The 53,865-nt window shown below is 39.6% G+C and overlaps 1 protein-coding gene across 3 annotated transcripts; it reads right to left on the bottom strand.

The window, feature by feature from the left end:
- Window positions 1-1,673: 1,673 nt before the first annotated feature.
- On the bottom strand, window positions 1,674-53,112 carry YWHAE (tyrosine 3-monooxygenase/tryptophan 5-monooxygenase activation protein epsilon). 3 transcript variants are annotated; one of them, XM_045490496.1, is made up of 7 exons: window positions 52,894-53,093; window positions 14,387-14,586; window positions 10,369-10,475; window positions 9,500-9,706; window positions 7,233-7,369; window positions 4,284-4,330; window positions 1,674-2,622 (listed from the first exon to the last, which is right to left on the bottom strand). In XM_045490496.1, exons 1-6 carry the CDS (start codon window positions 52,955-52,957, stop codon window positions 4,323-4,325), a joined length of 723 nt encoding a protein of 240 aa, XP_045346452.1. In that variant the 5' UTR covers window positions 52,958-53,093; the 3' UTR covers window positions 1,674-2,622; window positions 4,284-4,322. The 3 variants fall into 3 exon arrangements, with proteins under 3 accessions (XP_045346452.1, XP_045346451.1, XP_045346450.1); XM_045490495.1 differs by lacking the exon at window positions 4,284-4,330 and adding an exon at window positions 30,977-31,071 and having other exon boundaries at window positions 52,894-53,005; XM_045490494.1 differs by lacking the exon at window positions 4,284-4,330 and having other exon boundaries at window positions 52,894-53,112.
- Between the last annotated feature and the right edge of the window lie 753 nt (window positions 53,113-53,865).

Raw genomic sequence — 53,865 nt, 5'->3', positions numbered from 1 at the left:
TCCGTATCAAGATCACCACATTCTTGAGCATGCTCCTGGCATCCTGAGTTTGTGGACTACATTATATAATATGAAGTCCATCCACAGAACCAACTAGAGAACCCTTTTAACTAAACAAACTCATGTGATTGATCTGACAAACATCACCTCCACAAGCCATGCCATGTTGTAAATTACCTATGTGTTTGACTCAAATCCAGGCATTTGTGCATTCGTGTTTAGTATGGGAACAGACTACAAAATGCTGAATGCCATTATCTTTAACAATGTGTAATAGAGGGGTGCCTGGGTGGTTCAGTCGGTTAAGCATCCAACTTCAGCTCAGGTCATTATCTCACAGTTCGTGAGTTTGAGCCCTGCGTCAGGTTCTGTGCTGACAGAGCCTGGAACCTGCTTCAGATTGTCTCCCTCTCTCTCTCAAAAATAAACATTAAAAAACTTTTTTTTTAAATGTGTAATACAATTTTATGAATTCCTTCAGTTTTGATCTAGGTGCAGCAGGCATTTGGCCACTTTGCCGCTGGAAAAAAAACAAAAAAATCAACCTGAAAATCTCTTGGACGTAACCCCAAATGTCTCCAACTATCTAATGGAGGAGCATTAACACAAAAATCTTAATTACTTATTCTAATTATGGGCATACACATATATTTTCATAAGATAAAAACTACTAAGACACATTACTATTCTGTTAATTTCCTAAGTCTTCTCTACCGAGAAGCCAGGATATATACACTTGTGGTGTCAACACCTCATTTAGTAGCAACAAATCAAGTGTGATGATGGAGCGGATATTCTTATACTGCTGATAGGGAAGAGGGGGGCTATAAAGTGGAACGACCCCTTTGGAGGGAAATGGACAATATTTACCAGTAGAAAAGTTAATGTTCTCGGACACAGGAAACCTAGAAATGTATCATACAAATACACATGCAAATATTTAAGTGCAGTTACAAGGATATTTAATGCAGCACCATTTATAATAGCAATGCTGGAAACAATCTGAATGTCCAAAGGGAGTCAACTAGTTAAGAAAAGATCAGGAGTACATCCATGTTACACTGTCATTCAAATTAAATCTAAATGCGGAATACAGAATGATCTGTATTAGCTAAATACCTATACACGCTGTATAGACTATTTTTTGAAAAAAACTACTTAACACTGTCTCTAGTAAGGGGAACGGCTACAGACTTCTACCACGTGTACATGTACTACTGAGAATGAAAGTATTCTTTTCTGCTTCTGCCACTAACCTTTGGAGTGGTAGTGGGGGCTAAGGTAATTTTACTTCAGACTAAGTAAGGAGGATTATTTGGACACATTCAGCCTTATTTAGTTGTATAACCCAAAATTCCATGCTAGAAAATGATCCATAATTATACCTTAAGTATGAATTTGTACTTTTATGATTAAAATAAATACCGTGTTGCTACCTGGTTGAGAGGACAGTAATGAAGTGACTTGGTGTTTCTTAGTGTTCTTCACAACCAGGTTACAAGTAAAAAAAAATATTCTTTTTCTAAAAATACACATCATCTTTGGGGAAACAGACAAGTGATTTACGAAGAAAAGGGAGGGGAGATCTTTCCACATTCAGGAAAACAATACTGTCAATGTGTTTGGACTAGAGATTTTATTTTAGAAAGATAAAGGATGGAGGCACAATAATATTTGGCATTTTTAATTTAGGTTTGTTTTATTTAAGTTTAATGTTAATTCCATGCTGTGTTTCAGTAAGAACAATACAGATTCTGTATCTGTGGCTCCAGTCAGATATCCAGTAGTACAAATTAGCTTCAAGTTACACATACTGAACAAAAGAGGTTGAGCGAGCGAAGTAGGGAAGGGGGGGCCCAGGGGGGGAGAGGGAAGGAGAAGAAACAAAGAATTGAACACGCATGCAGGCTTTTCCATACCACCTTCAATGCTAACCTGCTTTAGAGGGAGAGTAAAAGTAGGCAAGAATGAGCAGCCACGGATTGTTGAACTGTTACCAGCACCATGCTTTTCAGCAACATTTCAGCAGAGTTTGAAACACTTTTTACAGCAAAACCATTACAACTCTCCGAACTTTTAACCACCTCAAGCTAACACCCAATTAATTTTAAACATTGGTATAAAATTCAATTTAAACAATTAGAAAAAGGAAAAATACCACAATGCCTCATAGTGTGATTAACCTCTCTCTTAGATGCTCGCGTCACCTAGAAGTCTAATAGCTTTCAAATATCATTTCCATTTCAAATGGTGATCTTGCCCCACCTGGCAGGAGACAATACAGTAATGCTGAAAAAGCCTCTATGCAGTCCTGTTAGTGTCTTAAAGAACCTAAAAGCTGGGACCAGTAAAATCCACAGAAATTCACTCTTGCCTTTAAGAACTTTTGAAAACGGTTTAAAAAAAAAAAAAAAAAAAAAAAACCCAACAGGGCAGGAACCTAAATTCTGAGACCAAATGTAAAAGTCAGATTTGGTGGTTCTCAGTGACAATGGGGGAATTTCCAATGGGGGTGGGATGGGAAGGAATGGGGTGGTCAGAGATGGTTTCTCTTGTTGGCTTTTATGTCTCACTGATTTTCATCTTCCACATCCTGCAGCGCTTCTTTATTCTGCTCTTCACCTACAAAGAAGAATGAGTTAATTATTGCATACGGACTAGTCAGGCTGTTGTGGTCACAAACAAAGGCATCATTCCAAGCATAAAGACTCCTTATATTTGCTACAATTGGTATTAACCACAGACAGGCAAAGGACTTCTACCACCCTTAACACCTGAGACGCCTAAGCCAAGAGGTGCTGCTGGACCATGGTCCTGAATGGTAAACAGGATGAAAAAACTGATGCGCACAGTAAAACTAGTTTTATGCTAAAATAAGCTCTTGAAAGTAGACAGCCAAGGTAACCATAACTATTAAATGATTTTCAAGCTTTCATGTATATCTTGGGTCAAAATACTCTTTCTCAATAACCTCACCTCTTCAAGAGACTCAACAGTACTTCATAGTTGTTGGTTTTTTTGTTTTTTGTTTTGTAAAATCTACCCACAAGCTCCATGAGAAATGCTTCAATAAAGAGAACTGAGCAGTAAAATGCTCCAAAGGAGGTCTATAGTTTTAGAGGGAGAGTTTTGCTTTTTAAGGTATCTTACATTTTGTATCTTAGCCAGTCACACCAAACCATAAACCAAATTCCTTACTCCAAAGTGAAACAGCATGCTCAAAGTAAACCAGACCACTGAGGTTATTAAAGAAGGGCATTTGGACCAGTTCTCTCATGCCATTTTTCTTTTCCCTTAAAACATGATGATCGGCCTCGGGAGTTTCAACTGCACTATGACATGCAATAAAAAGCCAGCCTATTCACTGGAGAATCATCTACCTATTAATAAGCATTAAATAAGTCACAGCCATACTAAAGAGAACATGCAAGTTTTTGCTAAAATAAAATAATAATAATAAAACAGGTAAAAGTTACATTCTTTTGTGCTTTAACAAACCACAATTCCTATGTAGTTACTACTTTGAATCAAATTTCAACAGGAAAAAATAAATACCAATTAACTAATCCAATAATCATTCCAGTTCAGACAATCCATCCATTCCCATTGCTTGCTAAATTAGTCAGGATGGATAAACGACACTAAGACCGGCTGACTACCGACATGAAGCATTTACCCTAAAGAGTGTTTTTAAACAGCCTTGATATGATAAACAATAAATGCTGTCATGGCAACAAGGATTAGGTGAATGTAGTTTTAGAACATTTATAATTTTCTTCTCTAACAGAAATGTTTGATACTGATATGTGACTCTTAAAAAGTACTTAAAGTACATAAAGATTTTTGACTCATATATAGAAAATGGACATGCAAAGACAAAAAAACATTTACCGAGGAAAGAAATGATGGACCACCCAATCAATCGTTCCCAAAACAATGTATTCAAACTTAGAAATGACAGGAACATTCACGCTCATTTTTAACAGCAATACACTGCCAAAATATGGTTAACATACAACAACAGAACACACTCTAATTCACTTATAAGCAACCATTAGATTTGCCAAGAGTTCCAAGTAACTTTGGCATAGAATATTGTCAGATGAGTCACACCCAACCAGAGGTAGACAAGGGTAGCAGATCATAAGTGTCTTAGAAGATGTCACATCCTAGAATGTAGAACAGGCAGTTTTGTAAGCAAAAGGATGATAATATATGCAGGCATGATTAGTGAAGAACCAAAACTAAAAAGCAGAATTTGCTGTGCCATGATAATGACTTACAAAGTAGAGTTTTTAGGAAAGGAAGAGTTGGATTTTCCTTTAGGAATCTATATTGTAAGGAGAAAGGGAGGGAGAACAATCATATGAAAGCAACATTACAAGAAAAATAAACCAAGACAGCAGGACAAAAGAAAACATCAATGATTTAGGGGAATCAGATTTTGGTCTTTTTACTTCGTATAAACTTCATTCTACAAAGTTATCTGTTCCTTTTACCTTTAAAAGGATGAAATAATATCCTCTTAAAAGGTATAGAGAAGAGGAAAAAATGTTTCTTTGGGTATGTATTTCTTTGCCCATTGTTTCTTGATTTTGAGGGAAGACAGGAATAAGGCAGAGAACACACATTTTTTCTATAGGCTTGTGTATGAAACGTCCTCTGAACACAGATTAAAAGGACTGAAATCGCTTAATGAGAAAAAGTGGTGATCGGTTTACAAAGATGTTCCAACACAGAAGTTAACATATTCTGCAGTTAAAAAAGTATAAAAGCGTCTCAATAAAAGCTTGTGAAACACATACATTTCTTCCTTCATAAAAAAATTAAAAAGGAGAAAACTGATGGTCCGCTAAATCCAACATCCTGGAAAACTGCCAATTCCATGACTGCAATTCTGCATGGATTAAGTCACAAAACCAATTTAATAAAACATGTAATACTATACCTTTTAGGAAAATGGCAAATAAATTACTAGTACCCACAACAATTTGTAAATTCAGATAATTTGTTAATTTTACTAAAAATGTCACGAGACTACTAGAATTTTTTGCTGTTAAACTAGCAAGTTTCATCATTTCAAATACTGTCTTTAATGAAAATTAAATGAAATCTCTTAAATGAAAATTAGTCTGTCACAACCAAATTTAATCAATTGTTCAGTTTACAAAGTGGTAAGAATTGAAGCAACTGGATTTAACTAAGATTTACATAAACCTGTTTTAGGATTAAAGAGAAATCTATGCTGAAATGTAATAAAACATCTCTGTACAAAGAACCTTTGCAACTATGAAAAGTAAGTAGTTTCAAGAAAATATCCTATTGTAAAAAGTGATCTATTTCATAAAATGCTTGATAACCAAGGAAGAGAGTATCTTTGGTTTTATATAAAAACAGAATGGAAAAACATAGTTTACTTTGATTTATCAATTACTGGTTATCAATGATAAAGAACAGTAGTACTAGAAAATATAAAGTTCAGGGGAGCTTGGATGGCTCAGTTGGTTAAGTATTTGACTCTTGGTTTTGGCTCAGGTCATGATCTCATGGTTTGTGGGTTCAAGTGTAGAGCCTGCTTGGGATTCTCTCTCTCCCCCTCTCCCCTGCTTGTGCTCTCTCTCCCTCTCTCAAAGTAATTAAACTTAAAAAAAAATTTTTTTAGAGAAAATATAAAACTTTATTTCTGTTTAATTTTGTAATCTAGCAATCTTAGTTATAAAAGCTGGCATAAAATGTCTTTTAAAAAGCAATGTTTCAACCCAGGTCACCTTGTTTGTTATATTCACCCTCAGAAAAATGTCCCCAGAGGTATATACCTTACTTGGGTCAACACCGCTTACCAAACTCTCCACATGTTTCCTTTTATCCCCTCAAACAGATACTAGTCTTCTCTGAGCTGAGGGTGACTATGAAGAGTCCACAGCTGTTTGGCCATTCTTCTGAGTAGTTATTGTTTAGAATACAACAGAATTTTAAAGCTGGAAGGAACCTCAAGTCATTAGTTCAGAGATGGTAAATTGGTTTTGAGTCCCAAAGACTGGTAGCAGTTTCCTGAAGTGCTGTGTTAAAAAGTAATCTGTGGCACTGTCTGGCTTTGCTGGAAAAGTGTGCAAGCAGGTCACACGTGCCACACATCTCAAGCCAACCCTAGTCAAATATCTAAATATTTCATAGACCTAGTGAGCTTTAAAGCTGAGTCACCTAATTCTCACTTTAGTACCTAAGGTAAGTCTAAAATCTCACTCTATCCTTCCATAGTAAGGACATTTAAAACGAAAACCCATTTTCAGAGGCACTTTTAAAGAAATATAATGCTTCCAAAGACAGTACAGCATGCTGGTGTGACCAACAGACTACAGTTAGCCTCAAGCAATGCAACCTATATGTTTCATTTTGGTAATATACTCTTAGAGGATCTGCAGTTGATATTGACAAACTTTCTTTTCCCCATACCACCACCAACTGTAAAGCTATCTCATAAAATGGTCATGTCACACTAGTTTTTGCACCCTGTGCCCTCCTCCCCCTGACTCTTCAGTGATCTATCATGGATAAAATGGATTCTCTGGAATAAGCACAATAAAATCTCCTTTAAAAGCAACAATTATGGCAAATTTTGGCATTTAGAATTTTAACCCCCTGGCCCAATCACAAAAGTAAGTTTTGTAAAATACTATTTATAACTGAAAACTAAAACCAGACATCTTAAATAAGGACTAATGGCAAGACAGGACATTCCATTTGCTCTAGAAAATCTTCTTTAGATAAAACATTTCCACACAGAGAAGACGCTTCATAAATATTTACTGACACCATCCAGTTTTAACCTGAGGATACCAGTCGGCCAAAGTAGTGATCAGGACATTCAAATACAATTATCTTCGATCTCTAAAATTGAATCTGAGGAAGATAAAATGAACTGCTTCCTCCCTCGATCTTCCACAACAGTGAGAGAAGTTAGCGAACATTAGAGGCAAAATTTTTAAATTTTTGCAAACAAAAAAAAAGGTCCCCTTTTCCAAACAAGTCTTTTACATTATCATACAGCCCAAAACGGAAAACTGTACTTTTGAGATCGTTTGCTGTAAAGGCAATAATTAAAATTTGATACTTTGTGGACGATAGGCTGAGTCTAAATTGCAGCTTAATGTAAAAAATGCCAAGGAATGTCTAAGAGTAAAAAGACCCAACAACTCAAAAAGATGCATTCATTAACTTCCAAGTTTCCTTACCATCACCCTGCATGTCTGAAGTCCATAGTGTCAGATTATCACGTAACAACTGCATGATAAGTGTAGAGTCCTTATAGCTTTCTTCACTCAGCGTATCCAGTTCTGCAATTGCATCATCAAAAGCTGCTTTTGCCAACCTAAAAGCATTTACATAAATGTATTACAAAAATAAGCCCAAAAACAGAATTAGAAATAACATGTTAGAAATCAATCTTTTTCTTTAGTTATCCCACAGTATGTAATAGTGACACTGAGTAACTTGGGTTTAAATACCAAAATAAAAGAAAAGCAAGTGTAACTGATAAAAATTAACTTTCTATTTAATTTTGTAATGTAGCAAATTTGGAGGTAGTAAAATTTTTGGAGCACTACTTTTTTTTTTTTTTTTTTTTTTAAACATACTCTCCCCTCAAATGTGGGGCTCAAACTCATGACCCTGAGATCAAGAGTCATCTTCTCTACCAGCCGAGCCAACCACATGCCCCTGGAGCACTGCTTCTTACTATGCTTAACAAGCCTATCAGTAAACAGAATACACAAACCAAATTCTATCCTAAACCACCGCCAAAATACATGCAATATAAAGGTATTACCAAGTTCTAGTCAACAACTCACTTAGACAGTATCTCAGTTTAATTTCAATAGAGTTTAATGTTAATAGAAGCGGGGGAGGGGGGGCAGTATAGAACCCACAGAAATGTGATCATATAAGCCATTTGCTGCAATTTAAAAGAAAGAAAATCAACATTTACTGAGTATGGTATATAATGAGCACCAAGTAAAGCAGGACACTGGTGGAGAAACTGAAGAAAAAGACGATCTCAGTCCACAATGAACTTAAAACATCTAGGAATAGAGGACTGACACATAAAACTATTATAAAAGAAGTATGCTACTCTGGAGAAAGTGCTTCGGAAACCCTAGAGGATGAGGAAATGGGGATGGGAAGACAAATTTGAACTCATCTTCAAAGCAGGAAAAGAGCATGAATGGCACGCTTAAGACTAAAGCAAATGCGTAATAGCAAAGACATGGATAAGACTTAAAGTGATGTGTGGGACAGCCTAAACTAGAGAATAACAATGAAAGAGCACAATACTATTAGCTGACAGATAGCTATAACTTCTTCATTAAAACCTGTATATGTTTGGACAAATTCAACTAGGCATTTAGAATGCTTTTAGATGAATAAATAACGGTTTGCATTTAAATGAATCTACCTCCCATCAGGAAAATCTCTCATGGAATATCTATCTGATTCCTATATACTCAAGAATACTCTAAGTTACAAACAACAAATACATTATTCCAATTATGAGGTACCTAAAATAGGCAAATTCACAAAGACAGAGAGCAGACACTGTGAAGGGGCAATAGTGGGGGGAGGGGGGGATATGGAGAATTAGTGGTTAGAGTTTGTTTCTGGTGATGAAGTTTTAGAAACAGTAGTGACAGTTACACAATACTGTAGGTGTACATAATGCCATCCAATTATACAACAAAATGGTTAGAATGATAACCTTCATGTTGTATTTTGTAGTAATTTTTACAAGTAAAAAGCCATGTACATAAAGATATCCTTTAAATTTCTATCTGTTTCAAAAATTGCGGGGCGCCTGGGCGGCTCAGTTGGTTGAGCATCTGACTCTTGGTTTCGGCTCAGATCGTGATCCTACAGTACATGAGTCTCATTGAGCCCCACATCAGGCTCTGCTCCCACACTCACAGTGTGGAGCCTGCTTAGGATTCTCTCTCTTCCCTTTGCCCCTACCCCACTCGCCCTCTGTCTCTCTCAAAATAAGTAAATAAATTTAGGGAAAAAATTGGGAACAATCTGAAATACAAATGGGCGAATTGTTAACATACAAAGCTGGAGAACTGTTCATATTAAAATAGAAATCACAAAATATGTACAACTAAGAGCATAACTATATTAAAAATCATGCCTACAAGGACTAACAGCTAATATAAAAACATTAAAATAACTCTACTACAATTCCTCTCATTTCACTCTATCACTAACAAGTTAAAAAATTTTTTCAACCTATCAACAAAATATTTCCCCATCAACATCCAAAACTGCTATCCTAGCAAACTAGGTAAGGTCTGTCCTAAATCATCCAAAGCAGTTTCATTAAGAGCCAAAAGAATTCTTTAGTACATGGCCAAGGATACAAAGGCAGTCCCCAGGAAACAAAACAGAAACAATTGTCCTTTGTAACTTTTTCACTTTCATAGTGAGAGCTTGTTTCTCTTCCATGACTTACCTGCAGGCACGGTCAGGGGAATTAAGAATTTCATAGTAGAATACGGAGAAATTGAGAGCAAGACCTAAGCGAATAGGATGCGTTGGTGGAAGTTCTGTCATTGCAATATCACTAGCAGCTTTATAAGCCACTAGGCTGTTCTCCGCAGCCTCCTTCCTGTCATTTCCTGTGGCAAATTCAGCCAGATACCTGTGGTAGTCCCCTTTCCTAAAACAAAACAAAATAAAACAAATAGAATTAAGAAAAATGTTTTTAAATGAAAGTAGACTGTTACAATTTTTCTATATTCTATAAAATGAAGTATGTGACAAAAATATATCAATAATTAACACGTATACTTCAGTAATTTCACAAAGTCTCTTTCAGGAAAGACTGACTAAGTCTATCTAGTTTTCCCCCTCAGAGTTCGTATTACCAAACAGAAGCAAAACACTAGAGAAATCAACTGAAAACAGCCTCAAAAATGAACAAATTTGTCAATGACTAGAATTAAAAATGAGAAGTGGTTCCCAAAAAAATGGCATGACAGTTTGTTAATCATGAAATAAAACTTGTACATAAAATGTTAAAATTGAGCTATGTAATAATGTATTACTATACAGCTGGGGGCTAATTCCACACAAAAATGCACACAGGTAAAATAAAACCTAGTACTTTCACAGTAGTCTGACCATCTTAAACGCAACAATTGTTCACTAGCAGTGAATCTGCAAACGACTACTCAAAAATTAAGTTTTGAAAATCATTCTTCCCATGTAACTATTCTTCTAACAAACTATTATTAAAGTTGAACACCTACACAGAGAAAGTGGTAATTCTAAGGGAGCCAACATTTAATCTCACATTTTCCCTTCTAGTATAGAACCTACATTTTATAATAGAAAACCTTGGACTCGCCAGTGTTAGCTGCTGGAATGAGGTGTTTGTCCAGTACATCCAGAATGTCACAACAGATTAACTTTAGCTCAGTCTCAACCTGGAAAAAAAAGTCAAAAATTGTTTAAGTCTAAGAGATTACATAAACTATGACACATTCTCCCTCTGGTTTTAAGGAAGAGAGCCATAAGTAAACAGAATATACATCTTTCTCCAAACCTCCTTCCTCTCTCTTGATTAAAAAAAAAAACAGAGAAAAGTTATCTCCAAGTTACAGAAATTACCTTCTTTCTTTCTCCATGCTGTTAAGTGCTTTAAAAAAAAAAAAAAAAAAAAAAAGGCAGGAGTGCCTGGCTGACACAGACCATGGAGCATGGGACTCTCAATCTCCGGCTTTTGAGTTCAAGCCCCAGGTTGGGTATGGATACTACATAAAAATAAAAATCTTGAGGCACCTGGTGGAGCTCAGTCTACTGAGCATACAACTTTGGCTCAGGTCATGATTTGGAGGTTCATGGGTTCCAGCCCTATGTCGGGCTCTGCACTGACAGCTCAGCGCATGTAGCCTACTTGAGATTTTTTGTCTCCCTTTCTCTCTGCCCTTCCCCTGCCTGTGCTGTCTGTCTCTCTCTCAAAAATAAATAAACATTAAAACAAGAGACAGAGCTATGATGTGAACAGAGGCAGGCTAGAAAACCTAAGGTCATGGTTTATAAGGGATGGAATAAAAATTCAATCCCAGGCAACTGGCCTCCAGTGCTCACATTCCTAACCACTACTGTGCTCAACAGCCATAAGTGGAAGAGATCCACAGCCAAATTATAGCACTAAAACTCTGTATACTCAAGTAAATATTGTCACTCATTTCAATTTATCATACCAAAGATGAATATCCCAAATGAACATACGTATTATCTTAGTCTCTATTTTCCATTAATTCATGGTGACACTGGTGAACCTTTCCCAAGTTCTTCTTATGCCCTCTGGAACCTCCTTCCCATTGTAAAGAATCCTCCCACTCTCTCTTCTCCTATAATCTCATCCAGATCCTAAATTAAACTAGCTCTTTCCTGAATAAACTACCTCCCTCATGGCTTTTCAAGTAGCAATTATTCTAAGAGAAAAAATTTCTGAATTCTCTTAGCTCCCCACTAACTCAGTATGACTGGCTGCTGTTACTCCAAACAGCTCCTCTCTGGAAGCTCATCCTCTGTGACCTAATTTTTCAGTATCTGTTATCAGTGGATCTCTATAGGCCTTCCAACCACATTCACAGGTTACCTCTCCAATTCCTGGTATCACACCAAGGTATTATCACCCATGTTCCTCTCAATACAGTTCCCTGATCTCAACTCCATGACCTATTTGTCAACATCTCTAACTGAGCTGCTTTATCCAAGAAGTCTTTTTTTTTTTTTTTTTTTTTATGTTTTATTTATTTTTGACAGAGAGAGAGAGAGCATGAGCAGGGGAGGGGCAGAGACAGAGGGAGACACAGAATCCGAAGCAGGCTCCAGGCTCTGAGAGTTGTCAGCACAGAGCCCGACGCGGGGCTCGAACTCACAGACTGCGAGATCACGACCTGAGCCGAAGTCGGACGCTCAACTGACTGAGCCACCCAGGCGCCCTTATCCAAGAAGTCTTAAATTCTATTTCACTACTACATTGTAACTTCCTTCCTTACTTCTTTATTCCTGTTATTCCTAATTAGAGACACATCAAGACCTCCAGCCTCTTGAATCTTTCATCTTCCCCCAATTTATCAGTCCCTCTCTTTGCTTCCTGCTTCCTTTCCTACTTAGCCCAAATCCCACAATTTAGCACAGAATTCTGCCACTTAAGCATTTTTAACTTTCTCATTTCATCGTTCCTCTGAGACACCAAACTTTTCTACTGACAACCCATACTCTTGTTCCAATATATTTGACATTAATGGGCACACTGATATCAGCTTACCACCTTTTTTAAAAAATTATTTTAAGTTTATTTATTTTTGACAGAGTGAGAGCATGAGCTGGGGAGGGGCAGAGAGAGGAAGACACAGAACCCGAAGCAGGCCCCAAGCTCCAAGCTGTCAGCACAGAGCCCGACACTGGGTTCGAACTCACGAACTGTGAGATCATGACCTGGGCCGAAGTCAGATGCTTAACTGACTGAGCCACCCAGGCGTGCCCCTATATCAGCTTACCACCTCTTAAGTCACTCAAAACCTCAGTTTTCCCATCTATAAAGTAGACTAATACCTATTCTTTACAGGGTAATTTAAATAAACACCCTGTGTTGCACAATTATGTGTATTAATATCTCCCCACTCAAGAACAGCGTCCAACAAAGGTGGAGATAATAAATGTAGTTGCCCTTTTCCCTCTCCCTACCAAATTCATTCCCCATGCTACTTTTTGAGTGTTCCTGTAATTTCCCTCGCTGGACTCAAAATGTGTTTATATGCCTTTCTCTTCCACAAGAATCACTTTCTCAATAGTAGCCTGACATTTTGGACTAGATCATTCTTTGCTATACAGGGCTGTTCTATGCACAGGGTATTCAGCAAACAGCATCCTTGTCTCTACCCACAGGATGCCAATAGCACCCTCCAAGTTGTGACAACCAAAAATGTCTTCAGAAATTGCCAAATGCCCTCTGAGCAGTAGAATCACCTCTGGTTGAAAACCACTGGCCTAGATCAACGGCTATGGTACTTTTTTGACCAAAACTCACAGTACGAAAAATTCCATTTATATATAAAATACCTGAAACAATAACTTCAAGAAATAATGTCCAATGCCTTTAACATTTTCTACTCAATTAAGAAAACAATGACTAGACTGAACCTCCATATGCAAAGTAACCTGTATTTGTCTCATCTTTACATCCATAGCACCTAGCAAATTGTGCGGCACATAAGAGGCACAAAAATACTTGTTACATTGTCCTGGATGGTTCTTTCAAGTCACTCAATGAAGTATTTTGCAGTTAACTACAATAAAAACAAGATTAAATTAGTTTCTACTTGTTGGTGCTCAAAAGTGAGCACCTTCTATAGCTTCCAGAGAAAACTTCTTCACCTCTGTCCTGAAATACTGTATGACCTATAATCTGGGTTAAGTAAAATATGCAAATCCATTCAAGTATAAAATTTATATTACACATGTGTACTACAGTGTGATCTAAAATGTTCAGGGGGGCGCCTGGGTGGCGCAGTCGGTTAAGCGTCCGACTTCAGCCAGGTCACGATCTCGCGGTCCATTGAGTTCGAGCCCCGCGTCAGGCTCTGGGCTGATGGCTCGGAGCCTGGAGCCTGTTTCTGATTCTGTGTCTCCCTCTCTCTCTGCCCCTCCCCCATTCATGCTCTGTCTCTCTCTATCCCAAAAATAAATAAACGTTGAAAAAAAAATTTTTTTTTAATGTTCAGGGACACCTGGGTGGCTCAGTCAGTTAAGTGTCCGACTCTTGATTTTGGCTCAGGAGATGATTTCACTGTTCACGAGTTCACGACCCATTATCAGGCTCTGCACTGTAAATGCAGAGCCTGCTTGGGATTCTCTCTCTGTTCCTCCCCTGCTTTTATGCTCACTCGCTCTCTCTCAAGATAAATGAACTTTTTAAAAATTCTTAAAAAAAATAATAAAATAAAATGTTCAAAACCTGGGACGCCTGACTGGCTCAGTCGGAAGAGCATGTGACAATCTCAGAATCATGAGTTCAAGCCCCACACCAGGTTTAGAGACTACTTAAATAAAATTTTACTAAATTTTTTAATGTTTATTTCTGAGACAGAGCACAAGCAGGGGAGAGGCAAGAAAAACAGAATCCAAAGCAGGCTCCAGGTTCTGAGCTGTCAGCACACAGAGCCCAAAGTGGGGTTCAAACTCACAAGCCATGAGATCATGACCTGAGCATGACATTGGACGCTTAACTGACTGAGTCACCCAGATGCCCCGAGCTTTAAAATAAAATATCCAAAACATGAGGCATCTTTCTTTAAAGAAGCCTAGGATATGATAATCTCACCATTTGCCGATATTCCCGAATCATTTTTAGTTTGTCTTCTCCTCCCTTGTTTTCTTCTTTCTGTTCAATGCTGCTGATTATTCTCCAGGAAGCTCTTCTGGCTCCAATCACATTTTTATATGCAACAGATAGGAGGTTTCTTTCTTCAACTGTCAACTCCACATCCATCCCTGCTACTTTCTTCATCGATTCCACCATTTCTATAAGGGAAAAGTGAAATCAGACCTTACAAAGTAAGTTTTGTTGATACAAAATCCCTTCACAATAGGTCTTTTTTTCTGTCAAGCTAGTATAAAAAGGTAAGAATTTTAACAAAAATAACTACAATCATTAAACCTGAAAGGAGTAAAAAACCAAAAATCATGTAAAAGAAAGTAAACTAAGAGCCTAGAACAAGAGAATCTGTAATGAAAGTTCTATGGAATCAAAACCTCATATGCCACCTAACTCAATACAGCTTAGAAACATCTGTCTCATTAAATAAGGGAACTAGGAAAGCACATCTGCCCATTTCCCAGTAAAAATAATTGAGCTGGCAGTTTAAGACAAAGATTAAAAATCTGTAGGCTCTAGGGATACCTGGGTGGCTCAGTCGGTCAAACCCCCAACTTTGGCTTAGACGATGAACTCACAGCTTGTGGGTTCAAGCCCCACATCGGGCTCTGTGCTGACAAGTCAGAACCTGGAGCTTGCTTCAGATTATGTCTCCCTCTCTCTGCCCCTCCCCCCACTCATGCGCGTGCTCTCTCGAAAATAAAATAAGCATTAAGAAAATCTGTTTTGGGGCGCCTGGGTGGCGCAGTCGGTTAAGCGTCCGACTTCAGCCAGGTCACGATCTCGCGGTCCGTGAGTTCGAGCCCCGCGTCGGGCTCTGGGCTGATGGCTCAGAGCCTGGAGCCTGTTTCCAATTCTGTGTCTCCCTCTCTCTCTGCCCCTCCCCCGTTCATGCTCTGTCTCTCTCTGTCCCAAAAATAAATAAACGTTGAAAAAAAAAAAAAAAGAAAATCTGTTTTAATTTACAGGCTCTAAAATATTTTTTCTTACAAATAAATTCTATTTCAAAAAATGTCATGGGAGAAAAGAATATTCATTCATATAGCAAACATACGCATTTGAGCATTTTGGTTAAATCACAAACACAAACCAAACGTAACTTTGGATGTTTCCGTCCTTCCACCTTTAGAAAGAAATTCTCCACACCTCCTACACATTCATTAGCAAAACTTTTGATGGTTCCTATTTGTTACCACTAGGTGGCGGGCTAAGAAAGGGGCCCAGATAAACCTTAGGAGATCCCCAAGTTTAAAGAAAAACACAGGGAACAACAATGCAGAGAAATGCAAAGGAAGAACCAAAAACAGCTCAATGAATACTAACCCAATAAATAGATTTACTAAAACTATGCTTTTAGAAAAGACTAAATGCCATTATCACCATGTGGCTCTTTACTGATTCAGAATCTTTGGTCATAAGACCCAAGAATCTACATTTTAACAAATACCCTTAGCATACATTAACACTCTAAACATAAGCCTATTCTAAAATATGATACAGATAGTAACTTTATGAAACACTCCTTAACAGTTAAATTATGTGCTGTCCCAGGAAAATAAGTTTTAAAAAATTACACTTTAGGGAGTACCAGAAAATTAATAGAAACATTAAGATAGTAAGGTCTTTGAAAAGTTTGGTAGTTCTTATAGTTAGAAAACCCTATTAAGACTCAGTAATTCCACTACTAGAGATTTCCCAAAAGAAATTAAAATGTATCTTAACAAAGACCTTCACACAAATAAATGGTCACGGCAACTTTATTCAAAACGCTAAGGTGAAAACAACCCCAAAAGTCTAAGTATACAATAGAGTACTACTCAAGAATAAAAAAATAAACTACAGATACAAATAACAAGATGTAGGGGGTGCCTGGGTGGCTCAGCCTTTTAAGTCTGTTAATTTCGGCTTGGGTCATGACCTCACAGTTCTTGGGAGGACAAGAAGCCTGCATGGGGTTCTCTCTCTCCCTCTGCCCATTTCTTGCTCGCACACGTATGTGGGCACATGCACTTCCTTCTCCCCAACCCGCACAAAAACAAATTTTAAAACAAAAAGTCACAAGAAGATGAATTACAAAATCATTCTAACTGAAAAAAGCCAGACCAAAAGACTATATAATTCACTCAAGCCAAGTCACAGAAATTGCAAAACTATAAAGACAACAAATATGTGGTTATACCAAGGTATAGGGGTGAAGTGACGGGCTTGTGTGTAAAGGAAATTTGGGGAGTAAGAAAATTGCTCCACTGTGGTGGTTACACTTATCTAAACACTAAATTGTACAATATAAACCCTTGAATCACACAAGAGTAGGGCACCAAGCACAGTCAGAAATCCAAGTATACCTTGTAGCTCCCCAAAACCTTTACTAATAGCCGAATGCTGACCAAAAGCCTTGCTGATAATTAACACATATTTCTGTATGCTATATCTATTATATACTGCATTCCACAATAAAGTAAGCTAGAGAAAAAGTTATAAAGAAAATTCCGTAAGAGAAAATACATTCACAGTACTGTACTGGTTCATTGAAAAAAAAATCCACATGTAAGTAGACCTGCTCAGTTCAAGCCCATGTTGTTGTTCAAGAGTCAACTGTATATGTAAAAGGGGTATATTTTATCATATATAAATTATACTTTAATTTTTTAATGTAATTCTGAAGCATTAAAGAAATAGTAGGGAGTACAGTAATAAAACCATTAATTCATTTGTGGAAGCCTGAAAGCATTCTTTTTAAATTCAGTAGGCTCCATGCCCAACACAAGGCTTGAACTCACCACCTTGAGATCAAGAGTCACATGCTATAAGGACTGAGCCAGCCAAGTGCCCCAGAACTTTTTTTTTTTTTTAACTACAGTCATTAAAAAAAAAGGGGGGGGGGGGCGCCTGGGTGGCTCAGTCAGTTGAGCGTCTGACTTCGGCTCAGGTCATGATCTTGCGGTCTGTGAGTTACAGCGTTGGGCTCTGTGCTGACAGCTCAGAGCCTGGAGCCTGTTTCCATTTCTGTGTCTCCCTCTTTCTCTGCCCCTCCCCTGCTCATGCGCGCGCGCGCGCGCGCGCGCGCTCTCTCTCTCTCTCTCTCTCTCTGAAAAATAAACAAACATTTAGGAAAAAAAAGGGCTAAATTCAGGGCCAGTGGAGTCAGAGGGTAATTTCAAGATCACTTCCATACAAGTTTATTTTCAAAAACTAACAAATTAAACATTCCTCAGAAGTGAATCAGTAATTAGTTTTCTATATTGGCCCCAACAAAGCAATTTAAAAATTAATCTAGCCACACCAAAAGACAATTCTTTTAAATTGTATGACTTTGCAACTATATGGAAAAACTATACACAAAATACCACCAAAAATTTAACAATGATAGGTCTGAGTACTATTCCAGATAATTTGCATTTCCTTCACTTTCTATGCTTTAAAATTTTCAACATTTTAACAATATTTTTACAGTAGGAAGAGGGAAATACATTTTTAAAAATTTTAAAAATTTTAAAAATTTTTTTGAGAGAAAGGGAGAGTGTGAACAGTGGAGAGAGGCAGAGGGGGAGAGAGAGAATCCCAAGCAGGATCAAGGCTCAGCATGGAGCCCGTTGCAGAGCTTGATCACAACCGGAGCCAAAATCAAGAGTCCAACATTCAACCAACTGAGCCACCCAAGGGCCCTAGGGAAATGGAATTAAAGGACTCAATGACAGTCTACAATCCGATTCAATTAAGTATATCACTCCTTTCATTTTAGAAAACCACAAACTATGCACAAAAGACTATGGTACAACTACAGAAGCAGCAGTTACCCAGTTTTATTAAACAACAGCTTCACTGATCTTCACCTAGATGATTCACTCATTTAAAATGTACAATGTATGGGAATGCAAGCTGGTGCAGCCACTCTGGAAAACAGTATGAAGGTGCCTCAAAAAACTAAAAATAGAACTACCCTACGACCCAGCAATTGCACTACTAGGTATTTATCCAAGGAATACAGGTGTGCTGTTTCGAAGGGACACAGGCACCCCAATGTTTATAGCAGCACCATCAACAATAGCCAAAGTATGGAAAGAGCCCAAATGTCCATCAGTGGATGAATGGATAAAGAAGATGTGGTGTATATATATATATATATATATATACATACACATACATACATACATATACACACACACAATGGAGTATTACTCGGCAATCAAAAAGAATGAAATCTTACCATCTGCAACTACGTGGATGGAACTGGAAGTATTAGGCTAAGTGAAATTAGTCAGAGAAAGACAAATATTATGACTTCATCCATATGAGGACTTTTAATCTTCAAAACAGATGAACATAAGGGAAGGAAAACAAAAATATAAAAACAGGGAGGAGAACAAAACATAAGAGACTCATAAATATGGAGAACAAACAGAGGATTACTAGAGGGGGTGTGGGAGGAGGGATGGGCTAAAATGGGTAAGGGGCACTAAGGAATCTACTCCTGGAATCACTGCTGCACTATATGCTAACTAATTTGGATGTAAATTTTTAAAAAATAAAATTTTTAAAAATAAATAAAATGCACAATGTAGTGGTTTTTAGTATATTCACAAAGTGATGCAACGATGACCACAATCAGTTTTAGAACAGTTTCATCTCACCTGAAAAAGAAACACTCCATACCCATTAGCCATCACTCCCCACATATATACCCCAATTCTCTCAACCCTAAGTAACCACCAATCTCCTTTCCATCTCTACGGATTTACCATTCCGGACATTCCATATAAATGCAACCATGTTATGTAGGCATACCTTGTTTTACAACTGCATTGTTTACAAATTGAAGATTTGTAGCAACTTTGTACTAAGCAAGTCCTCAGCACCATATTTCCAACAGCATCAGTTCATTTCATGTTTCTGTGTCACACTTCAATAATTCTCGTAATGTTTCAAGCTGATTTTTCATTATTATTACATTTGTTATGGCGATCTATAATCAGTGATCTTTGATGTTACAATTGTTTTGGGGCACCACAAACCGCACCCATATAAAATGGCAAACAATAAATGATGTGTTCTGTCCCACCAACCTGCTATTCATCTTCAGTACCATGTCCTGTCACCCCACACTCCACTATCTCTCCCTCTCTCCTCAAGCCTCTCTATTCTGAGACACTACAATATTGAAATTAGGCCAGTTAATAACCCTAAAATGGTCCCTAAGTGTTCAAGTGAAAGGAAGTCACACAACTCTCACTGTAAATCAAAAGCTAGCAATGATTAAGTTTAGTAAGGAAGGTATGGTGAAAGTTGAGGCAGGCCAAAAGCTAGGCCTCTTATGCCAAACAATTTGCCAAACTGTGAATACAAAGGAAAAGTTCTTGAAGTTGAAATGAAAAGCACTACTCCAGTTAACACATGAATAATAAGAAAGCAAAACAGCCTTATCCCTGATACAGAGAAGTTTTAGTGGTCTGGATAGAAGATCAAACTAGCCACAACATTCCCTTAAGCCAAAACCTAATCCAGATCAAGGCCCTAACTTTCTTCAATTATATGAAGGCTGAGAGAGGGGAGGAAACTACAGAAGAAAAGTCAGGCCAGCAAAGGTTGGTTCATGAGGTTTAAGGGAAGAAAGTCCTCTCCACAACAAGGTGAAGCAGCAAGTGCTGTGGTACAAGCTACAACAAGTTATCCAGAAGATCTAGCTAACATAATTAATGAAGGTGGCTACACACTGAACAGATTTTCAGTGTTGATAAAACAGCTTTATATTATTAGATGCCATCTAAGATTTTCCCAGCTAAAGAGAAGTCAATGCCTGGTTTCAAAATTTCAAAGGATAGGGTGACTCTCATGTTAGGTAGGGCTAAAGCAGCTGGTGATTTTAAGTTGAAGCCAATGTTCACTGATGAGTCTGAAAATCCTCAGCCCTTAAGAATTATGCTAAATTTGGGGCGCCTGGGTGGCGCAGTCGGTTAAGCGTCCGGCTTCAGCCAGGTCACGATCTCGCGGTCCGTGAGTTCGAGCCCCGCATCAGGCTCTGGGCTGATGGCTCAGAGCCTGGAGCCTGTTTCCGATTCTGTGTCTCCCTCTCTCTCTGCCCCTCCCCCGTTCATGCTCTGTCTCTCTCTGTCCCAAAAATAAATAAACGTTGAAAAAAAAATTAAAAAAAAAAAAAAAAGAATTATGCTAAATTTGGGTGCCTGGCAAGCATAGTCGGTACAGCATGCAACTCTTGATCTCAGGGTTGTGAGTTCAAGCCCCTCACTGGTTGTAGAGATTAGTAAAAATATAATCTTCAAAAAAAATTACGCTAAATCTACTCTGCCTGTACAGTATAAGGCAACAAAAGCCTGATGACAGCACATCTGTTTACAACACAGTTCACTATTTTTAGCCTACTATTGAGACCTACTGCTCAGGAAAAAAAGATTCCTTTTCAAAATATTACTGCTCAATGACAATGGACCTGGCCACCCTAGAGCTCTGATGGAGATGGACAAGATTAAGGTTTTCACATGCCTGCTAACACAATATCAATTCTGCATCCAAAGAATCAAGGATAATTTCAACTTTCACTATTATTAACAAATACATTTCAGAAAGAAAAAAAAAAAGAAATACATTTCAGGGGTGCCTGGCTGGCTCAATCAGTACAGCATGCCACTCTTGATCTTGGGATCATGAGTTCAAGACCCATGTTGGGTGGACATTACGTAAATAAACTTTAAAAAAAAGTGGACTTAATCAAAACAAAAATGAGATATCACCTGTCAGAATGGCTACTGTCAAAAAGACAAAAAATAAGTGTTGGTGAATATGTGGACAGAAAGGAACCCTAATGCACTGGTGGGAATGTAAATTCGTGCAGCCACTGTAGAAAACAGTATGGAGATTCCTCAAAAAATTAAAAATAGACGGGGCGCCTGGGTGGCTCCGTCGGTTGAGCGTCCAACTTCAGCTCAGGTCATGATCGCACAGTTCATGGGTTCAAGCCCCACGTCGGGCTCTGTGCTGACAGAGCCTGGAGCCTGCTTCGGAGTCTGTCTGTCTGTCTGTCTGTCTGTCTGTCTCTCTCTCTCTCTCTGCTCTTCTCCCACTCATGCTCTGTCTCAAAAATAAAAAAATAAACATAAAAAAATTTTTAAAAATTAAAAATAGAAATACCATATGATCCAGTAATTCCACTACTGAGTATTTAACTCAATGAAAATAAAAACACTAATTTGAAAAGATATATGCATCTCCACTTATCACAGTATTATTTACAATAACCAAGATATGGAAGCAATCTAAGTGTCGATCAAGAGATGAATGGATAAAGATACAGTGTGTACACATACATTCCATGGAATACTACTCAGCCACGAAAAAGAATGACCTCTTGTCATTTGCAATAATATGGACGGACACAGAAGATATTCTGCCAAGTGAAATAAGACAGAGAAAGACAAATACCATATTTCACCTATATATGAAATCTAAAGAACAAAACAAAAGAACAAACAAAAAAGCAGGAACAGACCCCTAAGTACAGAGAACTGGTAGCTGCCAGAGGAAAGGGAGGTAGGGGATGGACAAAAGTGTGAAGGAGAGTGGGAGGTATGGGCTTCCAGTTATGGAATGAGTAAGTCAGAGGGATGAAAGGTACAGCACAGGGAATACAGTCAGTGGTGTTGTGATAATGCTGTATAGTGACAGAAGTAGCTACGCTTATGGTGAGCATTGTATAATCCATACAGTTGCTCAATCACTGCTGTAAACCTGCAATTAATGTAACATTGTGTGTAAACTCTAAGAGCCAATAAAAAAAATAAATAACAGGGGCTCCTGGGTGGCTCAGTCAGTTAAAGGCCCAACTCTTCATTTCTCTTGATTTCTGTTCAGGTCATGATCTCACAGTTCATGAGATCAAGCCCCACATCAGGCTCTGAACTGACAGTACAGAGCCTGTTTGGGATTCTCTCTCTCTGCCCCTCCCTCGCATGCACGCTCTCTCCCTCTCTCAAAATAAATAAATAAACTAAAATAATAAAATCACAAAGTAGGCCTGAAGGTTGACTCAACTGCTGCAATCTCAACTGCTGCAATCTCATGATAAAACTAACAAATAAGGGAGTTAGGTTGCTTCTTATGAATGGAGCAAAGAAAATGGTTTATTTTTTTTAATGTTCATTTATCTTTGCGAGAGTGGCAGGGAGGGGGACAGAGAATCCAACGCAAGCCTGATTGATACGGGGCTCAAACACATGAACTGCAAGACCATGACCTGAGCCAAAGTTGGACACTCAACCGGCTGAGCCACCCAGGCACCCCAGAAAATGGTTTTTTGAGATGGAATTTACTTCTGGTTAAGACTGCTGAAATGAATCCAAAATCTATAAAGAACTTATCAAAATCAACACCCAAAAACCAAATAATCCAGTGAAGAAATGGGCAAAAGACATGAATAGACACTTCTCCCAAAGAAGACATCCAGATGGCTAACAGACACATGAAAACATACTCAACATCACTTATCATCAAGGAAATGCAAATCAAAACCACAATGAGATACCACCTCACCTGTCAGAATGGCTACAAATTAACAACTCAGACAACAACAGATGTTGGTAAGGATGTGGAAAAAAAAAAAGCACCCTTTTTCACTGCTTAGTGGGATGCAAACTGGTGCAGCCACTCTGGAAAACGGTATGGAGTTTCCTCAAAATATTTAAAAATAGAACTACCTTACAACCCAGCAACTGCACTACTACGTATTTATCCAAAGGATAGAGGCATGCTGTTTCAAAGGGGCACATGCACCCTAATGTTTATAACAGCGTTATCCACAACAGCCAAAGTATGGAAAGAGCCCAAATGTCCATCGACAGATGAATGGATAAAGATGTGAGATACACACACACACACACACAATGGAGTATTATTACTCAGCAATCAAAAAGAATGAAACCTTGCCATTTCAAACAATATGTATGGAACTAGAGTGTATTGTGCTAAGCAAAATTAGAGAAAGACAAATAGGACTTCACTCATATCTGGAATTTAAGACACAAAACAGATGAACATAATGGAAAGGAAGTAAAAAACCATAAAAACAGGGAGGGGGACAAAACATAACATACTCTTAAATATAGAGAACAAACAGGGTTGCTGAAGGGGTTGTGGGTGGGGGTATGGGCTAAATGGGCAAGGGGCATTAAGCATGACACTTGTTGGGATGAGCACTGGGTGTTATATGAAGAGGATGAATCACTGGATTTGACTCCTGCAATCAGTATTGTACTATATGCTAACTAACTTGGATGTAAATTTAAGAAAAAAATTTTAATTGGAAAAAAGACTTCTGAAATGACATTAAAGCATTTAAAATAGTACTTAGACTTAGTTGATAAAGCATTAGCAGGGTTTAAGAGGCTTGACGTTGACTCCCAATTTTGAAAGACATTCTACCATGGGCAAAATGCTATCAAACAGCATCCCATGCTCCTGAAAGGAAATCAATCAATGCAGAAAACCTCACTGTTGTCTTTTTTAAGACACTGCCACAACCGTCCCTACCTTCAGCAACCACCACCCTGATCCGTTAGCAGCCATCAACAAGGCAAGACATTCCAGCACCAAAAAGATGACTCACTGAAAGTTCAGACACAGCATTTTTTAGCAATAAAGTATTTTTAACTAAGGTATGTAATTTTTTTTGACATAATGCTACTGCATACTTAAGGACTACAGCATATTGTAAAAATAACTTTTATATGCACTAGCAAACCAAAAAATTCATCTGACTTGATTAGGATATTCGCTTCATTGGGATGTTCACTTTACTGCAGCAGTCTGGAACTAAATCCACAATATCTCCAAGTATGCTTCTAATATGTTGTCTTTGTAACTGGTTTCTTTCAATTAGCATGTCTCAGGATTCACCCAGAATGCAGCACCTAACAATATAGTTCACAAACTATATGGATAGACCACATTTTATTTATACATTTACCAGTTAGTGGACATGTGAGTTGAATTTTCACTTTTTGGCCACCATGACTAACGCTGTTATGAATATTCACAGAAGTATGCTTTCAGGTCTCTTGCCCATATTACCTAGCAGTGGAACTGCAGGGACATCATAGTAACTTTTTGAAGGAACTGCCAAACTTTTTCACAGGGGCTGCACTATTTTTACATTCCTACTGGCAATATAGGAAGATTCTAATTTCTCCATACTCTCACCAATATTTGTTAGTTTCTTTAAAAAAAAAAAAAAAAGTTACCTCAGTGTGTGCAAAGTCGTACACATCATGGTTTTTATTTCTTTAATGGCTAATGATGTTGAGCATCTTTTCATGTGCTTACTGGCCATCTGCGTACTTTCTCTGGAAAATATTCAGATGTTTTGCCAATCTTTTAATTGGCTTGTCTTTTTATAATGGAGTTGCAGATGTTATTTACTTTTAAGACCCCAACTCTTCCCTCTTAGCCCCTCAACTTCCAGAATCTGTCCATTCCTGAAGGTAGTAGATTAAGGGAGAGTAGTAGCCATGAGTCAGAAAAGCACTTCCTACTACCCCTGGGTGTTCTATACAACCAGCGCTTTGTACCAATTTGCAAATTATGACTATAATGAAGCTCTCATGAAAACCTTGGTGTCATCCTCACCCTTTTAACACCAGCAACAGAAACATAATCCTACCTATAAAGTACCCCAAAACTTTACATGAAAACTGATTTATCCAAAACTGGCCACACCTTCGAAACCACCATCAACAGGATTAGCGCAATTATATTCACATAAAATGCTCAATTTAACTAGTATTTCACAAAGTCTTCTCTGCAATAACTATTTTCTCAATGTGATCTAAGCACTTCTGGGATGGGGGATGGCTGTCAAATCTGTTTGCAGCAGGTATGATCAAAACTTATGAACCAGTGAATAGAGTGTCACTGTCAAAGACAAATGTGGATGCAGAGGCAATTTGGTACAAAAACTCTGGACAAAATTTGGGAGACTTCCAAGTAGCTTGGGGACAATAGGTAGCTGACTGAAAATCATCAAAGAAACTGAAATTTAGAATACTAGCAACAGAAAGGGCACAATAATCATCAAACATACTAATAAATGCCTGTTTGGGGGCACCTGGGTGGCTTCGTCAGTTAAAGCATCTGACTTTGTCTCAGGTCATGATCTCACAGTTTGTGAGTTCAAGTTCCGCTTTGGGTGAACTCGAGCCCTGCTTCTGTCTGTCTGTCTCTCTCTGCCCCTCGATCATTTGTGCCCTTTTTCTCTCAAAAACAGTAATAATAATTTATAAAGTTAAAAAAAAAAAAAAGCCTTTTTGGTTCCAGGCCATTTCCCTTTTACTGTGTAGTAATAGCCTAGTTAGACATCAATTACTTTAAACCAGCTTGCCTGTATTTGTTATGGGACTATCCTGCCAAAAGAAGTTCCCTATTTTTCACCCTGACTTTAATTTAGCTTTATTTCTTAGTTTTGCTCTTTGAAGTATTTGTGTAAATATATTCATTCAATCAATCATTCACAAATAAAACACCTCATGCCAGGCACTGTTCCAAATGCTTTGCAGGTATTAATGCATTTAATCTTCTCAACAAGCCTTTGAAGTAGGTAGCAGTATTATCCCCATTTTATAAGGAAATTGAAGAACAGGGAAGTTAAACTCGATCGAAATCACAAAGTCAGTAGATTATAAACCCAGGCAATCTGACTCCAGAGCTGTACTTTCATTTAATCATACTACCTCAGATTTGAATATTTATTTGAATTCATCTGGATGGGGATCCTTTGGTCTTTTCCTCCCCACCCCCAACCCGGTCTTTTTTTTTTTTTTTTTTTTTTTTTTTTTAATTGAAGTAAGAACAGATGCAATAAATGGATGCAGTGACAAGAGACACAAGCTTAATACATTAAAATCTGGCTTATTCTTGCTTAAAGCACATCCTTTTCCACCAAGTTAACCCTCCAGAACACTACCTCCAAAAAGCTTAATGCCCATGCCTAGCAGAATAACTCCCATGCCACTAAGATTTCTACATCGACGTCCCAGTAAACATGATTATCCCAAGATGTCCCCAACAGCTGGTAAAGCAAGTTTCTGCTGAGATTCAACAGCCCTGTAATCTTATAAAGACAAAGTACAAATCTACAAGGGGGCATGTTTCCACCTACTAAACTGACTAAAAATTACCACAATGCCTAATTCTACAGTTCCTAATGAGATCCAGGGTCAGAAGAGAAGCAAACTGTTCAGCATCCGTCATGGAAAAATGAGCAGGCGCTGTACTAGCTGACAGAATTAATGTACCTTGTACTGAAGCATACAGGGTCATAACCATAATTATTCCCAAAATGGAAAAAATACTTGCCAGTGGTTACAAAACATAATCCTGACTTTAAAACACACAAACAGGGGCGCCTGGGTGGCTTAGTCACTTAAGCAACTGACTTGGGCTCAGGTCAATGATCTCACAGTTCATGGGTTAGAACCCCGTGTCGGACTGTGCTGACAGCTCAGAGACTGGAGCCTGCTTAGGATTCTGGGTCTCCTTCTCTCTCTGCCCCTCCCCCACTTGTGCTGTCTAAAAAAAATTTTTTTTAAAAATTCAAAACCAGACAATTTAACTTAAGTGCCTAAACTCTCAAACACCACATTCAACGAACTTTCCAAGTTAAATGCTCATAGAAACAAGAAATTCTTAAGTACAAGAACACTGAAAGTAATCATCCCAAGAAAAGAAAAAGGCCATAATAGCATCAGACACTGCCTTACAAAGGTTCTGTCACTCAAGGTTCTGGAGAGGTACTGGGTTTGCTTTATGTAAAGGTCGATCAGTTGGCCCATGACTGTTCTTCTTTGCCTAGGAAATTATTCATCACTCTGAATCAAACTCAAACATCTCATTCTATAAAGCCTTCCTGTGCTTCCCAATCCATATACACATTTCTCTGAAGATCAGTGTTTTTCTCCCCATCAAATATAACCTTCCAGTCAATCAATAATTTAGAAAATTCCCTTCCTGGGGTGCCTGGGTGGCTCAGCTGATTAAGCATAGACTTCAACTTCAGCTCAGGCCATGACCTGACAGTTCATGAGTTCGAGCCCCACATCGGGCTCTCCTGTCAGTGTAGAGCCCACTCAGGATCCGCTGTCCCCGCCGCCCTCTGCACCTCTCCTGCTCACACTCTCTCAAAAATAAACACTTAAAAAGTAATTTTTAAAAAAATTACTTTCCTAAAAGGTCAAGAAATGTGTTTTTATCTATGTATTTCCAGAACAGCATAGTATCTAATGCCACAAAAGGAACACAAACATGTGATGAAAGAATAAAGACAGTAAGACAAACTATATTAAATAAAAAGACAGAAATAGGCTCTGGTGGGCTTGACTATGTCAGAGGTAAATGAAATCTTTAAGGATTCCTTCTAGATAGGACCAAAGATTCTGTAATCATCTGTCAGCAGTATTATTTGGTAGAAAACTTACTTATATCTGTCCCTAAAGAGGTCCCTGAGACCCAAGGTATCATCATCCTGAAAATCTGAGGTCTGTTCTTTAAATATATAAAGGGAAATTTAGTATAGTGTCTTAGGTTACCTCACTTTGGTAAAGTGCCTATACATTCAAATAATATTCCCAACTAACAAGACTATGGTATCTTCAGGGATCCTATCTTGAATCCTGTACAGGAAATGACCAAAGGAGAACCAACACCATTTCACATTACAAGAGTCAAAGCATTTAGGGATATTGTGAGAACCTGGTCTAGAAGCTCCACTACTTATCATCAAGAGAAGACAAACAGAATGAGTAGGATTATAACATGTTTTAAATGGAAAAGTGACTGGTTGGTGTAAAAAACAAGGGTGGGTGGGAAATAAACCCATCAATGCAATCTATAAAAGAGGGTTAAAAAAAAAAATGCCACTTTTCCCAGTCAAGAGCTCCTAGGGCGCATTTAAGAGGACAGTGAAAGAAAAATCCTAGCTCTGTCCTTTATCTATTTAAAAAATAGTCACACTGGGACGCCCGGGTAGCTCAGTCGGTTAAACATCGGCTCAGGTCATGATCCCACAGTTCGTGAGTTCAAGCCCCGCATCGGGCTCTGTGCTGACAGCTCAGAGCCTGAAGCCTACTTCAAATTCTATGTCTCCCTCTGTCTGCCCCTCCGCCGCTTGCACTCTGTCTCTAGCACTGTCTCAAAAATAAATAAACATTAAAAAAAAAAAAATTTTTTAAGATAATCACACTACTAGGTATTTACCCAAAGAATATAAAAATATTAACTCAAAGGGATACATGCACCCCTATGTTTACAGCAGCATTATCTACATTAGCCAAATTATGGAAACAGCTCAAGTAACCATAGATTGATGAACGGGGAGGGAGGGAGGGAGAGAGAGAGGGAGGGAGAGAGAGGCGCAAAGAAACTAAGTGTGTGTGTTTAATATTAGTCATAAAAAAGAATGAAATCCATGGGGCACCTAGGTGGCTCAGTCAGTTGAGCATCTGACTTCAGCTCAGGTCATGATCTAGCAGTTTGGGAGTTCAAGCCCCGTGTCGGGCTCTGTGCTGACAGCTCTGAGCCTGGAGCCTGCTTCAGATTCTTTGTCTCCCCCTCTCTCTGCCACTCCCATGCTCATGCTCATGCTCTCTCAATTTAAAAAAAAAAAAAAGTTAAAAAAAAGGGAATGAAATCTTACCCATTTCCAACAACATGGATGGCACTAGAGAGTATTTATGCTAAGTGAAGTCAGTCAGATGAAGACAAATACCATATGATTTCATTCATATATGGAATTTAGGAAACAAAAGAGCAAAGGGGGAAAAAAAGAGGCAAACCAAGAAACAGACTCTCAGCTATAGACCACAAACTTGGGGTGCCTGGGTGGCTCAATTTGGTTAAGCGTCCGACTTCAGCTCAGGTCATGATCCTGTGTTTCTTGAGTTCGAGCCCCGCATAGGGCTCCGTGTTGTCAGCAGAGGCTGCTTCAGATCCTCTGTTGGCCTCTCTGCCCCTCCCCCACTCTCTGTCTCAAAAAATAAACATTTAAAAGATTTAAAAAAAATAAACCGATGGTTATCAGAAAGGAGGTGGGGTTGGGGGGACAGGTTACATAGGTGATGAGGATTAAGGAGTGCACTTGTGATGAGCACCAGGTGATGTATGGAACTGTCAAATCACTATATTGTACACCTGAAACTAACATTACACTGTATGGTAACTGGAATTTAAATAAAAGCTTTTTAAAAAATTAAAAAAAATAAAAGATAAGGATGGCTACCACCAAAAAAGCAGGAAAGAAGTGCTGACGAGGCTGTGGAGAATTAGACCCTGCACTGTTGGTGGGCATGAAAAATGGTATAGTTGCTGTGTGAAACAGTAAAACATTTCCTTCCACAAAACTTGTTAAATACAATTACCATATAACCCAACAATTTTACTTCTGGGAATATACCAAAAAGAATTGAAAGCAGGGTCTTGAAAACATATTCGTACACACATGTTCACAGCAGCATTATTCACAATAGCTAAAACATGGAAACAACCCAATTGTCCATCAGTGGATGAATGGATAAACAAAATGTAATATATACATACAATAAAATATTATTCAGCCTTAAAAAGGGAAGGAAAGGGGCACCTGGGTGGCTCAACTGGTTAAGGGTCCGACTCTTGATTCTGGCTCAGGTAATGATCTAAGGTTCTAAGATTGGGCCCCTAGTCCGTGCTAGGCATGGAACCTGCTTAAGATTCCCTCTACCTCTCCCCCTCTCTCTCTGTCCCTCTACTGCTCCTGCTGGCCTGCATGAAGGCAAGTTTCCCAAATCACTATGTCACATGGAAAGAATGCAAAGTTATCTTAGGGATGACTCAGAACTATAATGGGGATGGGGGAAGATCAGGAAAAAAACAAGGTACCTCTGTAAACTGTAAAACTCTAAAATTCACATTGGTGTAATTATAAAAATCATCTCAGTAAAACTCTCTCTCTAGACTAATTATTAGTTCTCAGGGATGGTTGTTTGAAACAGTTTGGGACCTATCAAAATATATTTTATATGCATATATCTGGACTGATCAATAGAGAAGTTATTACTTCCTGAGATCAAAATATTTTTTTAATGTTTATTTATTTTTGAGAGCGAGCGAGCATGCAAGCATGCGCGTGGTCGGGGGAGGGGCAGAGAAAGAAGTGGGAAAGAGAATCTGAAACAGGCTCCCTGCTGACAGCAGAGAGCCCAACACTGGGCTCAAAACCTGTGAATCGTGAGATCAAGACCTGAGCCAAGTCAGGAGCTTAACCCGCCCCTATAGTTCTTTTTGCTAAATAATATTCTATTAAATAATAGTACATCTACCAAAAGAGGTAAATCTACTGTACAATTATAAATGACAGTGTAAGACCTGTACATTCCAATAAAATGCCACTATCTTTCCCTTACCTTGAATATTCTTTCATCACATGATGACTATTATCTTACAGACACTTCACTTATTTTTAAAAATCTAAAAATAAGGATAAATACCACAGAAAAGACTTACCATCATGGAAAGCCACTTGCACTAGAAGAGAACAGCAAGAAGAGAACAAAACATCCTGCAGCATTTTCCCAGCTGCTGCGAAAAAGTATTTTATCCTTTGATGATAAAAAGAGGTAAACTTATTAGAAGGAGTGTGTCAACAGTTTAAATTTTAAGAATGTCCCCATCTTATGATTATCAGAGATATTAACACTGAGGGGAGAGACCCCTGTATGAACATGAATGACTCTTGCACCATATGTAAAAAATATATATATTTGCATCTTCTGGGCTCAAAAAGGAGGAAGTACAGCAGCAAAGAAAAACCTGATGTCCGCAATGGGGGGGTGGGACACCCAAGTGAATAAAAACCAAAAACCCAGACCTGCTCCAGCAAATACATTGGAAGAATAGCTAAATTAAAGACCAAAGGGAGAACTAAAAGACCTAAAATAAACGCCAGAGAACTTAATGTAACAAATTAAACAAACCTCAGTAGTTAGGAGGCACCTGGGTGGCTCAGTCAGTTGAGCGTCCTAATCAGGTCATGATCCTGGGGGTCGTGGAATGGAGCCCAAGTCTGGCTCTATGCTGAGCGTGGGGCATGCTTAAGATATATTCATTCTGTCTCTCTCTCTCTCCCTCCCTCCCTCTGCCCCTCTTCCCTGCTTGTTCCAGTATGTGCTGCACGCGCTCACACGCGCGCTCTCTCTCTTAAAACAAATTTCTAATGTAAATCTCCATACTTAATTTTAAAGAGATGCAGTTTAGAAATAAAGGAATGAAAAGAAGGAACTCCACCAGAGAATTAGTCTACACAGAAATGGTGAAGTATCACGCCCCTTTATTCATTCATATTCTGAAGCTACCAGAGAAGTAAAATGTCCTTCATTTGGCATGCACATATTTAAGATAACAGTCAAAGGATGATTTTACTCATCTTCAGTAAAGTTAGCATATAAATTTTAAACAATCCCCTAAAATTCTAGAAAGCAGAGTAGCCTGGATGAAATCTACTTAGCATCTCAATTTGAAAACACAAAAGAGGCTGTAAACAGGTTTAAACCTTTTCTAAAGAATCAATAGCCTGGGGGGAGGATATGCTTGGGAACAAAATTACTCCCCAAATTTCAGAGACTTCACACAAGGTTTCTTAAGTGAGGAACTATGCCTTTTGATAGTTGAGGATTCCTGGTCAAAGAAGAAAAGGGAAAAACAAAATAATCAGGAAAGGGGTTTTCACTGCCTCTACAGTTACGCACGTAAGCGCTGCTCACATTTCACTGATGAACAGCTCACATGGCCCTTCTGCCTAAGTACAGAAGTTGTGAAAAGAGGGGAGGAAGCACTAGTGTATCAATATAAAAGAAAAAGAAAAGCCAATGAAACCACACTAAAATTTAAAAAAAAAAAAAAAAAGGCTGTCAAGTCAAAGCAGACATTATTTTTAAAAGATACACATAGTGGGGTGCCTGGGTGACTCAGTGAGCTAAGCGTCTGACTCTTGATTTCTACTCAGATCATGATCTCACGGTTCATGGGTTCCAACTCTGTGTCAGGCTTACAGCTGACAGCACAGAGCCTGATTGGGATTCTCAAAATTAATAAATACACCTTAAAAAAAATTATATATGTCAACGTTCAGGTATTATGCTTCTTTTAGAACTGACGGACTTACACAATATCCAAGGAATGGCTGAAATTATCAGCCAAACGAAATTTGGACAATCTCTAAACAGCCAATTCATAGATAATTCAATGACAATCAATACTCTGCCTTACAGATTTATAAAAGATCCAAATAACTTGGTAGCAAAGACTCTGCTGTTAATACTTAGGAATACACCAGGGTGCCTAGGTGGTTCAGTCAGTTGAGCACCAAACTTCAGCTAAGGTCATGATCTCGTTCGTGGTTCATGGGTTTGAGTCCTGCATCGGTGCAGAGCCTGCTTCTGAGTCCTTGTCCCCCTCTCTCTCTGCACCTCCCCTGCTTGTGTTCTCTCTCAGAAATAAACTTTTAAAAATGAAAGAAAAAAACATTTAGGAATACATAGATACACAGATTTTTCTAAATACCATGCACTTTATCACATCGACAAATACTCCATTGGAGATACCAGTTCTGTACCATAAAGCATGGAAAATAAATTTTCATTTGACAATCTTAAGGGACAGTACAGTATCAGTTAACCATACAAGAAATTCAGTATAATCCCTATGGAACATGATTTTTGACATAACTACACTCTAATAAACCCATGAGATTAAATTGGTTACAAAACATTCTTAGCTAAACTAACTTATAATGGTTGTTCAACATTAAATCCCTGCCAAATTTGACAATTTTAACTTTATCATAAATAATTCGACTGCTTAAGTCTACTCAAAGTTTGTGGTGCCATCATTTTAAAGTCTATTTGCACTTGAGTGGGCTTCCAAATCACTAAGGAATTCTAGGAGATGCTAAAACATAGTTTAAGATTTTGCATTACTCAAAACTGTAATTCAATCTATAAAAAAAAAAGTCTTGGTGCACCTGGGTGGCTCACTTGGTGAAGTGACCAACTCTTGATTTCAGCTCACGTCATGATCTCACAGTTTGTGGGTTTAAGCCTCATATCTGGCTCTGTGCTCAGTGCAGAGAGCCTGCTTGGGATTCTCTCCCCCCCCCCCCGCCCCTCCCCAGCTTGCACGCTCTCTCTCAAAAATAAATACTTTTAAAAAATAAATTTTTAGAAGTTATAAAGGAAGGAAATTTGAAGTAAATAATTTTGCAAGATTTGAAGCTTCTCCTGGGATTTTTAAGCAAGAGTTTAAACGGCTTCAAGTGGACAGAATTAATAAATTAACTTAGAAGTCAATAGAAGTATACTTTGTGTTGGAGGAAATAGGATTTTTGAAATAGAAAATATGTCTGGGAAGCCTCTCTAAAGAAGTCCTATTCAATTCTAGTAACACTTCCACAATTCTCACTTGTACTCTTAGTAAGTGGACCAAAAAACACACACACACTTTGAGAAACATAGCATGCTAGGAAAACACCACCTTTACAGCCAGAAAGACTCAGATGAGACTTTCTTCCTGCCTTACGTATTTATTTACAAGCTATTTAACCTATGTCAGGTAATCTCTATAAGACTGTTTCCTGATCAGAGATACCCACCTCTCACTAGGTTCTGAGAGTTAAAAGGAAGACTGCATAGGCAAATTCTGTAGCAAGTAACAGAACTCAACAGCATCTTAAAAATCCTTTTCTTTGCTTGCCTCTCTTCCAAGATTTAAAAAAAGGGGGACAGAGGAATCCAGGAGGATGTAAGCCCTCAGAGGAATGTTAACAATGTGCTTGATGCAGTAATGAGCTAAATAAAGAACACGGTTTAGAATCTAAGCCTAATAAATAGAACCTTTTGCATCACCTAACTCCATCTCCTCTTTCTAGCCCAGATAACTCCATTCTTAGGCCTCACATGCTTAATTCCAATACTGCACTCTTGATGACATATCTGAAAGAACCTTCCTCTCTCACTACCCAAATCTTATCCACTGGATAGCTCGCCTATTACTCAAGCTTTCCCTAATAATTATTCACAATGCTATCCTCAATTCCCCTTTTCTCAAATTCCTGTATCACATAAGCTAGCAAAATCATTTTGTTTTTAGCCACAATTCTCCTTAAAGTGGACTGTAAGATCCTTTACACTGAGTATTATAGTAAATTCTTTTATCATTCACAAGGGGAAACTCATTCTCAAAACTCACTAAATACCTATTGATTAAAAAGCCCAAGAATGGATTTACAGGAGAAATCCTTAGGAATGCTTCTGAAGGTACCAAAAGAGGAATTTCTAATTATATCAAATGATCAAAATGTAATATAAAAATGTTGATACAGGGGAAAATGATAGAAATCAACAAATGAAGGGAAGAAACATTAAGAAGCCCATAAGGTATGCAGTGCCAACTCTAAAACAAGATAAATAGTATTTTTTAAGTCAGATTAAATATGCTTATTAGCATTTACAGCTAAATTTAAATCTAAAGTTATGCTACATATTCTATCATCTGCAAGGCAGAAAGTAATCCTTTATTACTGCACTTGGGCAAATATATCCACATAACTAACCATTACTCATTGTTCAAAGCTGGACAAAAATTAGACAAAAAAAGCTATGCAGTACTGCAACATAGCTTCCAATATTCTCAAACTCAAGATCCCTGACAATTACTTAACTGCTGAAAAAAACCGTTGAGACAGCCTCTCTCTAGAAGGGAAGGTTACAAGGTCATCTAGTCAAAAGCAGCTGTATACCCCGAGATACGCATTAGGTTTGGAGTACAGACCAAATGCCTGAATTTTTAATAAGCACACTCAGTTACTCTAATTCAGTCAGGCATATGAGAAACAATGATCGATTCCAGTGGTTCTCAATGCTGGCTGCACACTGAAATTCTTTAAGGAGTTTTTCTTTTGGGGCACCTGGGTGGCTCGGTGGGTTGAGCGTCCAACTCTTCGCTCAGGTCATGACTTCGCTCAGGTCATTATCTCAGTCTGTGAAACTAAGCCCTGCTGTGGGCTCCTTGCTGAGAGCTAGGATTCTCTCTTCTCACCCCCTCTCTCTGCCCCTCCACCACTGGCCCACGAGTGCTCGCTCGCTCTTGCTCTCTGTCACTCAAAATAAATAAACTTTAGAGATGCCTGGGTGGTTCAGTCTGTTGGACATCAGACTTCGGCTCCGGTCATGATCTTATGGTTCATTAAGTTCGTGAGTTCGAGCCCCACATCAGGCTGTGTTCTCAGTGCAGAACCTGCTTCAGATCCTGTCTCCCTCCTCTCTCTCTGCCCTGCCTTGCTCAAGCTCTCTGTCAAAAATAAAACATTTAAAAAATAAACTTTTTTAAAAAAATGTTTGAAGGGGAACCTGAGTGGCTCAGTTCATGAAGCCTCCAACTCATGATCTCACGGTTTCTGAGACTGAGCCCTGCATGGGGCTTTGCACTGACAGTGGGGAGGCAGCTTGGGATTTTCTCTCTCCCTCTCTGCCCCTCCCCCACTCTCTCAAAAACAAACCGTAAGAAAAATGAAAAAACATTAAAAAAATAAAAATCCTTTTTAAAAAATGTTGAACATTTCTGTAATTTAACAAAAAGAAAAAAAAATTTTTTAAGTTTATTTATTTTTAGAGAGGGAGAGAGGAGTGAGCAGGGAAGGGACAGAGAGAGAAGGAAAGAGAATCCCAAGCAGGTTCTACACTGCCAACTCAGACAAGAGCGACCAGGGGCTGAAACCCACGAACCCTCAAATCATGACCTGAGCCAAAACCAACAGTCAGACATTAATTGACTGAGCCACCCAGGCACTCCAGACGTTTTTGTTTTAGACGTTAGACTGACCTAGATTAACACACCATTTTTTAAATTTTCATGTCAGTCTGGCTAAACACATCATCCAATTGGTTTCTAAAGTATTTTTTAATATCTACAATGTTTTGGTGAGAAAAAGGTATGTTGCTAAATGATATGTATGTTTCCATGAAAAAATGTAATACTGATGTGTACATCCACTCTTTTAGGAAACTTTCCATATTAACATCCATACGATCCAGATTTTTCTTAGTGATGTATCAATGGTGGAGTTGGCAGCATTTTTCTTTATTGGTGTTATACAAAGTAATAATGTATGTCAAATCAATAGCATGTTGGGGTCTATAAAATGGAAGTATCTTCCTGTATTTGTACGTGCACGGACACTGGAGCAAAGACAAAATTCTCGAAGTATATTCAAACCATTAACAATAACAATAATTACTTCTGGCAGTACAGAGAAGCTGTATATATTTGACAGGGCTGTACTATTGGAGTTTATAACATTTAATTTTAGCTTTTGTAATTAAAACAGGCATGCGTTTCACATTTTAAGTAACGTTTAAAATATTTAAATACATGAGTTCTTGTAGTGAAAACATTATATGCACTGAGCATTCATGAACTCGTTGTACTGTAAAATGAAAAGCTCCTTTCAGAAAAGGATGGTACAGAAGCCAAAGGCCTCAGGTTTATTTACCTTTTTTTATAATGTTTATTTTTGAGGGAGGGAGAGAGGGCATGCAAGCAAGTGGAGGAGGAGTAAAGAGAGGGAGACACAGAATCCAAGGGAAGCTCCAGGCTCTGAGCAGTCAGCATAGAGCTGGGAGGAGGGGCTCGAACTCATGAACCATGAGATCATGACCTGAGCCAAAGTCGAACACTTAACTGACTGAGCCATGGGCACCCCAGGTTTGTTTACTTAGACCAGTAAATTCCACTCCTCAAAATCTCTCCTAAGCAAATAACCCAAATTACAGAAAATGCTACGTTGATTGTAAGTATTTCATTGCAGTATTACTAGCAATATACTAGCCAAAAACGTTTGTTACTGGATGCTACACAGCCAATAAGAATATTTACAAAATAGTTCGTGATATAAGAAAAATGTCCATAATACAAAACTGTGCAAAACGAGATAAAAAATATATAAAAAACAGGCTCCGGGGGCACCTGGGTTGCTCAGTCGGTTAAGCGGCCGACTTCGGCTCAGGTCATAATCTCGCGGTCCGTGAGTTCAAGCCCTGCGTCCGGCTCTGTGCTGACCGCTCAGAGCCTGGAGCCTGTTTCAGATTCTGTGTCTCCCTCTCTCTCTGACCCTCCCCCGTTCATGCTCTGTCTCAAAAAAATAAACGTTAAAAAAAAAATTAAAAAAAAAAAAAAAAAAAAAAAAAAAAACCAGGCTCCTCGCTGGCTCAGCTGGAAGAACATGCAACTCTTCATCTCAAGGTCTTGAGTTTGAGCTCCAGACTGGATGTACAGATTACTAAAAAAAAATTTTTTAAAGACATACATAAAAAAGATATATAAAAAACAATGAAATAGTGAAACAAAACAAAATCTGCACAGAACACATCAGTTAATACAAGTTTTCTTCCCACCTTTGGTTTTTCAAATTTTCCACAAATACACATCTACACTGAAAAAAAAATACAGAAAATATACTAGATAGAGGCTTTAGCTGGAAAATACCCAAGTTACTCAAGTCAATTTTAATGCACTTTAGCCAGCTACTATTTTTAGTAATGATTGTCCTCAATTCCTCTCTGCTTCACAAGTGTCAGTAAATTTAAAAAATCACTTTCAGATTTTTAAGCTTAAATACTTGATGTCAAATAAAAATAAGAGAAAAAAGTAATTTTAATTATTTAAATCACATCTTGATTAGTCAAATAAGTCTACTTGATAATCAATCAAGACTTGATGTGAAGACCTCTACAATAGGCCATTCTCTTAATCTAATTATCTTCAAAGTCATACAGAATTAAATAAAATACGCTGCTTTACATATTACTACTAGTATTGCAAAACTCAGCTTTTAAAAGTGTAGGAAAGAGGGGCGCCTGGGTGGCTCAGTCGGTTAAGCGTCCGACTTCGGCTCAGGTCAAGTTCTCACGGTCCATGAGTTGGAGCCCTGCGTCAGGCTCTGTGCTGACAGCTCAGAGCCTGGAGCCTGTTTCAGATTCTGTGTCTCCCTCTCTCTCTGACCCTCCCCCATTCATATTGTCTCTATCTCAAAAATAAATAAACGTTAAAAAAAATTTTTAAAGCATAGGAAAGAAAACTGGGTAACAATATTAATGCAGTCTGATAGACAAGAATAAAAAGTAAAGACAAAATGACTAAAGAAATGCTGGCAAATAACATCCTGAATGGAGGAAAACTAAATCAAGAAAGTCATAAGCAAGTTGCAGCAATGACGAATAAAAGACAAAGGCATAAAGGACCATGTTAATGGTTATCTGTTAACTGTCAGGAAGAGGAAAAACCAACTTAACAGCAAATAGTCTAGAGAAAAGAACCAACGTCTCCTGTGGCCGTTCCCCAGTGCCCCCAAATTACATGCCTTACAAATCACACACTGAAAAGATACATAAAGAAAAAGAAAAGGGGCGCCTGGGTGACTCAGTTGTTGAGCATCGACTCTTGATTTCTGCTCAGGTTACGATCCCAGGGTCGTGGGATCAAGCCCCGAGTCAGGCTCTGCACTCAACACAGAGCCTGTTTGGAATTCCCTCTGCCCCTCTCCCCATCTCACTCTCTAAAACTGAAAAATAAAGAATAAAAAGAAAAATAAAGAAAAAGGAAAATAGAGGGCCGTATTACTGTCTCATTAAGTTCCTACAGCTTCTTTCCTATCCAGCCCTTTATAAAGTGTTAGTCTAGCAAGAGGTTACAAACAGTAGTTATTTTTCTTATGCTCAGCATTGTTTTATTTGCTCTGTTCCTTGATTAAGTAACAGTTGAGGGCACCTGGGTGGTTCAGTCTGTTAAGCACCCGACTTCCTCTCAGGTTAATATAACCATAGCGAGCGGGTGGTGCCTGGAACTACAACACCACGTCTGCTGTCACAGCCAAGTCAGTCATGAGAAGACTGAAGGAGCTGAAAGAAGCTCCACCATTTGAAATATTGCTAGCCTATAATAAATGGGGCAATTTATACAACAAAATTTAAATAAATAATTTATGTAGAAATGCAAATTTTGAGAATGGAAGTTTTCTATTTAATGAAATCAGTAGCTAAGTTGGCTGGATCAAAAAACCAAAGTTGGGGGCGCCTGGGTGGCACAGTCGGTTAAGCGTCCGACTTCAGCCAGGTCACGATCTCGCGGTCCGTGAGTTCGAGCCCCGCGTCGGGCTCTGGGCTGATGGCTCAGAGCCTGGAGCCTGTTTCCGATTCTGTGTCTCCCTCTCTCTCTGCCCCTCCCCCGTTCATGCTCTGTCTCTCTCTGTCCCAAAAATAAATAAACGTTGAAAAAAAAAAAAAAAACCAAAGTTGTAGATGTAATCTAGATCTGAATTTAGATTCATTTCCTAGCTCTCCATCCACTTGTCACAAGGCAAAGATTTTAAAAGTTGCAGGGGCGCCTGGGTGGCTCAGAAGCGTGCAACTTCGGCTCAGGTCAGGATCTCAGTTTGTGGGTTCGAGCCCTGCCTCAGGCTCTGTGTTGACAGCTCAGAGCCTGGAGCCTGCTTCCGATTCTGTCTGATTCTGTCTCATTCTCTCTCTGCCCCTCCCCCACTCACTCTCTGTGTCTCAAAAATAAATGCAAAAAAAAAGAAAATTTTTTTTTTTAAATAAGCTGCAGCCTCAGAGGCCCCAGCTGAGCTTCTGACTTCAGCTCAGGTCGTGATCTCACAGTTTGTGAGTTCGAGCCCTGCATCGGGGTCTCTGCTGTCAGTATGGAAGCCGGCCTCCAATCCTCTGTTCCCCTCTCTTTGCCCCTCCCCTGCTTGCACTCACTCTCCTCAAAAGTAAATATTTAAATATATACAACAAATAAATAAATAAACAAAATAAGTAGTTTCAGCCTGCAAATTCATAAAATAACTTTCAGAAAAGAAATCTCTCAGGGTGCCTGGGTGGCTCAGTTGGTTGAGTGTCACACTCTTGATTCTGCTCGGCTCGTGATCCCAGCCAGGGTCGTGGGATCAATCCCCAAGTCAGGCTCCACACTATCTGTGGAGCCTGCTTAAGATTCTCTCTCGGGATGTCTGGGGTGGCTCAGTCAGTTAAGCGACCAACTTTGATTTCAGCTCAGAACAGGATCTCCTAGCTTGTGAGATCGCCCCTTGTTGGGCTCTGCGGACAGCAGGAAGCTGGCTAGGGATGCTCTCTGCCCCTCCCCCCACTCCCTGTCTCTCTCACAGACACACACATGCGCTCTCTCTCTCCCCCTCAAAATAAATAATACACTAAAAAAGGTTAAAAAAAAGAAAGAAAAATCTCACTCTCTCCCCACTAGCTCGCACACATACTCTCATAAATACTAAAAAAATAAAATAAAGTAAAATCTCTCATTATACAGATGATAAAAACAAGCCTTGAAAGTAACCATGTCTCAAGAGAGTGATCCACATAAAATCTGAACGTAACAAACCTCCCCCTAAATTTAATGACTTCTTGTCCAGTGCTTGTTCTACTATCTCTTGTTGCCTCTCCACTGGAAAATATACTCGACCTCCACACCCCTGTCTCCTTCCTATGAAAGAAAATGCTAGGGGCACCCAGGGTGGCTCAGAAAAGTTAAGCATCCAACTCTTGGTTTCTGCTCAGGTCATAATCTCACAACTAGTGTGTTTGGGCCCACCATCAGGCTCTGCACTGGCAGCTCGGGGCCTGCTTGGGATTATCCCTCTTTCTCTCTGCCCCTCCCCAACTCACGCGCAGGCACTCTCAAAATTAAACTTTTTTTTTGTTTTTTTTTTTTACAAAGGGGCGCCTGGGCGGCTCAGTCAGTTGGATGTCCAACTCTTGATCTCAGCTCAGGTCATTATCTCACGGTTCGTGGGTTTGAGTCCCACTTTGGGAGAGCCTGCTTGGGATTCTGTCTCTCCCTCTCTCTGCCCCTCCCCCACTCTCCCTCTCAAAAGAAAAAAAATGTTAAACAGAGAAATTAAGTCAAAAGACTCTTCAAAGGAACTTCTAAGTTACAAAATTAAAATCTATGGAACAGAAATAAGAGCTTCAAGGAGACTGGACTAATGTTTACATACAAGCACAGAAGCTATGAGCCTGGGAGTGCAACATCCATCCCAGTGATGTTACCTATTTACTGCCACCTTTCCTAATGTTCTTAATCCTTACCTGTAAAATAAGTGGTATATCTACTTTGCAGGGGTTTTTTTTTTTTTTTTTTTTTGAGGATTGAGAGAAATAATAAGTACCTGGCATAATTAATAGATGTTATTATAGAATTTTATTATCACAGAGTCAATGAAAACTTTTTAAAGCTTTTCAGTTTGTTAGCACTACTTGACAACAGCAGTCAATAATATACATTTGTAGTTTTCTAGTCCTTGATACAGGACAGGGACCAGCAATAGGTATGGTGCCTTTATTAAACATCACTGTTGTTACTAACTCAAATTAACTCAATTACACATACTAACAGAAGAAATAATTCTAAAAACGTTTATACATTCACTGCAATATAAACTCCTTGAAGAGACCCTTTGTCTATTTTGTTTAATGATGAATCCCAAGTGTCTAGAACAGTGCCTGGTACATAGTTGGATCTCATTATGTATTTGTCAAATGCCTTTGGAACTTACTTTTAACACTCTGAATACTAAAAGCTTTCAAAACACAATAATCTTGACATTCAAGTACAATTTTTTCTTCTTGTACCAGCCTAAAGAGAAGCACCTCTCACTCTAGAATTAACTCTTATCTTCCCTAGAAACAGGCAAAAAAAAAAAATCTTGTGTAAGCCTTCTGAAGAACTTTAAAACATTCCCAACTAGCTTCTGTTAGGTAGAAACAGGACAACCTTGGGGTGCCTGGGTAGCACAGTGTGTTAAGCGTCAGGACTCCTGGTCTCAGCTCGGATCATGATCTCACTGGGCTCTGCACCGCTGCTGGCACGGAGCCTGCTTGGGATTCTCTCTTCTCTGCCCCTTCCCCACTTGTGCGTTTTCTCTCTCTCTCTCTCTCAAAATAAATTAACTTTTAAAAAAAATTTTTTTTTGAACAAGACAACCTTCTACCCAGATTCTACAATTTTGACTGCAAAGAAGTACCACTCTCATTAGTCTCACGACTGGGGGAAGTGGGAAATTCCCTCTGACTCCATCAAAACAGGAGTTTTCTCTTCCAAGAGTTTAAGAGGATATCCCATCAGGCAGCCAAAAATGTTAAGCCTTGGTAGAATCAAAAAGATGAGGTGCAGAGAAAACAGAGGTAGAAAATAATAGATTTAAAAAGAAAAGAGAGGGGTGCCTGGGTAGCTCAGTCGGTTAAGCATTCAACTTCAGCTCAGGTCATGATCTCACAAGTTCGTGAGTTCGAGCCCCGCATCAGGCTCTGTGCTGACAGCTCAGAGCCTGAAGCCTGCTTCAAATTCTATGTCTCCCTCTCTCTCTGCTCCTCCCCCACTCATGCTCTGTCTCTCCTTCAAAAATAAATAAAAACATTAAAAAAAAATTTTTTTTAATAAAAAGAAAAGAGATTGGCAAGATAAGTGACCTAAGACACTGACATATGGGGAAAAAAGGAAAAAAAAAGGTCAAGGTCTAAATCTTTTGTCATATTTTTGCAGAATTAGAAGACACATTTGTTTCAGACTACGTCAGGGAAAAAAAGCACCAAAAATAACCTTTGTACTGATATAGCTTAAAAGAAAGGTTACACCATTCAAATTTATTACTAATTTCATTTATTCTTCTAAGTCTCTGAACAGCCAAGAAACCTTCACCAAAATTTCAGCAGTTTTAAAGCTGTGAGAAAGAAACCTATTCTGCAGATTTTGTATTAATGAATTCCTTTTGGAAATTCTAAAAACAAAGTCATAACTGGGGCGCCTGGGTGGCTCAGTTGGTTAAGCGTCCAACTCTTGATTTCGGCTTAGGTCATGATCTCAGGGCTCGTAAGTTTGAGCCCTCTGTGCTGACAGAGTGAAGCCTGCTTGGAATTCTCTCAGCCCCTCCCCCACTCACACACACATGGGCTCTCTCTCAAAATAAACATTTAAAAAAATAAAATCATAACTGTCAGTGATATTTCCTAGTCAAAGAACACACAGTGTTTTGAAATTTTCATGATATTCTTCTCATAAAGTTTTACTACTTAAAACAACACATTATAACAAATAAATACAATGACTAACCACCAAGGTACAAGTAGTATTAATTGGTAGCATTTTATTAATCAGAACCCATTCACTGCCCAAGGCTTACATTAAGCCTTTAGAATCACATTTCACAAAACTGGTTATAGGTAACATATACACTATATGTACCTACTATAGATATAGTATCAGTATGTTCCTAGTGAGTAATCTTGAGACTGCTAGCAAAAATATTTTAATCCTAAATTATATTTTTATTCTATGGAATCTTTCATTCCAGATCCACATACAACAGGTGTTTTATTTGTCAGAGAGACATGAACATTCTCTTGAACACTAACCTGGAATTAGTATCAAAAGAACTACAGACCAGCTCAACATGGCCAAATTGTGTATTATATTGCTTCGGAATAATCTGGACAACCTTCACTTTTAGGATATGCAAATGTTCAGATTTGAGTTACAATTAAGGATTTTCAGAACTAATTTCTCTTTATGCAAATGTAACTTAGAGACTAACACCACCAGAGTACACTTGCTCAAAAGAGATAATTCATCTTATAATATGACCACAGTATATCCACAGCAAAATTTTACTTCATCTTTCACACCGGAAAACAGGAATACTCTGCCCTTTAATGAACCCATAATTTCATAACCCTGTAAATTAGCAGGCAAGGCAAGTAACCATTAATTGCCCTTCTACAGACAAGGAATGCAAGGGTTCCAAGGCCTTTACACTATACCACATCTGCCAAAATATGAAAACAGTCATAAATTTCAATGCAACGTGTCTCTTTGAAATTTCACAAATGAAAGTTAAACATATTTCATATTGCTTTAGCTGGATAAAATCCTGACCTGATCACAAATCAAGCTTACCAATGACAGATCTGCCCAGCTATTGTGCTAAATCGCTGGAAGAAGGGCTACAAACTGAAGATTAAATTTAAAACAAGATAAACCAGGATCATGGTCATGTTTTCTAAACTAAACAATTCAGTGTTCTAAACAGAATGGTCATAACAAGGTATGGGGTTAGACTATAGAAGCGTACTTGGGGAAAATCTTCCAAGCTTAGGACAGACACTGCTACTAACACCTAAGTCAAGTATTTTTAAAGACTTTTTTAATGTTTTTTTTTTGGGGGGGGGGGGGGAGGAAGAGAGAGATGGAGAGATAGAGAACAAGCGGGGGGGGGGGGGGAGGGGGGAGGGGGCAGAGAGAGAGAGACTAAGGATCCAAAGCAGGTTCTGAGCTGACACAAACTGACATCATGACCTGAGCTTAACCACTGCATTCCTCAAAAACACAGATCTACTCAAGACAGACAGACATAAAACTAACATATTTGGCTTTGACACTATCAGTCAGGTCCACCGGTTGGTGGTTTGTATGAATCCAAATGAGATGAGTAAGAACAAATGGTCTTAAGTACAATAACCGTAAGGCAAGTTTGCATCTCCGAACAATCCTAGTTTATGCTTACGGTCTTAGCACTATTATGAATTGCTACCCCTTCGTTTCAAGGTATCCTGATTTGAATGATAAATTATGATGGCCCTTTAATTATTATGGCTGTTATTATGACCCAATTATTATGTAGTCTAACATGAATATTTAGTTAATGAGTTCAAACCACAGAATTATGTTGGCAAACCAATTTGCTGTTAACTGACCATTTCAGAAACAGTATACGTTAACTTTTTGCTACTGTTCCTCACTACCCCTTAATGGATTCTGTATGACAGCTCTCTAGGCTAGTATTTGGAACAACATTTGCAAATCATTTGTCAACCTCTCCCCCTCCTAAAAGTGTTATGACTAAATCATTAACTTAAAGGTTGCATCCATCAAGACAAAAGGGGGGGGGGTGGACAGAGGTTTTAAATAAAAGCAATTTGCAGAAATGCCTGGCCATACCTCAGCAGACTCTACAAACCGAGGAAACCAAGGAAACCGTATGCAAACACACATTTTGAGATTACCTAAAATCCCTCATTCTAACTTCATTTACTGTGCCTTAAAATGAGATTTTTTTTAAGTTTATTAATTTTTTTTTTAATAATCTCTCCACCCAATGTGGGGCTTAAACTCATGACCCCAAGATCAAGAACCGCACACTATGGGGCACCTGCGTGGCTTACTGGGTTAAGCGTTTAAGAATCCAACTTCGGCTCAGGTCACGATCTCACGGTTTGTGGGTTCGAGCCCCACGTCGGGCTCTGTGCTGACAGCTCAGAGACTGGGGCCTGCTTCGGATTCTGTGTCTCCCTCTCCCTCAAAAATAAATAAACGTTGGGGAGCCTGGATGGCTCAGTCAGTTAAGCGACCCACTTCAGCTCAGGTCATTATCTCACGATTCGTGGGTTAGAGCTCCAAATCGGGCTCTGTGCTGACAGTTCAGAGCCAGAAGTCTGCTTCAGATTCTGTGTCTCCCTCTCTCTGCCCCTCCCTCTCTCTCAAAAATAAACATTAAGGGGTGCCTGGGTGGCTCAGTCGGTTAAGTGTCCAACTTCGGCTCAGGTCATGATCTCACAGTCCGTGAGTTCGAGCCCCGCGTCGGGCTCTGTGCTGACAGCTCGGAGCCTGGAGCCTGTTTCAGATTCTGTGTCTCCCTCTCTCTCTGACCCTCCCCCGTTCACGCTCTATCTCTCCCTGTCTCAAAAATAAATAAACGTTTAAAAAAATTTTTTTTTAGGGGCGCCTGGGTGGCTCAGTCGGTTGAGCGTCCGACTTCGGCTCAGGTCACGATCTCGCGGTCTGTGAGTTCGAGCCCCGCGTCAGGCTCTGGGCTGATGGCTCAGAGCCTGGAGCCTGCTTCCGATTCTGTGTCTCCCTTTCTCTCTGCCCTCCCCCGTTCATGCTCTGTCTCTCTCTGTCTCAAAAATAAATAAAACGTTAAAAAAAAATTTAAAAAAAAAATTTTTTAAATAAAATAAACATTAAAAAATATTTTTAATAAATAAATGTTAAAAAAATTAAAGAATCGCACGCTTTTCGGACTGAGCCAGGGAGGTGTCCTAAGATGGAATTGTTTTGAAAACACGAGGTTTCTTTAGAAAAGCATTAAGGTGTTTTATCTACTATTTATGACAGATACAAGTCAAGCACCAAGACACATTATTTGAACTACTAAAAAAGTAAGTATACAGCATTCCCAGCTTACTACCTTAATTAGTTACACATAGGTCTCTTTTGTGGCTTAGGAGTGGCTTAGAAGAAATAAGAGTACTGGTCTAAAGGTCAGCAGACAAGTTCTGGCTTTGCCATTTACTAGCCAACCAGTCATGTGGTAGAGAAAAAAAAACACATTAAATCTCAAATTCACTTTCCTGAACCATAAAATGGAAGCAACATTATCTAGTTCACTGATACATGATATAAGTAAAAAAGTTTGTGAAAGAGGTTTGTGAAATGTGAAATTCTACATAAATGTGTTCTATAAAGTCTAAAAGTTTAACCTTTACCCTACTCCTGTCATTGCTGTTTAAATACACACTCGTCTTAAATATAAAGTAAAAAAACAAAAAAAAAAAATTGCTGCCAAATCAGCCTTACAGCCTTCTTTTTTAAAAATTATGCTTTGGGTTAGGGGCGCCCGGGTGGCTCAGATGAGCGTCTGACTTCGGCTCAGGTCATGATCTCACGTTTCAGGGGTTTGAGCCCAGAGTCGGGCTCTGTGCTGACAGCTCAGAGCCCGGAGCCTGCTTCACATTGTGTCTCCTCCTCTCTCTGCCCCTCCCCTGTTCACGCTCTGTCTCTCTCTGTCTCTCAATAATAAATAAACGTTAAAAAAATTTTTTTAAAAAATGCTTTGGGTGGCTCAGTCGGCTAAGCATCTGACTTCAGCTCAGGTCATGATCTCGGAGTTCGTGAGTTTGGCCCCACACAGAGCCTGGAGCTTGCTTCCGATTCTGTGTCTGCCCCATCACTGCTCATGCTCGCGCTCTCTCAAAAAAAAAAAAAAAAAAATTTTTTTAGCACCTCAGTGGCTCAGTCAGTTAAGCTTCCGACTTCGGCTCAGGTCATGATGTGGCTTCTCATGAATTCCAGTACCCCATCAGGCTCTAAGCTGACAGCTTAGAGACCGCGTCTCCCTCTCTGTCTCTGCCCCTCCCCCGGTCACACTCTCTCTCCCAAAAGTAAACATTAAAAAAAAATAAAATAAATAAATAAATCATCAAAACTTTTTAAAAAATTATGCTTTGGGGGCATCTGGGTGGCTCAGTGGGTTAAGCGTCTGACTTCAGTTCAGGTCTCGCAGTTTGTGAATACGAGCCCCACACTGGGCTGTCAGCACAGAGCCTGCTTCAGATCCTCTGTTCCGCCCCCACCCCTCCCCCACTCGTTCTCTATCAAAATAAATAAACTTTAAAAAATGAAAAAAAAAAGTTTTTTTAATTATGCTTTCAGGGGTACCTGGGTGGCTCAGTTGGGTTAAGTGTCCAACTCTTGGTAACAGCTCAGGTCACGATCTCACGGTTTCCTGAGCTCAAGCTCCATGTCAGGCTCTGTGCTAAGCCTGCTTAGGATTCTGTCTCTCCCTTTCTCTGCATCCGTGCTCTCTCAAAATAAATAAATTTTAAGAAAATAAAAATAGGGGCACCTGGGTGGCTCAGTTGGTTAAGCGTCCAACTTCGGCTCAGGTCATCATCTCACAGTCGGTGAGTTCGAGCCCCGCATCAGGCTCTGTGCTATCAGTTCAGAGCCTGGAGCTTGCTTCGGATTCTGTGTCTCCCCTTCTCTCTGCCCCTCCCCCATTCACGCTCTGTTTCTGTGTCTCAAAAAATGAATAAACATTAAAAAAAATTTTTTTAAAGAAAATAAAAATAATGTTCTCAGATCATCTTCTTAAAGTATTGGTAACTCATTTGTAAAATTAGATACATTAAGTTACCAGACTGAAATTTCACTTTCTATATTTCACTTGCTATATATACCAGGTTAAAGTCCAGGAGTGTTTTAAATATTTCATATTCCTTTGAACAAGCTTATTAGACAATTATGAAAACTCTGCTTGTTTGCACAGACTCTCAACATGTTTGTTTGTACTTACTGAATCCAAATTTTGCTCAGATTATGTGTTCTAGACCATACTAGAATTCAAATTGAGACCTTTTCAAATAAAGGTGAAAAGGATGCCTAGGAATGTCCGCAATAGTAAGAATTTACTCCCATCATCTCAAATTACAATGATTTCATTATATTCCATAGTTTGGGAAGCCAACAAAATAAACTGAAATTTGCCCACTGTGCACAATACTGTACAAAAGCCTAAAGTAGGGGTGCCTGGCTGGTTCAGTTGGTGGAGCATGTGACTCTTGATCTTGGGGTCGTGAATTCCTGCCCCATGTGGGGTGTACAGTTTACTTAAACAAAAAAGTATTTTAAATGTTAAAGTAAACACAAAAGAGCATCCGATTTAATTAAATATGAAGGCTAGGGCACCTGGGTGGCTCAGTCAGTTAAGCATCTGACTTCGGCTCAGGTCATCTCATGGTCCATGAGTTCAAGCCCCTAGCTGGACTCTGTGAAGACAGCTGGGAACCTGGAGCCTGCTTCAGATTCTGTGTCTCCCCCCGTCTCTCTGTCCCTCCCCCGCCTGAAGCCTGCTTCAGATTATGTGTCCCCCCCCCCCACCCCTCCCCATTTGGGCTCTCGCTCGCTCTTGAAAATAAACATTCAAAAAAAATTTTTTTAATGTTTATTTATTTTTGAGACAGAGACAGCATGAACGGGGGAGAGGCAGAGAGAGAAGACGACGACACAGAATCTGAAGCAGGCTCCAGGCTCTGAGCTGTCAGCACAGAGCCCGATGCGGGGCTCGAACTCACAGACCGTGAGATCATGACCTGAGCCGAAGTCGGAGGCTCAACCGACTGAGCCACCCAGGCGCCCCACAAAAAAAAAAAAAAAAAAAATTTTTTTTTTGTTTTAAAATTAAGGCTAAAAGTTACCTGTAGAAGGGATTTTTTTAATTGCGTTATCCAATTCTGCTTATATTTAGGCAGGGGAAAAAAACATTCAATAAAGTTAACTCCCATTAACTGAAATAGCAATAATAAAAATTATTGCCCTACATAGAATTGATAGTAACCTGCTTTAAACTCGTTACTAAAGTTACTCTTTATCCGTTTTTCTCTCCCTAACATCTATTAAGGAGTTTATTCACAACATGTTCCCACCTTCACTGACTATAGAATAAGCTAGAGATGAGGCTCTGGTATTTTAAAAAGGACAGCTCTCAAGTAAATAACTCAGAATAGATGCATTCATTCACACAGAGAATGAATCAGAAGTGACCATCTAAACTTTACCCCTACCCCACAAGGAGCCAATCATCACAGGGAAAAGGTAAGAAAGGACAAAACCAGCAACTACCCCACAAACCCAATGTACTTTATGCTGACCCCTCTACTCTGAAAAATGTGAAAAGCACTTTTTCCGCTTTTATTTTTCCTTTTCTGTACTACTGTGGTTTGTGTATATGGGAATGTTAAGACTTGGTTCAGAAATGCTTAAAGGTAACAGGCTTAAAACTGCTACAAATGTTAGAAAACCTATGTCTTAGACTACTAAGTGATGCCGTTAGATTTAATCTCCAAGGTGAACACTCCTACCCCAAACTTCAATATTTCCTCTCTGCAACCCCCAAGTGTCCTTTTCCTGAACACAGCTTAGCTCTTCCTCCAGTACCATTAAATAATCCATATAAATTGATTCCAATTCCCCAGAATATAATTAAATGATGCTACAAAAAAGTATTAGGTTCAACAGAGTATGCAACATAACAGATACTGCAGGAACCAGAAAAGCCAGTTATTTACTTCCAACCCAAAAACAAATCATTCAAATGCACTTCTTCTACTCCCCACACCACATATTGTTCACTGACTAAAATTATGAGGAATTTTTGTCACCACAAAACTGAATTATTGCACTCAACAAAGGAGTGGACACAGGTAGAGGCTGCTTCCTGATGACTGCTTTCCTCTTCTTCCCAATGAATTCCTCCCTATCTTGTGCCCAACAGTCACAGGAGTTCCTTCCCACCTGGTAGATCCTATTTCCTTCCCACCTGGTAGATCCTATTTCCTTCCCCCTTTATATCCTGAAGGAGACACTTAACGTTTAAATAACTTAATGAAGTGGCTCTCTCTAGATAACACTATGTTCAATAACCAACAGGGCTTTGGTTAAAACTCACCACCCAGCTCCAATATTATCACTAAACCATCACTTGCTTGGAAGCTACAATCATGAGCTTCCAAAATCAGTTTTAAAACAAATAAAAACAAACAGCTTCTTCCACACCCTTTTTGGTTTTGGCAAAACCTAAATCCTAACTTGAGAATTTGAGCCTAAATCCTTACAGACCAGAGAGCATTCAAATATAATTTCAGGTTTCCCCCCAAGGACACTAATAGATTGAGAGGAACCTATCTGGTGCCTAAGGGGGATGAAGAAAAACTTCCACAAGGAGCACACCTACATTGTTTCACTTTTAAACACGGAAATAAAGACAAATCTGACCTTGAACTGTACTTCCCCATCTTATTTCCCTCTCCCTCCCAACAAAAACCTTGTTCAATACAAATAGGTATGTAAGAATTTACAAAATGCAATTGGAGTTCCTGACCTTTTCTAACTTTCAAATTCTTGAATCCTAATATATGATGATATACTGAAACTACCCCTGAGGCTATTCACATGACCAACCTGGCATTCAAGGAAAGCATGGGCCCTACATAACATTTTGAAAAGTAAGTGGCTTCAGTAATTATGAAAAAATCTGAAGATCAATGGTTGTTTCCAACCTTGTCTCACCCCTGAACAGAATTAAAACCACAGAAACCACATATAAGGTTTTTTGTTTTTATAATACTACAATTTAACGGATGTGGGGTAATTCAAGTTACCTAGGTCCAAAATGGAGGAGGTAAGGGCAATTTTAAAGAGCAGCACCCTTTGACGACTAAACAGACACAATGGACATTTCGATCAAGTTCTAAAAAAATGACAAGAACCTTTAGGGGCAAAGGAGCAATGAACAAAGAACTGTTCAAATCTGTACACAAAGCCATTTCTTTAAAATAGAAAAGAGAAAATACGATCTGCTGGAATGCCCTATGTTCAAAATCCAATAACCAAACCCTCAGCTGAGGGCTTCGGGTAGGTTACGACCTCCCCATTAAATACAAACACGCATTCCAAGCCGGGGGAGTCAACCAAAATACAGTTATTAAACGTTATTTGAAATAACTTTATTTTCCAACAGGTCTTTCCGTTTGTCATAATGGTAACTGTAAACAGTAAAGTCATCATTTTTACAAACTGGTAAACTGAGGCACGGGCATTTAAAGGACTAAGAATCATGGTCTCCTTGTTTCCTGGTCAATGCTTTATCCACCAGAACCTGCCCCCCCCCCCGCCGCCGTCCCCAGCTAACGATGCCAGAAAATGATTACAGGAACTTGCGAGCTCTCCAGAATAAGTCCGAGGAAAGGGACCGTGAGCGAGGTTTTTCTAGACCTCCCCAGAAGAAAGCAAGGTTGATTGAACGTAAAGTCTAAAAATCACTCAATACAAGGTGTGCCGGCCTACGGAAAGGAAATCCGATCGCAGCATCTCAGCTGGCCTCCCCTCAAGGATGAACTGCAGTGATTCCCACTCTGTCCTTCCCCACCCCTCACCCAAGACGGCCCTCCACCACAAACCCAAAGAAGCCCTCCGCTCGCAAGGATTCTCCTTTGTGAGACTCCACAGCCGCCGCCCCACATTGGGCCTCCGGGGAAAAGCCACCGCCCCCACCCGCCATATTTCCCTCAAAGGCGCCCGCGCTGCAGCTCCTGGTGCCACTCTCCCCCATGTGACGGGTGTTTCTTCCCCCATCACCCCACCCAATTGTTCGCCACATCCCAAGATGGCCCAGAGGTTCCCCCGGGGATTGCTCGCGCGGAGCCAGCACCCGCCATCTCCTCCCCCTCCCCCGCCCCGGGACTCGCCCTCCCCCCCCAGCCGCCATTTTACAACCAACTCCTCCACCCTCTCGCCTCGGCCTCCAGGCCCGCGAGTGTCTGCAACTGAGGACGCCAAAGGGGTCAAATTCCTGGGCCTGGAGCCTCCCACCGCCCCGGGAGCCCACAGGCCATTTCCTGCTTCCCGAATCCACGTCCCCGGCCAGGTTCGGAGACGATGCCGCCATTTTGTCTCCTGCTCCCGGCCTCTGTGGGCGGCGGCAGAGGGTCCGAGAATTCCAGCCCCCCGTAACCCCCCCAACTCACCGTCGTATCGCTCAGCCTGCTCGGCCAGCTTCGCCTGGTACACCAGATCCTCCCGATCATCCATAGCGGCAGCGGCTCCGGCAGGGTCTGCGCGACGGATGGAAGCGGATAGCGTCTCCGACTCTCTCAGCCTCTCGCTCCGTGTCTGGGCAGCAAAAATGGCGGCGCCTCAATCCGGGACTTCCGCCTGCGCACGCGGACAACTGCTCAGCTCTATGGCAACCGCTCCCTGGCAACTGGCGCGGGGGGGGGGGCGGGGGGGCGGGTCCAGGAGCTCAAAGCCCGAAGAGGCTGGAACCAGCCAGAAGCCCCTCCTCCGTGGGCTCCGCAGGCGTTGGAACGTTGAGGCGGGAACTGCGACGGCTGGGAGGGAGAACTATCCCGACAGATTGAGGGAAGAGAGAGACAGCGCGGGGGAGGCCGCCTGGACGGCTCCTGAAGCGAGTGAGCGAGGGAGCCTGGGCTGTGACCGAAGGCCGACGCCTGGACGTGCGGAAGAGAGCCAGAGGCTGTAACGGTTTTTATAATGGCAGGCCTTCCTCACTGAAACCAACTTCTGTCCTACCTGCTCCTGTATTTTTCAGCCAAACCCAGTCCTGGGACATTTTCACACCCTTTTGACACCAGGGTTAAGAGTGGGGCTCTGGGGCGCCTGGGTGGCGCAGTCGGTTAAGCGTCCGACTTCAGCCAGGTCACGATCTCGCGGTCCGTGAGTTCGAGCCCCGCGTCAGGCTCTGGGCTGATGGCTCAGAGCCTGGAGCCTGTTTCCGATTCTGTGTCTCCCTCTCTCTCTGCCCCTCCCCCGTTCATGCTCTGTCTCTCTCTGTCCCAAAAATAAATAAACGTTGAAAAAAAAATTAAAAAAAAAAAAAAAAAGAGTGGGGCTCTGCTATAATTGGTAGGGGAAAGGGGCCTGCAGATTTCACACCTCAACTTCATCCTTGCCTTTTGCAGTCTTTTTCTTCTTCCTTT

This window comes from Leopardus geoffroyi, chromosome E1 (assembly GCF_018350155.1).
Source record: "Leopardus geoffroyi isolate Oge1 chromosome E1, O.geoffroyi_Oge1_pat1.0, whole genome shotgun sequence".
NCBI classification, from domain to species: Eukaryota; Metazoa; Chordata; class Mammalia; order Carnivora; family Felidae; genus Leopardus; species Leopardus geoffroyi.
This window is presented reverse-complemented; position numbering and strand designations above follow the sequence as displayed.

Coding starts and splice junctions, on each gene's coding strand:
- YWHAE (XM_045490494.1), bottom strand. CDS start 52,957: ATGGATGATCGGGAGGATCTGGTGTACCAGGCGAAGCTGGCCGAGCAG. Junction 14,587..52,893: donor GCAGGCTGAGCGATACGACG/GTGAGTTGGGGG, acceptor TTTCCCTTATAG/AAATGGTGGAATCGATGAAG. Junction 10,476..14,386: donor TTCGGGAATATCGGCAAATG/GTGAGATTATCA, acceptor TTTTTTTTCCAG/GTTGAGACTGAGCTAAAGTT.